The sequence below is a fragment of the Dipodomys spectabilis genome, unplaced genomic scaffold, assembly GCF_019054845.1.
Source record: "Dipodomys spectabilis isolate Male_0828 unplaced genomic scaffold, ASM1905484v1 ptg000154l, whole genome shotgun sequence".
Taxonomy (NCBI): Eukaryota; Metazoa; Chordata; class Mammalia; order Rodentia; family Heteromyidae; genus Dipodomys; species Dipodomys spectabilis.
Window position 1 is genome coordinate 3953055 of NW_024870831.1, and position 72089 is coordinate 4025143.

Here is a 72089-nt window from a genome sequence, read left to right on the forward strand (position 1 = left end):
TGAAAGTCTGATATGTATCTATGATTTTGCAATTATTTGTCTGTTGATTAATAATTTTAATGTTACCACTGTTCATGCATCCATATTAAAATTTAGAACAAATAAAGAAATAAAAATACTAAACCATAACAGGTAGCTTGACTATATGCTTATAACAAATTGTAGAATAGATTTTTGAAGTATTGCAAATTCCTAACCAGTATGAATTAATTTCCTCTCTCCTCATCACTACACACAAATATTTAAGAGTTTGAACAGAATTATTTCTATTAATATACTGTAAATGCTACTGCAATATCATGGGTATATTGAAAATTCCCTTGAAAATAATAAACTCTATATTCTATTTAAATATTAGTTATTTTATTCTAGGAAACTTTATGAAAATTGACGGCATATCTTTGAAATTAAAAAAGGTCAAAAATAGTAGCATAAAGTTGTATAGGGAGTCTGTCTTCAGAAATATATATTATATATATACATAATGTGTAGAAAGACATACATTTTTGGAGATTGTCATCAGAAATATATACATATATCTAAATTTTTGTGTAGAACGACGTACATTATAGTGAAACAAAAATCTTAAGACATAATTAAAATTAAATAAATACATCAAACCAAGTGCCAGTGAATCAAGCTTATAATTCGAGCTAATCTTTGTAATTAGATCTTAGAATTGTGTTCGAAACTAGCCCCGACAGAAAAGTACTTGTTACATTCCTATCTCCAATTAACCACTAAAAACATGAATTAGCTCTGTGCCTCAAGTTGTATAGTGCTGGCTTTGAGCATAAAAAGGTCAAAAATAGTAGCATAAAGTTGTATAGGGAGTCTGTCTTCAGAAATATATATTATATATATACATAATGTGTAGAAAGACATACATTTTTGGAGATTGTCATCAGAAATATATACATATATCTAAATTTTTGACAATTTAGAGACAATGCTCAGACCTTGCAAACAACAACAAAATATATCACACTAATTTCACAAAAGCATCTTTTAACTGCTGTGAACATTTCTTAGAGACATGAATACATGCCCCTGAAAAATGTTAAGTAAAAATTATAGAATATTTACGTCTATGTTAAAGACATGACTATTTAGATTGAGATTTCTAGGTAATGAATAGAAATTAAGAATAATGATAATATATTTGGACTGGTCTTTTATTCTACTTTATGGTAGTAATAAAATGATATTTGTAACGATTATATAAAATTACTCTTGTTTGGTATTTGAATTATAATAAACGATAAACATTTTTAAATGATTTCCTTAGGAAAGGATCATTTCCTCGATGGTATCAATTCTTTTGTAATTTCAAAACAATTAAGAAAATTATTCCAAGGCTGGTTTGCTCTAAGACTATATTTGTTTTCTTATTGTAATTTTCATATGTTCGTAGAAATTAAAACTCCAAAAAAATCAATGGATGTTGGCATTCAGGAACATCTTCATAGATACTAACATTGGAGTTGCTTAAGTGGAATTGTTTTATTTCATTTGTTATTTTCACAAATAAATCAACATGATTGTGTATTTTGTTTCTTTTCACTGCTGTTCGCTCTTATCTTGAGAAAACTTTTTTCCAAGCAAAGTAGAGAAAAGCATTTGGATTGAGCAAGTAGCATATAGGTTTCATAAAATACAGATGCATAGATTTGGGTCTTTTGTCATTTGCTATAAGTCTCTTCCAGAAAAGGTTATCAATTACTTATAAGTGATGCACAATTCCTCGATATTCCAGTTATCACATACACTTTTTGATTGAGTTATCTCTGCATAAACTCAAAAAAGGACCAAAAAAACTCAAAATAAACAGAAATCACATCTTCATTTTAAAAGCTGTAGTTCACAAAGAATTTTTAGCCAACACCGAAAACATCTTTTCAGGTATTCTGCAATTTGTGTGAAGTATTTTTAACAATTTTTTTGCTGACATGAAATTCACATGCAATATATTATCTCCTTTTATTGTATACATTTTAGTGCTTTGGAAGTGAATTGTACAATCATAGGTTTTCCAAGCCTAAGTTTCACAAACTTACATTTTTTCAAATAGAAATGCTGTAAATTTTAGAACAGACATTAAAATAGATATAAAATTCAGTTACAGGAATTTGTCCAGCATATATCCTCTACAGTGTGTCTTTTCAAATTTGTTTTGGGGGATTATTTCCAGGGTCTCACACATACTATTCCAGAGCACTGTCAATGGACTACATTCCCTGTCCAATTTTTTTTTACTTCTCTTTAATACATACATAGAAATGTAATGGCTGAATAACATACAATTCTCATTCACCTTATCAAGACTTGAAAACTTGCTTGCTAAAATGATTGCAGTATTATACAAATCATTGTGCTATGTGGAGTGTTTCAATTTCTCCACAAATACATTAGTATATTTTATGTCAACTTTTTATATTATGGTCATACTAGTGAGTTTTTCTTTTTTCTTGGATACTAAAGAGGAGCTTATTTCATATGCTCCTCCTATTAACTACTAATTTATATATGTTCTTTAAGAAATATCCTGTTCGGGAAAAATTTTATATAGAATTAGAAGATTTGAATGTACTTAAGGCTCAGGATTGTTGTAGCATTAACATTGTAGCATTAACAAATATGTGTCCTCTGTCTGTTGGATATGTTTTCATTACTTTCATAAAATTATGAAAGGTTATCAGTTGATATTAACCAGTTAATTCTTGATTATCTTTAACCTCTAATGCTTTACATGTCAAATTTTTAGAAACCTTTACTGATCCAATGTGATGAATTTGTACATTTATGTTTATAGGTTTTTACATCTCACATTTAGTTTGATAATCATTTTTTATTTTAAATTTTTGTATAAGGTTTGAGGTAGTAGTCTAAGATCAATTTAAATCTAGAGAGGCAATAGTGCCAATACACCCAATTAAGATTCTATTTTTATTTCAAAACGTCGTGGCATTCTCTTCAAAATCTAGTGCCCATAAAACTAAGAATTTATTTTTGATAAATCTGTTACATTCTTCTATGTGTCTGTTCTTTCACTACTAAACATGGTAATAAGGTTCAAATCTAGTATGATAGCTCAAGCTACACCATTTTACACAATTGTTCTGACTGACCTGTATTCCTTGAATTTACAGACGAGTTTATTGAACAGGTGGACCAATATTCTACAGAGATATCTAGATGTTTGATAGTCACTCATATTTTGCACCTTGTGAAAACACAAGACCCCAGATATTATATATATATATAAATGTCCTTAGAGAATGGTTTAAGCATTTAAATTAATTTAGGAATGAGTTAAGATTTAGTTAACACTATAGCATAATAATTTTGAATGATAACGACTTCAGCGGTACTACAGAGGAAAGTGAGAGGGGACAGAATAGAATGATGGACCACATAGGAGATATATGTAATTGCTATTGTGTTTCAAAGAACAGAAAGACTTCAGAAAAGAGAAGGAGGAAAATAATCAAAGTATTCTGAATCAAGTTTCTTTTTATTCCACCTAATAGTGTGGACTAAGAGTCAGAGAAGATGGAAAAAATAAAATAGAAAATAAAGCTTTGTATAGACCTGTTACAATGTAAAGAAATTGTAATAGGAATATGATCACTAATTTCCAAAGAAATAAAAGAAAGAATAGATAAACCCTAAAGGCAAAAAGAATGAAGAAAGAAAAGAAGCAAAGTAAAACCTTTATCAATAACAAACACAAGAGTTTGGAAGTAGACAAGCAGTGGAAATATTCTAAAAAACAATAAAATAACAATAAAAATTGCTATCGTGGATAAAATATGGATCACATTTCATCATATATAATTTTGAAAAAACATACTAGGAATAAAAATTTAAAAGTCATAATTTAAAACAATATTTACATTATAGCTAGACAGTATAGTTCAGTGGTAAAAACTTGGCTCAGCAAAACTGAAAGAGTAGAGTGATCACCCAAGCATTACAAAGTACACACAAAGCACACACATACACACACAAACCACATAAACACACACACACACACAATACACACATTTGGAATATTGATATTATCATATTAACAGAGTAAATTATTACAAATAGTAAAAGTAGGTTAATATATTGAATCATAATATTGCTTGTACTATTTAAAATTTAGTAGAAATAAAATAGTCACGATATACTTGGATTCTTATAGATTAAGTAAATTGAAAGTAAAGAAAGAGAAGACAGGAGAACCTTCGCAAATAGTTTTAAACAATAAACATTTTGAAACATATATCCTTTTATTTTTACAAAAGATTGATGTTATTGGAGTTTTAACTCAAGATTTAGAATATGATAACCAGGTGCTCTATATTGCGCTAGAGATGGCTATATCTCTATTCATTTCACTCTGGATATTTTTGGGGGGTCTTGTCTTAGGGCCTGAACTCAGGGCCTTTGCGCTGTCCCTCAGCTCTTCAGCTCAAGGCTAGTCTTCTACCACTTGAGCCACAGCGCCATTTCCAGCTTCTTTCTTTGTGCTTATGTGGTGCTGAGGAATCGATCCCAAGGCTTCATGCATGCAAGGCAAGCACTCTACCACTGAGCCACCTTCCCAGCCCCACTCTGGATATTTTTGTACAAAGATCTCATAGTTTCTCAGGCTTTCCCTATTTACAAACCCTCCTTAAAGTTCCTACCATAGCTAGAAAATGGAAGACACAAATCACCATGCCCAGATTAAACTTTTTTTTTAATTCAAGTACAAATATTTACAAAAAAGTGACCAGGTAATGAAACCTTTCTTAATAAAGTTTGTGCTTCTTGAAAATACAGTAAGTATTTGATAACTGGAAAAATATGTTTAGAACCTTAAAAAAATAAATTTATTTAAATTCACCAACCAAAAAAAATTAAGAAAATAATCTTAGAAATTCACATGTTAACTATTTTTAAAGCAAAATATATGTATCTGAATAATTTACATGTGTAAAAATCATGCAAAATTAAATTAACTAATCCTACAACTCTGAAAAAAGAATTACCCCAAAAAACAAAAGAAAATAATTAAGTTCAAAAATTGAAATTTAGAAAATAAAATGAAGTGTACCCTTTGGTTGACTTAAGTAACTGTAAACCCACCTATATCAATTTTATAATAACAAAATGCATGAACAAAGAAAGCAAAAGTACCCATTGATCAATAGCAACTGCCAAAGACTCAGTAGTTGTTTGAGTGTACAAAAAAAATCGATGGAGTGGATAACAATGCTCTTTCCATAAAAAATATACTCATTACCTTACTTATGTAACTGTAACCCCTCTGTACATTACCTGTACAATGTAATTAAATTGAAATTAAAAATAAACCAAATAATATACCAATTAAGAATTCTTAGAAGCCATCGGTTAAAAACCTTGTAAAAAACTGCTCCAAGTACCCGAGGAATATACTTTGATGATACTATTTGAATAGTTAAACTTCAGCAGAAAAGCCGAAAGCTTAAAAACTGTTACAAAGTAATGTAATAAATCAGAATATCTTACTATAATAATTAGATGCATTTTTAGTGGTAGTCAAATATGTAAGGAATGAGACAATTTGCCATTTGTTTTCACTTAATACGTGAGAAAGAATTTTCTAGGTCTTTTTAAATATATCATAAGTTAATGAAGAAACTATTTTTTCACATCATATGATAATCAGATAAAGATTATATTAGAGCAAAGAACAGATTGTAATACGTTTTTGGATGTTAATGTATATACCTAGTTTGGTTGTGGGCAATTATGGGGATTTCAATTGGAGTATTGTTCTTGCTAAGCTGGCATCATATCAGTGGTTAATTTTAGGATAGGAGTTCCCTTTCCACAAGAACATGCACCTATTCTGTCCTTTTAGCCTTCCCATCATCAATGGCATCAGAACTGCACACCAACTTTCTAGCTTCCTACCTTGGCCGGCCTTGATCCTGCAGTCCTTCCAATCTTAGTCTCTAGATAGTGCAGAATGGTGGAAATGATCCAATGCACCCAGCTATAGATTGAGAAGGAGGTCCACTAAAATTTGGCCTAGTTTCTGTTCTCAAGCCTCCTAAGTAGTTAAGAGTACAGATTGGAGCCTCTGCTGCCTAGCAGTAATCGTATTTGTAAAGCAATTAGACATATTATGACTTAGGCTTGTGATTACCTCAGGAAAGAATGAAAGAACAATGAACCATAGAGGACAAGAAGAATTTAACTAGCTACTCAGAGGCTGAATCACCTTAGCAAGCTACTCAGGAGGCTGAGATCTGAAGACCACTGTTCAAAGTGGTAGACCACTATCCTTGGGTACAGAAGCTTAGGGATAGTGCCCAGGCACTATCAAGCCTCAGGAATGATGAATGCATGCATGAGCACATGCACATGCACGTGTGTGTACAGACGCATGTACACACACGCACACACACACACACACACACACACAAATGAGTATTTTAATGCAGAGTTCTTTATATTTTTACCTTGCTGTACTTTCCCTGTATTAGTTCACCAATTGACAAAATAAGCTAAGCACCTATTTACATGCAACTCATCATGTTTCTCTAAAGTCTACTCTCTTTTTGGAAACCTGATTTTATTTGACCCAAAAGTAAATTATGCAGGAGGTCAGTTCATCTCTCTCAACTCTGTAGTGTTAGGAGATTGTTTAGGTTCTTCCTAGCAATATGATTTTTTGAAATCCTGCATCAAGCGAAATATTTCTTTCACAAGAAGGGAAGCCTCTATCAAACAATTAGTAATAGGATTTTCTCCTCCTGGCAAGCATCTGTAGTTTTATTATCTTCATATAATCCATGATCTGTCTGTGTATGCCAAAGGCGACTGTGAAAATAAAAAGGCCCTTCTCAGCGCTTAGCTTTCCTATCTCATTCATAGATATGAAGGTGTTTAAATATTATTTAAATTGCTTTGGACTAATAATGTTCACCTTGACTATCTTGAGAAAGAAGAATTAATTTCTCAGCATTTTAGGTAAGAACGTGAGTGAAGGAAAAGGAAAAGTGAGGAATAAGTCAACACATACATTCAAATGAAACAAAACAACCCAAGCAAACACAAATTAATTCAGTATTCAAGAACCAGCAGGAAATGCAACGATTTTTTAAAAATCAGGTATGATAAGCTTATGAAAATCCTGACGATATGGGAGTCTACTGTTGTGAGGCTAGTGGATAAAGCCCAGACTGGACAGAAAGATCTATACACTATGCCTGGCACCTGTTATTCTAATTTCCAGGAAGAATAACATCAAATGGACATCTCCCATGATCATACACAAGTAGGAAGCCAGATTCTATCTGAAAATTAATCAGGATAATTTAGGGCTGGAGGCATGTGGCACTGTGGCTCAAGTGGTAGATCGTTAGCCTTGAGCTGAAGAGCTGAGGGACAGTGCCCAGGCCCAGAGTTAAAGCCCCACGACCAGACCACCCCCCCAAAAAAAGGTGATGGCTTTTCAATTACTTATGTATCAACTGAATTACCTTTGTGGAGCTAATGGATTCAATATAAGCTTCGCTTAAGAGCTATTTCTAAATTTCTGAAGTTTAAAATTTCCAAAATGAGGTCTTACTGGCACAAATGTCTACCTGACCCTTTACCCTTTTGCCATGTAGGAACAGACCAACCAGAATATCTTAACCTGACAGCATAGGTTGTCTTAATGGAACAAAACTTAAATGTTACAAGGGATCATAGAGAGATGAACAGTTCAGACAGAATTGTTAAGACTAGAAGGTATTTTATCAAAATGTAATTGTTTATTATACCTATCGTTTCAAAAGTAGCTGACGTCAAGAAGATAAAAAAAATTGTTCATATGCATGATTACCTAGTGTCTTCGCCTGTCTACCATCCAACCAACCAGGAACTCACACTACTGACTTTCTATCACCAAATCTTTCCATAGCTCCAGGAGAAGTCCATGTTTCTCCTCGATATTAGGACTTAAATTGTTAATGTTTAATCACAGTGTTTACTCTTACCTCTAGGCTGTACATCTACAAATGGTAAAGCATTAGGTCTAAGTCTACCAAACACTGAGGTAGAGATAATGAAATAATACTTTAAAACAGAGTTGCTTTTGATACCCTAACCATAACAGAACAATGCAAAACAATTTCTTATATTATATATAGTTATGTATTTTATATTTATACGTGCTGATTTTATATTTCACACAGTGAATCTTAGTAAAATTAATTGATAATTTGACAAATAAATTGATATTTATGCCAATAAATAGATTGGAATATAAATAAATAGGTTTAGAATATATATTAGGATATAAAAACTATCAATGCAATGTCTTCAGTATAAACGTGTGATACGTTCTAAGTGTTCTTGGTCTTTTTTTTTTAACTATTTTAATTTTTTTTTAATTTTATTTTATTTTATTTGAGAACATACTGTACAGAGGGGTTACAATTACATGGGCAGGATAATGCATACATTTCTTACCCAGCATTGCAGCCTCCTCCTTTGTTTACCCTTCACCTCCCTTCCCAGCCTCCCCCCTCCCCCCCACCCAATCATACCCCCCCTCCCCCCCCCACCGACATTGTAAAGCTGTACCCAGCTAAACTCTCCTTCATAACTGAAGGCCAAATAAAAACCTTCCATAGCAAAAAAAAAATTGAAACAATACATCTCCACCAAACCAGCCCTACAAAAGATTCTTAAAGATGTCCTACACATAGAAAACCAACAAGACCGCAATAAAGGCCAAGAAACTGCACCCAAACTGAGAATCCAAGAACCATAGGAAGAACCCAGTTTTCACAGCCCCCAAGAAGGTAGATAACATGGCAGGAACTCCCAAATACCTCTCAGTCCTATCTCTTAATGTTAACGGTCTGAACTCTCCAATTAAGCGACATAGACTGTCTAGTTGGATTAAAAAACAAGACCCTTCTATCTGCTGCCTGCAGGAGTCACATCTTGCCCGTAAAAACAAACACATTTTCAATGTTAAATGCTGGAACAAAATCTACCAAGCAAACGGACCCCATAAACAGGCGGGAGTTGCAATCCTATTATCAGATAAAATAGACTTCAAATTAAAATTCGTGAAAAGAGATAAAGAAGGTCGCTACATACTAATTAAAGGATCTCTCCTTCAGGAGGATATTACAATTCTAAATATCTATTCGCCAAACAATGGAACACCCAAATTTATCAAAGAAACACTACTTTCCCTCAAATCCCACATAGATCCAAAGACATTAATTGTTGGGGATTTTAACACACCACTCTCCCCACTAGATAGATCAACTCGGCAAAAACTCAACAGAGAAACCGCAGATCTAAACAGCTGCATAGTTCTTGGTCTTTTGAATTCACATGGTAAAAAATTTTGTTGTTTTCCTCTAATCTATAAGGGATTTTACTCTGCTTTTCTGTTTAGTATTTTAACTCACCAGTTCCAAACTGTTTTTCTCCATATTTCTGAAGCATTCCTACTGATTATAACCAAATTTTGATGATATGATATCTAAAAGGTATTATTCTTCTGCAGGACCCACAGGTCCTAGGATCTCAGGTCCCAGTTATCCGCCACATCAGATAACAAGGGCAAGACTTCTCACCTAAGCACATGCAACATGCCAACAAAAAGAAATTGAAAACCCATCTCAATTTCTCATTTCCTATAATATTTCAGGGCCTCAATTCCTTAAGACACAGAAAGTTGCGGTAAGCAATTGTGAAGTACAAGGCAACTTAAAATGAAAGATGATATCACAAAATCTGAGAAAAAGTACAGTAATTCAAAATTTCAGTTTACAAATGACCAACCCATATGAGTGAACAAGATCACCAATGTCACAAGATTATTTTTAATACCCCTCCTCTAATGATTACTGAAAAATTTCAGTCCAGAGAAAGTAAACCAAAAAATATTTCCTGGAATGATAGATCCATAATTGGTCTACCAAGGCTAGGTAAACGACTTAGAAGTCAAATATAATTCAGTAAAACATTGAGAAGATCATTAGTGCTTCAAAACATTGGTACTTCAGTAAAACTTGGTTCTGTAGTATAAAAATGTTGTCATTCTCAAACCAATGATAACCTACATTTAATCTCCTGAAAGTATATTACTTTTCAAATAAACTTTTTAAAATCATTCACCAAAATATTTGACAAGTAGATGATACTTAGTGACATTACAAGTTTTTCATGTGTAGGGAGCAAATTACAATAGAGTTGATTTATTTTCCCAGCACTAATGCCAAACAAGTTCAACCATTCATTAAAGTGTAGAAATAGTACCCCCCCACCATTTGTGTTGTTCAGTAGGTGCCTTGGAAAATTTGTTAAATAAATCAGCCTCCCATATTTCAAACCAAAACATTAGCTAATAAAGTAAATTTCATCACATAATAAGAACATTTTAAAAAGTCACGAATAGTTGCCTTATCATATGTTGTTTTATGTTTTTCCCTATCTGTCTAACATAGTAAGAAATATGATTTTAAGTCTTGAATATGGGTACACATCAGAGATGTGACGAACATAAAATCTGTCTTCTATTTCCATTATATTCCTCTATAGTAGTAAATTGCAGTTTTCTTCTTTTTGCAAAACTTGTAGGTAGTAGAAAATATTATCCCATGTAAACTAAAATAATTGGAAACCATTGTACAAAGCCATTTATAAAAACTGGTAGTTAGGAATACATTTTAAGTCATTTTTAAACTTTCTTGGTGACTACAGAGTAATCTTCCAAATAGATGAGAATAAAATCATGTCTAGGTGTTTCACGTCTCCAGTCTTGCAAATTGTTATTGCAGATGAATGAATTATGGAAATATAAGTTGACATCACTTCAAGTATATGCAGGATTGAAACTCCATGGAATATACCTTTCAAAGTATTAACAGACAGTTTAACAGAATGGCTATCAGGAAGTTGAAACCAGAGAGGAATAATTGTAAAGATATAGAATGAATGAAAAATGGAACAAGAGGCAAGTCAAGCTAGAATACTCAATGTACACATGTGATAAAGGAAGTAGTAAATCTGAAATAAATCTTGGAGAAGGAGTTGGTTGAGAATGATAGAAGGAGTGACTCTGATCCAGGAGCGTTGGACAATTAGACATATTTAATTGTAACACCCTTGCACAAACTTCTGAAATTCAGTTAAAAAACACAACAACAAACAAAAACACACAAAAATCACAACCAAACAGCAATCTGTAGAGAGTATGATTATGACCTCACAAAATTTTAAATAGTTAATCAAGGGCAGTCTTCGGAAAAGCAAATAAAGCTGTTCAAAAGGGCAGTTTGGGGTAAGGGAGAATTTTGACAGGATTCAAGTAGATTGTCTAAGGTTATAAATCACCTATATCTGCTGCAAATATTTTCTTCTGTGAGTTTTCTTTGCCTGAACTGGATACTCCAGTCCTGAGACACACTTGATAGCATGTGAAGATAGAATGGAAGAAACAAGATCAAGAACCCATTACCCCACTGGAGACAAAACAGTCCTCTATGTTTTCTCTCATCTCTCTTCACTACTCTTTTTTCATACTTTTAAGTCAAGTGATTTTGAATTATATCTTTCCTTCTTTGTTCTGGCAAGTAATTGGTCAAATTAATTCATTAAATATTACTTGCCATTTTTTTCTATCATGTTATTTACTTGTACAAACAAGTCCATTAAACTTCACCCTTGCATTTGGTAGCCACGAAAATCCAACATCTATGTTAATGAAGACAAACTTTAATGTAAATCTTTGTCTCCAAAAAACCAGTCCAAGAAGCTGTGATCACAAATATTTAGCTATTCGTTTTTCTTTTTTCTTTTACCTTTAAAGTCTTCCTGTGTCTAAAGTGCCCACAAAAATAAGTACTCCACAAATTTTTGGTTCAATCACTTCTAAACTCAAAGATATATTTTGCTAACAAGATGCTTAGAGGAAACCGAAGTATACTCCAATTTTATCTTCTCTCTTAATACTTTCTTTAGATACCATATCAGAAACAGTGAAGTTATTCTTTGTAAAATTATTTCAATAGATTCTTTTTCTCTTGGTCTTGCATTTGCTCAACAAGGTGCATGAAGATGACCAGACTTAAGTCACCCATACCTTGTATGACAGTGTTTCTTACAACGTACAATACTTCTTTGTCCTACTTCGACGTCCTCCTCTTAGCTCTTGCCTGATTTCCAATTAATTACAGCTTCTTGACTTCAAGTCTAGTCAAGCTGAAGGACTATAAGGTCTACCCCAATGCTACATTGTCATGGTTTCTCTTATTAAACTCTTTTATTTGGATGTGGAATTTATTTTCATGTCTTCATTCAGTTTGTTCTGAATTGTAGTGAGCCAAATAGGCTCTGTAAAATCACTTTAGGTACCAAAAATATTAACACAATCTATATCAAAAAGTTTTGGCTTCCCTCCACTGCTGAAGCCAATATGCTTAGCTAGGACTTCTAAGAATGCGTTTTCTTACCTTTTCAATTTACTCAATTCTTTTCTTTTATGGAGGGGGGTTTTCACCGAAGGGCCTGAACTCTGGGCCTGGGCACTGTCCCTCAGCTATTCAGCTCAAGGCAAGCATTCTAGCTACAACACCACTTCTGGCTTTTTTTTTTTTTTTTTTTTTTGCTTATGTGGTGCTGAGGAATCAAACCCAGGGAATCATGCATGCAAGGCAAGCTCTCTACCACTGAGCCACCTTCCCAGCCCTGCTCAATACTTTTCTGATCCCAAATCTTTTTGGCTTATGTAATAATGGAAGTCTTCACTATCTCATGTTAATAAGGATATTATATTTTGTGAACTACTTAGAAATGTGAAATCATTGGTTTGAAGAATCCAATCTGATGTTTTTCTGTGTTTCACTGCTTCACGTGCAAAGACATTGTGGAAAGTATTGCAAACAGAAAAATGTAACCCCAATACCTTCTTTTATTGTGGAGGGCACTTTCTCCCTAAATATTTTGACCCAAATTATCTTTTTCAGAGAATTACTGTTTGGTAATCAAAGGTCAATTCACCAATTTTGCTGTCTTATTTTTTTAAGAACTTTGAATTTAAATTCCACTAGAACCTTGTTTCACACAATAAGAGTATATTTCCTGGGTAAGGAGAATTCTCAAGGGAACCTACAGTATTTATAGCAAGGTTTTTGAGGTTTGTTTGTTTAGAGTGAAAATCATCCGTCTTCACCCACATTGCACCCTCTCAGCTAAATCTCCATGAATTTCTTTGAATGAAAGCCTATTTTACCAGGCAATCTTAAATTTTCTTAATAGGATACGTTATTAAAAAGTTTGAACAATTAAACTTTACCTGTCATAATTTTTTTTCTTTTAAAATTACTGTACAGAGGGGTTACAATTACATGGGCAAGATAATGAGTACATTTCTTATCAAGCATTGTAGCCTCCTCCTTTGTTTCCCCTTTCATCCCTTCCCAGCCTCCCCTGCCCCCCCACCAAATCCTCCCGGCTCCCCCTCGCCCCCGCATCAAAATTGTAAAGTTCATTTTCGACATAACGACTCGTACATCACATTGTTGGAATGGGTCCACCTGTATCCCTATTTAAACAATTTGTTTTTCCCCTTCTCCTCCACAAATTATACCGACATCAAATACAGTGAAAGCAGGTGTTATACTGTGGGGGAGGGACATAAAAAGCAACGAAGAAATAATCTTATAAATGTGTTAGAAACATTCGCATGAAAGAAAAAAAAAACATTTGAATACATATCTTAAGGTTCATTTCCCTAACATCACCTTATCTGACCTTTTCTGCTTGACTCAGACATATACTAGATATTGCAAATAGGGGAAACCATGGGACCTATGTTTCTTTGGGCCTGGCTTACTTCACTTAATATAATTTTTTCCAACTCTTTCCATTTCCTAACAAATGGGGCAATGCCATTCTTTCTGATGGAGGCACAGAATTCCATTGTGCATATATACCACATTTTCTTCATCCATTCATCTACTGAGGGGCATCTGGGTTGGTTCCCTATCTTAGCTATAGTAACTAGTGCTGCAATAAATATAGTCGTGTGTGTGTGTGTATGTGTGATTGTGTGTGTGTGTGTGTGTGTGTGAGAGAGAGAGAGAGAGAGAGAGAGACAGAGAGAGAGAGAGAGAGAGAGAGAGTTTCGGGGATACCTACCCCCATCTCTGAAGTGCCTCATCCTCCCAGTGGTTAGTACATCCAGGATCCCCACACCAAGGAAGGTGGGTAGGGGAGGGTACATAAGGTTACATTGAGTGGGATGATCTGAATTCTATCCTGAAACTGAAGCCTGGAGAGCTAATGGAGAGAAGGGCAGGTTACAGGAGCATCAAAGGAAGCCCCTTACTTTTGGCTACAAGTACCAGAGAGAAGACTGAATCCATTCTTTTTAGTAGTAAGATAACTCGTGCCCACTATTCATTTAATTTATTATTTTTTTGTGAGTCCTAGGGCTTGGTTTCAGGGCCTCAGTGTCTTCCCTAAGCTTCTTTCATTCAAGGCTGAGGCACTACCACTTGAGCCACTACATCTGGCTTTTTTCTGGTGGGGGGAGGTGGTTTTTGGGAGATAAGAATATTACAGACTCTCCTGCCTGCACTGGCCCTTAGTCATTGCTATCAGACCTCAGCCTCCTGAATAGCCAGGATGATGGGTGGGAGCCACCAGTACCTGAAGGCCACCATCCATTTATATTCCCCTAGGGCCAGTGCCGGCCACCTGCACTGCACCCCCCTTATTGTGAGTGGGAAGTAATCATGGGTGGGATTGATACTTCAACAGCCTGCCTACTTACCTTTGAGCATTGTTCCTGATCAGTTTGATGGCAGCTACTTCCTTATCCACAGCAATGACTTGGCTTTGTCACAAGAACAAATGTACCCCAAGAGGTGTCATGTCTGGAGTCTTTCCTCTGCATACCGCCCCCCTCCCTGAAATAACACACCCCAGCAAAGAGAAGTAGACATAGAATGAATTCATTTTCTTATTATCAGGGTCTGGCCAGATAGATGGCGGTGAGGATCAGAGGCCCAGGATCATGCTGGGTGGTTGGAAAACACAATGCCTCCTCATCCAATTTCCTTTAAGTGTCTTAGCAGAGTGTAGTGGGGAAGTACTCAGAGGATGGATGGACGATGAATAACCGTAATGTTCTAGCCCTGGCACAGAGGGGCTTACCTCAGGGAGCTTTTTCAAAAGGCTGAGCAAGACAGCTCCTGACCCACAGCCCACTCCAGAATGAGAGGGTCACCGTGGGTCCCTGCCACATGGAGACGCTGAGTCACCTCCTCCAGGATCCATTCAACCAGTTCCTGAAAGAGAGAGAGAGAGAGAGAGGGAGAGAGAGAGAGAGAGAGAGAGTGAGAGAGAGAGAGGAGAGGGAGAGAGAGAAAGAAAGAAAGGAAGAAAGAAAGAGAGAGAGAGAGAGAGAAAGAGAGAAAGAAAGTCAGAATTGGAATTATGCCTGATGCCAGTGGCACAGGCATAATGCTATACAGGAAAATGAGATATGAGGAGCCAGCGCAGGCAGGAACGGCCTATGAGACTCTTATCTCCAAAGAAACACCAGAAATCCTGAAGTGGTGCTGAGGGCTCAAGTGGTAGATCGCCTGCCTTGAACTGAGGAGCTAGGGGACAGCGCCCAGGACTAGAGTTCAAGCCCCAGGACTGACAAGAAGTGGACTTTCCACCACAACAAGTGGACTGAATAGCAGCCATTGTCATAGGGAGCATGGCAGAGAAGTCAGGCTGAGCTTCCTGTAAACTGGGGGTCATGAATAGGTCACCCAGCTTCTTCGTGCCTCATTTTCCCCAGCTGCAAAATTGAACACAGTGAAGGATCCCCTTCCTCATGGGGATAGGGTAAGGATGACAGAGAGCCATGTTTTGTTTCATAATCCCATACCTGTTGCACGATAAATAACAGGCCAAATCTGAACCCTTGCAGGATATCTTCCTGACATATGCTCACAGAATTTCCAAGAACCATATCTGGCAAGTGCTCCTTCTATGCCTGGCCCTGCCCCAGTGATCCCCCTATATTGATCCCTTGTTTCCTCACAACTGTCCCAGGAGTATACTGAGGTCCAATGGTCAAGGCCCAGAGCTTCACCTGTGTTCAAGAATCAGCTGCTGTGGGCTAAGAGTTTAGGAGTATCTATCTAAACCGATGACTAAACGTGGTGCAACCTGTCTAGCATCCTGATACAGAGAACCAGTCAATGTGGCCAACACCTGTCACAGGAGGATCGTGATCCAGCCCAGCCTGAGCATATATTGAGTCTCTATCTCTGAAATGCCCAAGACAGAAAGGCTTGGCTTTCATGGTAGAATACCTGACTGGCAAGCCTAAGGCCTTGAGTTAAAACTCTAATATACCAAAAAGAATCAGAGGCCCGGTGCCACAGACTCATGCCTATAATCCTAGCTACTCAGAAGGCTGAGATCTGAAGATCATAGGTCAAGATTTAAAATAGGGTTGGCCTCACCCATCAGACCTCATGATGAGAAGACCCAGAGTCTGACCCATCCAGTGCGCTCCATAGTAACAGAACTGGCATACTTACTAAGTGCTGGCCATACTCTCTGTCCCCCTGTGGAGGCACCCCCTGTGGGCCCCGCCCCCAGGTCCTCCCAAGCTCCCTCTGCCACCAACCAGGGACAAGGGAAAAGACAGCTCTAGGGAACACAGACCCCTTGGTCTTATAATTTAAGCGTTTCACCCTTCCAGGCCCCCAAACCTAAGACAAAACATCAATGCACCCCCCAAAGATAGCAGTTAGAAGTTACCAAAGGGTCCAGCGTTCCTTGTTGGAACCCACTTCTACACACACACACACACACACACACACACACACACACACACACACACACACACACACAAATCCGGCACAGGTAGTTCATGTCTGTCATCCTAGCTACACAGGAGGCTGTGGTCTGAATATCACAGTTCAAAGCCAGCCTATGCAGGAAAGGATCAGAGGCTCTTATCTACAGTGAACTACAAAATGGTTAGAGATTGACCTGTGGCTCAAGTGTCAAAACAGTAGCTTTGAGCTCAGAAGGTAAGGAACAACACCTATGCCCTGAGTTCAAGGCCCAGTTCTTCTACCTACAAACACACACAGACACAGACACAGATACAACACACACACACACACACACACACACACACACACACACACACACACACACACACACACAGCCCAAGGCTTCAGCAGTCCCTGAGAACAGAACCATGAACTCATTCCATTAGGATCACATCCCACCCCCAAGAAGGTGTCACTACTGACCTCAGACCGACTGTAGACAAAACATTGAGCCTCTCATATATCTGTAATGTCTCATAGACCACCATGGCATTTCATACCGTACATACTGCTATGCAGAAAACTTAGCCACCTCTTTTTTTGTTGTTGGTCATGGGGTTTGAACTCTGGGCCAGGTCACTGTCCCTCAACTTTTCTGCTGAGGTGAGCACTCTCCCACTTAAGCTACAGCACCACTTCCTGTTCTCTGGTGGTCCATTGGACATCAAGTCTCACAGACTTTTCTGCCCAAGCTGGCTCTGAACCATGGTCTTCACATCTCAGCTTTCTGAGTAGCTAGGATGACAGTTGTGAGCCACTGGAGAATTCCGGTTGCAGCCACCTTCACATACCCAGAGGAAAACCATCTCATAAGGCCACAAACTTCTTGCAACCCTTCACTTCAGACTTTGTCACCAAGCATCCAAATCCATCCTTTATTGGAGAGAATACAGACACAGCAATCCCACCCCTGCAGCCATTCACCCACTCCCTGCCTGCCACAAGCCACGTCCTCTTGAAGCTGTGACTTCAAGCTGGGGTAAACTTAGGGAGTTCTTAGAAATGACTGTACAGTGGGGCAAGCACCTGGTCTCCCAACCACAGCAACCCAATCTTCGTCCCTCCCACACCTGGACCATCCTTTGCAGGCAAATATGTTTTACTTACTTTATTTTTTCAGTTGTGGGGCTAGAACCCTATACCTGGGTGCTGTCCCTGAGCATTTCAGCTCTAGGCGAGCACTCTACAACTTAAGCTACAACACAACACCACTTCTGCTTTTCTGGCAGTTCGTTGGAGATAAGAGCTTCAAGGTTTTCCTGACCAGGCTGGCTTTGACCCCTGATCCTCAGATGTCACCTCCTGAGCACCTAGGATGACAGTCAGAGCTAGTGCCACGCGGCCAAAGATACTTTTTCGTGCCTGCCATCCTATCCCCTCAGGAGACTGAGATCTGAGGACTGCAGTTGGATGCCACCCTTGGCAACAAAGTCCATGAGAACTCTTTATCTCCAATTATAAACACCCAAACAAGTGGAAAGTGGAAGCTGTGACTCAAATGGTAGAGTGCTAGCTTTGAGTATAAATGACAAGGGATAGGACCCAGTCCCTAGTTTCTAGCAAAGACCCACCCAAGAAAGGGAAGCAGGTGGGCATACGCAAGCTGAAAGCTCACACATAATACTCAAGACTCCCAGAACAGACCCCATCCTGCTCTGATTCTCTAGATTCTATGTCCTACATCATGGTAATCATAGATGGAACTTACCATGCACCAAGTTAGGATGTTCAAGTACAATCGCATATTCAGGATCCCCTGACCTTATCAAAGACTCAAGATCTCTCACTGTGCTGCCTCTACACTGGGTAGGGAGATGAGGTCTAGTTATCCAACCACAGGATGTGGGAATGAAAGGATTTCTTGGCCAAGGGACACAGACTCAAGGGCTCCAGGTTCCTCTCTCTCAGGAAGGAGAAAAGGGCTGATCTCTCCCAGGAATGTTCCTGGTTTGTGAGTATCCTCAAAGAAACAACCTTGCTCAGAGACCAGTGCCTCTGGTTTTCCCACCAGCCTCTATCCAAACCTGCCCCACCTTCAGTCTGCCCTCTCTAAATCCCAGATCTGCCATCTAGACTAAATGCTGACCCAGCAAAGAGACCCATCTCTTCCTCTGGGAATGGCAATCACGGGGTCCTAGCGCCCCCTAGAAGAGTCTGGGGCCACAAGGGTCCTTACTCCCACCCTCATTCCCTGGCTGTCCTGTACTAGTGGCCTGCTTACTTCTGTCTCTGGTGGAGGAAAGAACAGGGGAGGGGGTTGTCAAATTCAGGTTGAGCCCTGGAATGTCCCAGTCCCCAAGGATGTACTGCACAGTCATCCTGCAGTGGGCAATAACCAGAAGGTCAATGGTGAACCCAATGTTCCAGGACTCTTAATAGCAGTGTGGATGGGTCAAAGGCTCTGTCAATTTTGGTCTAGGTTGTAAGGAGAAGTCATGTCTCCAATGTGCTGATACTCCTGACCTGTAATCGTTCTCCCTCTTAATCTTCCTGGTTATCCCTTGCCCCCCTCCTCTGACACTCCCTCACAGCAATACCTCCCTAGGCCTTGGACAGCTTGTTCTTATGTGACCAGAAAATAAACTCATTGGCGCCAGGGATGATTGAAACCTGGTGACCTGCCCTGAGTCCTAGTGTCTACCCCAGGCTGCTTCCCTCTGCAGTCGGGTACCACACAGCTCCTGGATGTCAGAATTCCAAATCAAGGCTCACATCTTCTCCCTTCTTCCTTCCTTTCCTCTTTTTCTCCATCTGGCCTTCCCTCTTCTTTCTCTCTTTCGTTCCTTTCTCTCACTCCTAGGCCTTGAACTAGGAGCCTAGGTGCTGTCCCTGAGCATTTTTACTCAAGGCCAACAGACTATGGCTTGAGCCACATACCCACTTCTGGTGTTTTCTTTTTGGTAGTTAGTTGGAGATAAGAGTCTTACAGGCTTTCCTGCCTGGGCCTCAAGCATCGATCCTCCCATCACAGCCTCCTATGTACCTAGGATGAGAGGCATGAAGCACCAGCATCCAGCTGAAACCAATGTTTCTTCATGTGCTGTGGAACCAGCACTGGAACCTCTCATTGTCTATGACCCCTCCAGAGCCTGGCTCACACTGTACCTCTTTGTTGGATAATACTACAGAAAAGTCCCATCCCATTCAGGTAAGTATCCTTGTCGGTGGGGCAAAGCCTGATGTAGCTCTCCCACAGTTCTCCCTCCTCCCTTTTCCCACCCTCCTGGTGCGACAGAACTTAACTGTTTTGGCTCTTAAGACATGATCCACTGTGTACTCGCTGGATTCCGGGGCCTCTGAGATACCTATCTTCTCAAGATTCTCTAATCAGCGGCTGACCAGCTCTGTGGCACTCAATTCCCCACTCAGGAGTGAATGAGGTTGCCATGAGCTGAAGGCCAGGCTCAAGGGACCTACTCTCCTACCCCTGGAGCCAGCCAGGATGGCCCACCACATCTGGCCTCCAAGTTTCATGTTGCAGAGAAAGGATCCTCGAGGCATCTTGGGTTTCTGAATCTCCCAGAGTCCAGTGCAGGGGCTGAGAATCCTCTCTATGCACAGCTGGCTGCCTAGGGATGGTGAGGTCACAATTTCTGCTCCCCATGACATCCTCAATGTTATGTCTAGGTCGCAGGACCCCCACTAAGGCTACCACCAAGAGTCAGACTCTACAGTTGTTTTATTTAAACGAGCTGCAACTCGGGCCTTGTCCTACATTCTGATACAGCAGAGCCCAGGAAGAGAGCCCCGAGCTAAGGATTTACAGGTCTTGTAAAGGCACACAACCAGGTGGTTTAGCACCACGTATTGCTCTGCTCTGAAACAAGCAACTAATGGTGACTGTCTCAAGTAATTTAACCCTTCACTCAATAGTGGTGTTCACACTAGAGAGAGTCAGAGGAGAATCAACAGCTGCCGCATAAAAGCAATCAAGGCACAACATTCATAGCAAGAAACCATCTGGCTTGGGAACTCTGCTTGTGATACATTGATTGTTGGCTAAAATGGTCCGTCTAATTTGACCCATAATCCCAGGCATTAGTGGAAATTGCCAGCTTCAAGAAAAAAACCTGGAAAACCTGGCATTTCAGTTGTCCCAATCAAATTTAATGGTTTCCAAAGTTAGCGGTCCTCTTTTCTTTCCAGACAGCCCACAGCAGGTTACAGAAACGCATTCAGCAAGCCCTAGCTAACTGCCACGGCCTGACACCGAGCAGGTTCCAGCAGGGGGAATGCACTTGCCTACCACTGCCCAGCTGGAAACAGCACAGGCAGGACACAGATTAGAGTCTGCAGGACCCCAGGGAGGACTTCTCTCCAGTGCACTCCGCCGGGAGGGAATCCACGCCGCCAGTGGGGTCCCAGAGCTCCCTTCCCAGATGCCCATGGACACCGTCAATGCCATGGGTAACGTTGCCCTCTCATCCTCGGTAGTAGTGAACCATCTGCAATGTCACACCATTCACCACTTCCCAGACCCTCCCAGCTTCACAGCCCCTGCCTTACTACCCCCCCAATCTGGTTCCCTAATTACATTTGGCAGACATATTCCCAAACCTTGAATTAGCTCCAACTATACAAACGATAGCAGACTGTCTGGCTGGAGAGTACGGCCCACAACCTTCAGGCTTAAGACAGAAGGTGTACTCTTTGAACTGTGGTTCACACAGGCCTCCTAGGGGAGACCCACGCAGGCCCAGCAGCTACTGTGGGCTATAGGAAAGGGGGAAGAAAGAGGTGGGAAGGAATGTCTACTGAAATCTTCCCCAAAGGAGCCATGAAACAGTGAAGGTGAAAACAAAAATTATGGCTGGTCTCATACTTGGCATTGATGAAAAAAGTACAACACACACACACACACACACACACACACACACACACACACACACACACACATCCAGAACAGTGACTGTAGACTCATCCATGCAGCACCTGCAATTTGCCAACTGATCACTCACCTGAGCACAGTCAGGTTCTCTCTCTCTCTTTCTTTCTCTCTTTCCCTCTCTCTCTCTCTCTCTCTCATGCACACACACACACACACACACATGCACACACACACACACACACATAGATTCAGAGTAGTGCCCCTCCTGAGTTTGTTGGTTCCTCGGCTGGGACAATGTACAAGCTGGAGCACAGGGGTTCCCTTGTCAGAACCAGGGGCTTGACCCAAGGAAGCACCGCTCTAATAATGCTGAATCACCCTGCCTCACCCTTTCTACAGGGCCAGATATTTTTCCTTCGGAATAACCAGCCTTGACTCCCCATTCACCAAAAACCTAGGCCAGGACTCTGGGTGAAGGAGTCCTGAGACAGGTAGCTCTTCAGAGCCTGGACTGAAAACAAGCAGAAGGTCATGGTGCCCCCAGAGCAGTGTCTGACTTGGGGTAGGGGCAGTGTTGGTGAAATGGATGGGGTCCAGAAGGCTACATACATGGATGAACTTCATATTCCAGCCTAGATGCTTCTGGTTGACTTGGTGGATTCTTGGGGAGGATCAGGAAACCAGATGGACCTGGAGCACCAGCAGATGCTGGCAGAGCTCAGAAATGTGATCACCCTGAGAATGCTGTTGACAGCTGGAGTGGGGAGGACAGGCAGGGTGTACATGTGTTGGAGGGGCATGTTCTTCCCAGACATTCACCTTCTATCTGACCCCTAGTGCCTTCACCTCCCTAGTGGGCTCTTCTGGGACCCTCCTCAGGGGAAAGGGTGACTGAGCACAAAAGACAAGGGCTCACACAGAGTCAGGGTGGACTATCTTCTGCATCCAACACCCTCCCACCCCCAGAAAAAAGGAAAAATCGCAAGAAGGCAAGTGTGGAGGTGCTGTTCCCCACCTCTGACTAAAGCCAATAGTTTCCCCCAGGAAGAGGAAGGGTGCAGATGCATGGCTCTGTGGCTCCCACTGCTTTAGATCAGGAGCTCAGTGGAGCCCCTCTTCATCCATCCCTGCATCTGCCCTTTTCCTGGGACACTGACCACTATGGATGGGGGTGGGATCCCCGGATCAACATCAAACCCTCCACCCCCAACTCCCGGGGTGCATTTGTGGCAGAGTCAGGGTTGGCCTGCCTGGTGCTGGGGAGGCGCGTTTGGGACACAAGAGGGGAGGCAGGAGTCACAGGTCTGGGTCCGTGGGGGGTGTGGTGTAGGGGGAGGTCGTGAGGTGCAGACCTGTGTGGCTTCCACTGGGGACTGCGACCGGGTCAAGGCTGCAAAGAAACCAGGGGTGCAGCATCACTGGGTGACTCCAAGAGGCACCACAGGTCCGAGCTGGCAGCAACCTGTTTCAAACGAGGTGCCACAGGTAGGACAGGAGAAGGGGCTGGGGCAGGGGTGGGCAAGTGGCAGGGCTGAGCTCGCCCCCTTCACAGCTGAGCTCCTGGTGAAGGGGCCTTGGACTCAGGGCCTACCTGGCCTCTGAGTCTCCCTGGGGCTGTGAGAGGGATGTGCCTGCTGTGCGGGCTTTGTGTCCTCTGTGCTCCTGGCCCAGACCTGTGCTCCTACAGCAGCGGAGGCCAGTCATGGATGCTGCCACCCCTGGTGCATGTGCCTGACTTCTCTACTCTCTCTGCCCCCACTTCTTACCCAGGATGCCCAGCCCCTGCTGTGCAAGTATGCCAGCTCCCATGTGCCCCTGGCTGCAGCAACTATGTGCCCCTTCAGCCACGCCTTGTTCTCCCCTCAGTCACACCCCCTCCCCACCTCGGCCATGCCCCCATCCCTGTTTTTGTGTTTCCCTGACTCTGCACTAAGGCTACCAGCCATGGCATTAGCAGTCTCAGCTCAGCACAGGGCTTCCCCCCAATCCCAGCAGCTGCCTGCCCAAACACTGGGGGAGACTATTCTCCATGCACCCCACACACCAAGCAGGTGCAAGGTACCACTCTGTTATTATGTGTGTGTGTGTGTGTGTGTGTGTGTGTGTGTGTGTGTGTGTGTGTGTGTGTGTGTGTGATTGTCCTCTCAAGGACTCAGAACATTGAATCTTTAGGGATGACAACACACAGCACACTTTAAAATAAAAGCACAAAGGACCCTGTGTAATGGATTCAGCACAATGTGCCTTTGAAGGACTCAGTACATAGCTACTTTTGGAATCCTCATAGTAATTTAATTACCAATAAGATTACACATGCCATTTTGGCATCACTAAACTTAAATATCAAAACATTATGACATTAATGTCATAGTGACATTAGAGACATATTGTGAATTCCATTTCTGTGATTTCATTCTATTACAAGCTAGCAATATTGGTGGATATCAGAAATCCATTGGGACCTCAAAGCCATTGTGACATGAAAAATCCCTTTGTGACATCACAGTGGCATTGTGATATCATTAACCTGATCTGACATCACAAACCTGTCATGTCCATTGTGACCTCATCACCAATGTGATATCACAAAGCCATTGTGATATCACATTGCTATTGTGACATTACAATCACCTTGATACCTCCCAAAACCATTATGACATCTTTAGCACCTTTGAAAAAACACATGGCCTTTGTGACATCACATTCCCTTTGTGTATCCATATCCTCATTGTGAAATATCAATTGAGATCAAATATGCCATTGTAATGTCTCAAAGCATTTACAATATAATCATTGGTGTGACATCATATTGTCATTATGACAACAGGTCATTGTGACATCACAAATCTGTAATGACATCATACCAGTATGACACCACATTGTCATTGTGACAACATATATACATTATGAAGGCCTATTATGTGATTTCGTTGTATTTCAAAACACATTTTGACTTCATAACCATTGTAATATGACAATCTTTGTGATATAACATTGCCATTGTGATATCTCTAAACAACTGTGACAACTCAAACATGTCCTGTCCTCATAAGTTTTGTGACATGTTGCCACTGTGTTAGGCCCATTGAGAGCTCAATCTATTTTTGACCTCATATTATTTCAGGTATGACATTAAATATTAGAAATATACTGTGATATTATGAATATTGTGACATCACTCTGCTAGACGTAATGACCATTGTGTCACATTGTCACATCACAAATCTGTTCTGACTTCATCACATTTGGGCCAACAAATGACTTTGGAATCCTCACAATACCATTCTAAACTCATATACTCATTATAAGTTAATGACAATTGAGGTCTAGAATGCCATTGTCACATCACCAAACTACTGCGACCTCACGAAACTATTTTGAACTCATCACTATTATGCCATCACCAACTAATTGTGACATAAAAACACTCTTATGACATTATAATATGACATCATATTGCAATTGTGATATTACTGAACCCTCATGCTTTCACAAACCTATTATAATCTCACCACATCTTAGAAAATTATGGCCTTTGAGACATCAAGCTCCTTCCGTGAACTTGTATCATTGTGAACTTGTAGCAATTGAAAATTGAAATAAGATGTGATATTGTAAAAAAGTTTTGACATCACTAACCCATTTTTATATTAACACTTTGACAACCAGAACCTGTTAGGAACCTTAGCACTTCTGACAAAAAAACATGGCCTTTGATTCATCAGAGTTCATTTGTATATGTCATTGTGACTTCATTCTCATATCCTCACTATATACTAATGGCAATTAAGAACTGACATGCCATTGTGACATCATAAACCCTTTGTGACATCATCACCAGTGTGACATAAGACTGTCATTATGACACCATCAGCTCATTGTGACATCACCAAGCTACAGTGACATCATTGCATTATGACATCGCATTGCCATTTTGCTGTCATAGACACATTGTGAATGTATATCTTGTGATTTCATTCTATTTCAAATGATCACATGTCATATCTGAAGTATGAGTTAAACAATTTTATGAACTCAGAGATGCCAAAGAGATCACACTGGCAGCATGTCAAAAAATTTATGAGAATAGGAAAATTTTGTGATGTCACAGTGGGTTAGTGATATCATAATGGCAATGTGGTGTCATCAAGGTCACATTGTCACAGTGATATCACAATCACTTTGTGATATCCCAAACCTGTTGTGAGCTCTTAGCACAATTGAAAAAGCACATGGTGTTTGTAACATCACAGTCCCTTTGGGTAACCATAGTTGATATCAGAAACACTGCGGTGACATCACAAACTCATTGTGATATCACATTGCCATTGTACCACCATGATCACATTGTTACATCCCAAACCTATTATGATCTCAGAAGCTTTGAAAGAAAGCATTGGCCTTTGTGACATTCCAGGCCATTTGTGTTTGTAACATCACAGTCCCTTTGGGTAACCATAGGTGATATCAGAAACACTGCAGTGACATCACAAACTCATTGTGATATCACATTGCCATTGTACCACCATGATCACATTGTGACATCCCAAACCTATTATGACCTCAAAAGCTTTGAAAGAAAGCATGGCCTTTGTGACATTACAGGCCATTTGTGTACCCATAGCCTCATTTTGATCTAATGAAAATTGAGATCATACATGCCATTTTAACATCGCAAATATTTTGTGACATCATTACCAGTGTAACATCACATTGCCATTATGACAACATTAGCCAATTGGAACATCATAAAACAATGACATCATAGCATTATGCCATCACATGTTCATTGTGATGTCACAGATACATTGGAATGCCTATTCTGTGATTCCATTCTATTTCAAATGTGGCAGGTGGGTTGATATCAGAAATATATTGTGACCACATAATCATTATGGCATCACAATACCTTGATGACACCACATTGCCATTATGATATCACTAAACCACTGTGACATCACAAAATTTTCCTATTCTCATAAATTTTTTGACATGATGCCAGTGTGATCTCTTTGGCATCTCTGAGTTCATAAAATTGTTTAACTCATACTTCAGATATGACATGTGGTATCAGAAATCCACTGTGACATCAAGACCACTGTGGCATCATACTGCCAGATGTCATCACCACTGAGTCACATTGTGACATCACAAACCTGTTAAGACCCATTACACTTTTGCCAACATATTCCTTTGGATACATCATTATCCCTTATGAACATATATTCATTGTCAATTAGATATCTGGCATGAGACTGTGATATCACCATCCCATTGTGAAATCACAAACCTATGTGACCTCATCACCTGTATGGATCACCAACTATTTGTGACTTCAAAACAATACTAGCTCATGTAATGATAACATCACATTGTCAATGGGATATTTCTGTACCCTTGCATTTTCACCAACCTATTATGTCCTCATAATATTTTACAAAATTTATGGCCTTTCTCACTTCTAGCTCCGTATGTGAACTTGTATTTCATTGTGATCTAGTAAAATGAAACTGGACATGTAATGGTGATCTTACAATTCATTGTGACATCACTATCCAAGTGTGACATATCACCACTGTGACATCATGAACCCATTGTGACATCACATTGTCACAGTGATATCATGATCACCTTGTGATATCCCAAACCTGTTGTGAGCTCTTAGCACAATTGAAAAAGCACATGGTGTTTGTAACATCACAGTCCCTTTGGGTAACCATAGCCTCATTGTGAACAAAGGACAACTGACATCAGATATGCCATTGTACCATTACAAACTCTTTGTGACATCATCTACAGAGTGAGATCACATTGTTGTTAGGATACCATCAGCCCACTGTGACATCCCAAAATGACAATGACATCATAGCATTATGACATCACATTTTCATTGTGAGGTCATAGAGACAATGTGATTGCCTATTCTGTGATTTCATTCTATCTCAAATGTGGCATATAGGTTGATTTCAGAAACCCACATCACCATTGAGCGATTGCAATCCCTTTGTGACATCATATTGATATTATAATATCATTAATGCAATGTAACATCACAAACCTGTCTTGTCTTCATAAATTTTTAACAAGAGACTACCTTGACCTGGGCCGGATGCCCAGAGCTAATTGTAGCCTCAACCATGAACCCTCAGACCTCCAAAGAGCAGCCCAACCATTTGTTAACTGGTCTTCAAACAACCAACCCCCAAAATAATCATCTCCAAAGCTCCACACTTCATAGGACAAGGCTTTTTCCTTTCCCTTCATCCTCAATCTCTACAGACATGTCCTACTTTTCAGGTCTTTTCATTTTTTCCTTCCACCATACCCTTCTTCTCTTCAGGTTGCTGTCCTCTTGAGAGGCCTTCCTTGCCCTATCCAGGTGGAAAGTTGCAGTACTTCACCTCCTGCTCTCCCTCAATTTCCTCTCCTCCCAGGTCTTTACCTTCCTGCAGTCTCATCACTTCTTTCCTTCCAGGTCTTTCCCCTTTTTCTTCCCCCTTCTGTTGCTCTGAACATGCAACCTATATATAGGATGTACCCTGCCCCCACTAAAATATGTTTCCTGCATAACAGTTTTCAATCATCACTTCGCAAATGTCCATGCCCAATAACTTCTTGGCAACTCACCATGTGGGGCTTAACAACCTATCTCTTCAGCAGCATGTCCTGCCCACTCCAGCGGCATGCACCCCCCTCTCTGGTGGTCCAGATCAGGAGGTCATGATGACTATCTGTTCCCGTGGATTATAGGGTCACTGCTGGTTATTACAGTGTCCTCATGGATAACTAGCAGTGATTGAAATTGGACAAATAATTGTGATATTACAAACTCATGACCTAACTAACCCATTGTGACCTCAAAACCACTGTGACATCATGAACACATTGTGACATCACATTGCTGTTTAGACACCAGGATCACATTGTGACATCCCAAATCTATGATAACATTTTATAACCCTTGAAAAAATGCATAGCTTTCTGACATAACAGTGCCTTTGTGTACCCAAATCCCCACTTTGAAATATTGACAATTGAGGATCAGACATGACATTTTAACATCAAAAAGTTTGTGAGGTCATCACAACTGTGACATCACATTGTCGTTGTGATACCATCTGCTCATTGTGAAATCACAAATCTAAAATATGATAAAATTATAATTTCACATTGTCATTGTGATATCATCGACACATTATGAATGCCTTTTCTGTGATTTCATTCTATTTCAAATGTGGCATGTAAGTGGATATCATAAACAAATCATGAACTTATAATCATTGTGACATCACAATCCCTTTTTACATCATATTGCCATTGTGATATCACTAACACACAGTGACATCACAAACCTATCCTGTCATCATAACTTTTGTGACATGCCTTTTTTCCTCATAATCTGTTGTCGACCTCATTAGATTTCACATATGACATTTGATATCACAAATTCCCAGTGACATCATGACCATGGTGACATCACCCTGCCAGATATCATAACCATTGTGTCAAATTCTGACATCACAAAACTTTTAGGACTTCAATATGTGACAACACATACTTTTGTAGAAACCACAGTCCCTTTGTGAACTCATATTCTCATTGTAAGTTAAAGACAATTGAGAACCATCATATCATTGTGACATTGCCAGCACATTGTGACATCACCAATCTTTTGTGTCTTCATCACCAATGTGGCATCATCAACTATTTGTGACACCAAAACAATATTCTGACATGATGTAGTGAGTTGACATTTCCATGGTGATATCACTACCCCACTGTGTTTTCAAGAACCTAATATGACCTCATATCATTTAAAAAAATTCATGTCCCTTAGGACTTAAAGCTCCTTCTGTGAACTTGTATGCACATTATGAAATAGTAGCAATTCAAATTGGACATGTGTTTGAGATATTACAAAATCATTATAGCATAAAAAACCATTGTGACCTCATCACAACTGTGAATCATAAAGCTATCATGACCCCTAAGTACATTTGAAAACACATAAGGCATTTGTGACATCACAGTCCCTTTGTGTACCCATATCCTCAATTTGAACACATGACAATTGAATTTATATATGCCATTGTAATATCAGGAAACCCTTTGGGACCCCATCACCAGTGTGACAACACATATTCATTATGACACCATCACCTCCTTGCAACATCACCAATTTAAAATGACCTCATAGCATTATGACATTACAGTGTTATTGTGAGGTAACAGAAACATTGTAAATGCCTATTCTCTTATTTCATTCTATTTTAAATGTGGCATGTGGGTTGATATCAGAAAATCATTGTGATCTCATAAATATATGGCATCACAATCGCTTTGTGACATCACAGTGCCATGGTGATATCACTTACACACTGTGACATCACAAACATGCCCTGTCCTCATAAGTCTTGTGACGTGCTGAAATTGTGATGTCTTAGGCCCTTTATGAGCTTGTAATCTGTTTTCAAACATAATATTTCAGTTATGATATGTGATATCAGAAATCCACTGTGACATCATGACCATTGTGACATCATACTGACAGACATTATGACCATTGTGTCACACTATGAGATCAAAATCCTCCTAGGACTTCTTTCTTCTTCAGATAAGTTTTCCTATAAACCTTTATCCCAATTACTTATCGGGCAGTTGTTTCTTTGAAAATTTGTTGTTGGGGAATTTAATTTTTTGAGTTCCAGGTGTATTTTAGATATGAGACTCTTGTCCATTGTATGGCTAGAGAAGATCTTCTTCCAATCCTTGGGTTTTCTATTGATCTTGCTACTTTTGTCCTTTGCCACGCAGAAGCTCTGCAATTTCATTCAATCCCATTTGTCCAACCTTTCTTTGATTTGTTGTGTTTCTGGGTCTCTATTAAGAAAATTTCAGCCTGTGCCAAGGAGACCTTGTGTATCTCCTATATTATCCAGTAATGTTTTCAGGGTGTCTGTTTTGACTCTGAGGCCTTTGATCAATTTGGAGTTGTTTCTTGTGCAGGGTGATAGATAACGATCTAGCTTTAGTTTTCTACAAGTGATTAACCAATTTTGCCAGCAACATTTACTGAAGAGGCTGTCTTTCTTCTATTCTATTTTTTAGCTCCCATATGGAAGTTTAGGTGGCTCGATGGGTACATTTCTGGGTTTTCAGTTCTATTCCAGTGGTCCTGAGGTCTGTTCTTGTGCCAGTCCCAAGCTGTTTTGATTACCATGGTTTTGTAGTAGAGTTTGAAATTTGGTATTGATATTCCTCCAGCACTGTTCTTTTTGTTAAGTTTCATTTTTGCTATTCGGGGTCTTTTATTGTTCCATATGAATTGTTGGATTGCCTCTTGTATTTCCTTGACGAATGAGGATGGAATATTGATAGGTATCGCATTGAATTTGTAGATAGCCTAGGGAAGTATTGGCATTTTCACCTTCCAATCCAGGAGCATGGGAGGTTTTTTCACTTTGTAAGTTCTGTTTTGAATTCCTTTTTCAGGTTTTTAATGTTTTCTTCATAAAGGCCCTTTATGTTTTTGATTAAGTTAATTCCTAGGTATTTTATTGTGGGGGGGGCTATTAAAATGGAGTTGATTTCCTGATTTTAGCCACACTTTTCTCATGTTGGCATACAGAAAAGATATTGATTTTTAAGATTTAATTTTGTACCTTGCTACTCTGCTAAAGTTTTGAATCAGCATGAGTAATTTGGGAATGGAGTCTGAGGGATTCTTTAAATACAAGATCATGACATCTGCAAAGAGGGAGAGTTTTACTTCTTCTTTCCCTATTTGGATCCCATTTATGTTTGCATCTTGTCTTATTGCTGTAGCTAGGCATTCTAATACTAGGTTGAAGAGAAGTGGAGAGAGTGGACATCCTTGTCTTGTTCCTGAGTTAGGAGAAAATAGCTTTAGTTTATCACCATTAAGTATAATGCTGGCTGTAGGTTTGTCATATACATCCTTTATTGTATTGAGGCATGTTACCTGGATTCATAGTTTTTCCAGAACCTTCATCATAAAAGGGTATTGGATCTTGTCAAAAGCTTTTTCTACATCCATTGAGATAACCATTACTTTCTTATCCTTGCTCTTGTTGATGTGATGAATTATTTTAATTAATTTGCATATATTGAACCAGATTTGCATCCCTGAAATAAATCCTGTTTGATTGTTGTGTAATTTTTTTGGAGGAATTGTTGAAGTCGATTGGTCAAAATTTTCTTGAGAAGTTTGCATCAATGTTCATCAATGAAATGGGCCTATAGTTCTCTTTCTTTGATGAGTGCCTGCCTGGGTTTGGGAAGAGGGTTGTGATAGCTACATAGAGTGAGTTCGGTAGTGAACTTTCTCTTTCAATTTCATTGAACAGTTGGAGGATTATTTGTATGAGCTCTGCTTCAAGGACTTGCAGAATTCTGCTGTATTTGCATCTGGTCCTGGGCTTTTCTTAGCTGGGAAGTCTCTTATTGCTGTTTCTATTTCTATGCTTGATATGGGCTTGTTAAGATGGTTTAACTCATCTTGGTTATGTTTTGGCATGTTGATATTTGCTAGGAAAGGTCCATTTCTGCCAAGTTCTCAAAGTTATTATAACATAAAGGTTTGAGAAGTATTCCCTTATAATGTTCAGAATCTTGATTATTTCTGTGATGATGTTTCCATTCTCATCTCTAAGTTTGTTTTTTTGGGTGTGGTGTGTTCCCTTCTTTTTCAGATAAGATTTGCTAAGGGTCTGTCAATTTTGTTAATTTTTTCCAAGAACCAACTCTTTGTTTTGTGATTCATTCTATGATTTTATTGGATTCCAATTTGTGTGATTCTGATTTAATTTTAATTATTTCTTTCTATCTAATGGATTGGAGTTGATCTTGCTGTTCTTTTTCAAGGAGGTTCAGATGTCTTATTAAATTGTTGGTTTCAGCTCTCTCTAATTTTTAATGTAGGAACTCAGATCTATAAACTTGCCTCTGAGTACTGCTTTGCTGTGTCCCAGAGGAGCTACTAATTTGTGTGTTCATTTTTGCTGAATATTATGAACATTTCAATTTCCTTTCTAATGTCTTCCATGACCCACTGTTGATTCAACAGTGTGTTGTTCAACTGCATGTGTTAGAGGACTTTCTTTGGTGGCTTTTGGTGTTGAGTTATAATTTTATTCACTTGGATGCCATTTGTTGGCCTTCACTGTGGTCTTGTTGATTTTCTATGTGTAGGACATCTTTAAGTATCTTTTGTAAGGCTGGTTTGGTGGAGATATATTGTTTCAATTTTTCTTTGCTATGCAAGTTCCTAGGCCATTAACTTTTGTCTCTAGGTGCTCCTCTACACCCATTATCCTCAGATCAGGCCCTCTGATGGTGTCTTCCAAATATTGAATAGAGCTATCATATTTCTTGGATTTGTCTTGGATGGTTATATGTTCTATCGCTATAATATCTAGGCTGTCTTCAATCCCTGAGATTCGATCTTCTGCATTGTCTAACCTACTCTCAAGACTTTCTACTTTGTTTTTTATTTCTTTTTCTTCTAATTGGTCGGCTTTGATGGCTTCAAATTCTTTGTTGGAGCTTTGTTTTAGATCTTATGTGAACTTTATTTCCTTAATTTGGTGTTTAGTGTTTATTCTCAAATCACTTAGTTGATTGGTTATGGTTTCCTTGGACTCCCATTTCTTCTGTAGTGCTCCATTCACCATTGCCTTTGTGGTCTCCCTGAAGTGTTTCAGCTGCATGTTTATGGATTCCATGAATGCCTGTGTTGATCTTTGTCTATTCTCATCTGCACTCCCAATTCCTTTATTACTGTTTGATTAGCTTCCTCAGGTTCACGCAATTCCTGTAATTCTCTATGACTCTTCTCAGCATGCTCACACAATTCCTGTATTTCTCTTTGACTGTTCTCAACCTGCTTACCTAATTCCTGTATTAATCTTTAAGTAGTTTCCTAATGCTCACAGATTCCTATATTAATCTTTGGTATGCCTCCTCTCTCTCCCTATCACGCTCACACTGAGTCCTTTGCAAGTTTTGAATCATTTCATTCACCATGTTTACCAGTAGTGTTTGTAGAGCTTTTTGGGAACTCTCCTCTGGATTATTCATTAACTATTCTTTCACCTGATTATCATGAGTGGGAGTTCAGATACCTGGACTTGCTAATTTTCTTGTGTTTTTCCAGCTTGTTCTGCCCATTTGGTATGAAAGTAACACCAATTTTGTGGTAGAATACTGTTTTAAGGCAAGTATCAACCATAGTCCGGTAGTTGCACAATCAAAATGGATGCAGATACAATCTAGGTCAACAGATACAATCTATTCAACATCAAACAACCATGTGTTAATGAGTTAAGAACAGCAAAGATGGATATGGAAAACCAGAAATTATTGGCTTTAGGGAGAAATGTGGGGGAAAATAGGACTAAAGGGATGTGGAGAGGTAAAAGGAGAGTAAATTTAACCAAGTCCCAATCTCTGAGAGGGAAATGGATTGGACAGAATGATAGGAGAGAGATTTAAAAAAAAAAGAACAAATGGAATACCAAAAATTTAAGAAGTGAAACACTTAAAATATGTAAGTTTAAAGAAATGATATTGAGAGAAGGAAAGGATAGGATGGGAGGAGGGGAGGGATAGAAAGGAAACATGAAAAATAAAAAATAAAAAAATTTAAAATTAGTTACTTGAAAATTATATAATTATAAAGAGATAATAGTGCTATTAAAAAGTTAAGCCTAAGAGGTTGTGAATTGAGTGATAAATTTATGGATTAAGTATGTACACAATGGGGGAAAAGGTCTAATAACTGACAACAGGTATATATCTGGGGATGAGCAGAACAGCATTTAAGTAATGCAAAAATAAGAGAAAAAAATGAAAACAATAAAAACGGACCAAAAGATCAAAAGAGATTGAATACACACACACACACACACATATATGTACCAAAAATTAAAGTTATGAAAAAAAAGAAGATTTACAGAAAACACTTAAAAAATTAAAATTATAAAAAAGTTTCAAAAAAGAGTTCTTTGAATTTTTGTGGTTTTTTTGGGGGGGGATGGAAGACCCTGTATCCCCTGTGTCCATAACCAGTCTCTTGGTGGAATCTCTCGTCTGCTTGTGATGTTTGGTTTTCCTATGGCTTGATTGGTTTCTTAAGTCAGTTTGTTTGGGCAGGCAGAAAATGCTATGTATTACCCAGGATTTTTTTTTTTTTAATGTTGATTTATTTATTTTTTATTTTAATTTAATTTTATTTGTGAACATACTGTACAGAGGAGTTACAGTTACATGGGCAGGATAATGTGTACAGGATTTTGTGATTCTCCTCTCAGACTAGTTCAGTGAGAGGGAGAACTGCTTGGAGTATCACAAAAGAGGGAGATAGATGTTTCCTCCTGTTTGGAGATGCTGTGATGAGGCTAGGTTCTGGGTAGTGTTGATGCCTTTCAGCAAACAGTAGCTTTTCCCTGAGACCTTCACAGAGCCCAGCTTAGAGCCATTCTCAGGGTTTATGTTTACTGAATTTCAATTGATTGTCTAGGCTTCTGTAGGGAGGGGCAGACTCTGGCTCTGTTTACCGAGTGAAGAAATTCACTCTTCCGAGGGTGGATCTTCTCTGCCTGTGCCGGGTGACGTTCCTCTGTGTGGAACTGAGCCTGGAATGTCACTTCTATTTCCACTGACCTGCAAAATAACTGTCAGTTCTTGCTGGTGTTGAGTAGAATCTGCTCACGGACCACATCTGGGGCCGTTGTTGTAGACTCTCTGTAGGTATGGTGGCTATGGCCACTGGTGCTGTCCCTACTGCTGCTGCAGCTGTAGCTACCGGCAAGTGCTCAGATCTATTTTCTTGCCTGGCTTTTCCCTCTCTGGCAAAACTCTCGGTACTGTGATGGCACACTTGGTGTGATTCTCTAGCCTATGCCTGTTCACTGGAACACTAAAACTACTTTCTATGGGAGAACTTTAGCTTCCAGCTTCTCCTCCGCCATCTTCCTCTGAACTCCCTTACACATTATTATGACATGATATTGTGACATCATATTGACATTGTGATATTACTGTGCCATTCTGTTTTCACAAACCTATTACCACATGTTAGAAAATTCATGGGTTTTAGGACTTCTAGCTCCTTCCTTGAAGTCTTATCCTCATTGTAAACTAGTAGTAATTGAAATCTGACATGTGATTGTAATATTACAAACTCGTAGTGACATCACTATTCCATGGGTGACCTCATTACCACCATAACACAAACCTATTGCATCATCACATTGCCATTGTGACATCACGATCACATTGTGACATTTCAATCGGTTATGTCTTCTTAGCACCTTTAAAAAAGCAGATGGCCTTTGTGATATCAAAGTTGTTGTTTACCCATATAATCATTGTGTTCTAACAATTGATATCAGTTATAGCACTGTAATATTACAAAACCTTGGAGGAAGGATCACCAGTCTGACATCATTGACTGGTCCTCTCCTCATAACTTTGACATGATGCCCTTGTGATACATAGGCCCTTTGTGATCTCATAATGCTTTTGACTTCATATTTCAGGTATGACATGTGATATTAGAAATGAACTCTTATATGAAAATTGTGTCATCACTCTATCAGATATCATGAGCATTGTGTCACATTTTGATATCACATACCTGGTGGGAGTTAATCATGTTTGGGCCAAGCCATGACTTTGTATATCTCACATTCCCATTCTGAATTCATATTCTAATTGGGAGTTAATGAAAATTATAAACCTATTGTGACCTCATGACTGTTATGGCATCACCAACTAATTATGACATCAAAATATTATTATGACTTGATATGTGACCTCATATTGCCCTTGTGATATCACTGTTCCTTGGGTTCTGTAAACCTATTATGACATAACATTTTACAAAATTTGTGGCCTTTGAGATTATTAACTTTTGAACTCGTATACTTATGATGCATAAAGCACAAGAAAATCCAATGAGACACATTGAAGATAATTTTATTTACACTAGAAATGGGCATGCGTTTACCTTCTTCTGGGCTGTGCACTCAGTGACAAGCCAGGCCCAACCACCAAATCTCAGACCTCCAATGGGCAGCCCCGCACATAGTTAATTGGTCTGCAAACCACCAACCCCCCAAATTATCATCTCCAAAGCTCCAAACTTCAATAGGTAAGGCTTTTCCCTTTTCCCTTACTCCCTTCTTCTTTATAGACCTTTACTTCATTTCCCTTTTTCCCTTTCATCACTTCCTTCTTCTCATTAAGACTATCCACAGGCTTACAATTCTCTAGCCTGGTGGCCAATTGATATCCTTCCCCTCCTGCTCTCCCACAAATTCCTCTTCACCCAGGTTTTTCCCTTCCTACTGTCACACCACTTCCTTCCTTCCAGGTCTTGCCTTGATTTTCTCCAATTCCATTGCTCTGACAATGAAGCCTATATATAAGTTGAACCCCTCCATCACTCCAGTGCGTCTCCTTCCTAACAGTTTTCAACCATCACTTCACAAACTGCCCATTACCCAATCACTTCTTCACAGATCATCATGTGAGCACAACACACTACCCCCTCCAGCAGCATGCCCTGTCCCCTTTGGTGGCATGCCCCATGCACTCCAGTGGGCCATGACATGTGGCCACATTGATTAGTGGGCCCTGCTGGTTATTTGGGCCCCACTGCTTTATACATCCGCCACTGGTTTTCATGTCCATTCAAATCCTGATTCCTTCTTACCAAATCCTAAAAATTCCCTTTTCTCCTCCCAATGAACAGGCTTAAATTGTAAACTTAATAGAAAGCAAGTAAATTATAGAAACACACTAGTTAGCACTAATTAACACTTAGTAAGCCTTATCCTTAAGGGATCCTCTGAGTGTCTCTGAAGAGTCAATCTTGCAGCCTTCTCTGTATATTGGTTCACTGCCGTTTTCACTTGAGACTGATGATCTAATATTGTTTTCCTACTAATTTAATAGCCGACAGTGAAATTAGCAACACCAAGTAAGGTCCTTGCCACCTCGGTTCCAATTCAGGAGCATGATACATTTTTACCCACACCAGCTGTCCAGACAAGAAAGAATGGGTAGAGTTTCTTTTTTAAACTCTACTTCTTAGTTTATTTCACTTACTTGAGGTCTAGCTTTTGAATTTATTTCTGAAGTGAGACTTGCTATAGAATAAACTAAATTACTCCCCACAAAGAAATTTTCCTTCCTTAATTTCTTATTTTATATTTGAACATTTTTATTGTCATCCTAATGTTTATTTATTTTTAAACAATTTTTATTATTATTATCTTTAAGTAGTTGTACAGAGAAGTTCCCATTCTACAAAACAGTACATGAATGCAAGGTGTCTGACAACATTGTCACCCATCCCTCGTAACCTTTCCCTTCTCACACTTTTTTGTAAAATTTGAGATAGGTGATTACATCTATTTCACATATTTCACAGTACCGTGGAATTGTGATGCGTAAAGTCACAAACACATTTTAACCTTGACAAGGCAAGTTATTGTTATGGTCTAAAGTTTGTTAATTCTATGAGCTTTGACAATCCAAATTATTTTTCCCACCTCAGGTGATGTTTACATTTTTTCCTCTTGCTTAGTGTGGGCTATTCCCTCTTTCCCTCTCATTCCTCCCTTCCCATCACTGTGTTTGGGTTGCTTAGATATTTTTCTTCTATGTCCAGTGCAACTGATGGGCCCCTTTGTTGTAAGTTTTTCCATTTCCCACTTATTCTTGTCCTCCTCCTGGCTTCTTCCATTGCGTGCATATTTCTATTATCTACATGGTCAATAACATGGAGTCATTAATGGTGATACAGCAAAATGAGTGGCTGTCGTTTGTTTCTTGAGCCCTGTTTACTCTGTCATACCTTCTTGCATTTTGGCTTTAGCATCCATGTATCAGGTAGACACTGTGCCATTTGTCTCTTTGTTCTTTGCTTACCTCACTCAAATAATTTGGTCTAGTTCCATCCATTTCCCTGCAAATGCCATCATTTTGTCCTTTCTAATGGCTGCATAGTATTCCATTGTATATAGGTCCCACATTTTTGGGATACACTTTTCAGTAGTGTTTCATCTGGGTTGTTTCCAAATCTTGGCTATTGTGAACAGTGCTGCAATAATCATAGAGGTGTGTGTGTCTTTGTATAGTGGTTCCTCTTGTTCAGAATAGATGTCTAGGAGTGGTATGGCCAGTTCATAGGAGAGGTCGATATTTAGCTTTCTGAGGTACCTCCACCGTGCTTTCCAAAGTGGTTATATTAGTATACATTTCCACCTGTACTGCAGTATTTTTTCTCTTTCTTTACATTCCTTCCAGCATTTGTCAGTGGCTGAATTTAGAATGTGGGCTATTCTGACTGGGGTAAGGTGGTAACTCAGAATTGTTTTTATTTGCATTTGCTTTACAGTCAGGGATGATGAACATTTCTTCATGTGTTACTTTGCCATTTTTATCTCTTCTGAGAAGTCTCTCTTTAGCTCCCTTGCCCATTTCAAGATTGGTTTGTTAGGTTGGTGAAAGGTTAGTTTCTTGAGTTCACCATATATAATGGATATTAGACCCTTGTCTGATATATTGCTGGTAAACATTTTTCCCAATTATTTGGCTTTCTTTCTAGTTAGTTGCTACTTTTTTATCTGTGTATAAAATTTTTATTTTAAGATAGTCCCATTTATCAAGTCATTCTCCAATTTGTTGTGACGCGGGGCATCTGTTCTGGAAGTTCCTGCCTGTGCCTATAAGGTCAAGTGTCTCTCACGCTTGGTCCTGCTGTAGTTTCAGAGTTTCAAGTTGATGTTAAGTTCTTTAATCCATTTTGAGTTGATGTTAGTGCATGGTGAAAGACTAGGGTCCACTTTTAGTTTCTGCATGTGGCCAGTTTTCCCAACACAGGTAGTTGAAGAGATTATGCTTCTTCCACTGTATGTCTTTGGTTCCTTTGTCAAATATCAACTGGCTGTACATATGCAGCTATATTTCTGCGTCCTCTACCCTGTCTCATTGATTTTCATGTCTCTTTTTCTGCCAGTACCACGGTGTCTTTGTTATTATGGCTCTATAATAGAGCTTGAAGTCCTGTATCATAATCCACCCTGTATTCTTTCTTTTACCTAAAATTTTTTTGTTTATGCTATGTCCTTTGTTGTTCCATATGAACTTTTGGACTATTGTCTCTATTTCAGTAAAGTAGGTCATTGGAATTTTAATGGGTATTGCATTGAATGTGTTTATTAATTTTGGCAGATTAGCTATTTTCACCATATTAATTCTGCCTATCCAGGACCATGGGAAGTCTTTCCATTTCCTGGTATCCTCTAAGGTTCCTTTCTTTAGGCTTTTATAGTTTTCATGAAATAGAACCTTTCAATCTTTGGTTAGGAATTTCTAGATACTTTTTTTTGAGGTTATTGTGAATGGGGTTGTTTCCTTGATTTCCGTTTCTGCTTGGACATTGTTGCTGTATAGAAAGGCGACTGATTTTTGTGAGTTAATTTTGTATCCTGCTACTTTGCCAAATTGGTTTAAAAGCTCTAAGAGTTTGGGGATGGAGCTTTAGGGATCGTGAATTTATAAAATAATGCCATCTGCAAAAAGAGGTACTTGATCTTCTTCCTCTCCTATGTGGATCGATCTTTTTCCTCTCATATGTGGATCTTTTTAATGTATTTTTCTTGCCTCATTGCTCTGGCTGAGAATTCCAGAACTATATTGAAGAGGAGTGGAGAGAGTGGGCATCCTTGCTTTGTTCCTGTTTTTAAGGGAATTGCTTATAGTTTTTCCCCATTAAGTATAATATTGGCCTTTGATCTGCTATGTAAGGCTTCTATTGTCTTATGAAATATTCCTACTATTCATATTTTTTTCCAGATCTTTTAACATGAATGAATGCTGAATGTAATCAAAAACCCTTTCCGCATCAATGGGGATAATCATCTGGTTCTTGACCTTGGATCCGATGGTGTGATGGATTACATTTATTGACTTACATGTTAAACCATCTCTGCATCTCTGGGATGAAGCCTACTTGGTCATAATGTATGATTTTTTGATATGTTTCTGGATTCTGTTGGCTGCAATTTTATCAAGGAGCTTTGCATCTGTCTTAATCAAAGAGGTTGGTTTGTAGTTCTTTTTTAGGGTGTCTTTGCCTTGTTTTGGGATGAATGTGCTATTGGCTTAACAGAATGATCTAGGATTACTCCCTCTGTTTCTATTTCTCTGATGATCTTGAGGAGTATGGGTATTAGTTCCTCGTTAAAGGCCTTATAGAATTCTGTAGTGAATCCATTAGGTCCTGGGATTTTCCTATTAGAAGATTTCTGATTACTTCTACTATCTCATTGTAGGCTATTGACAAGTTTTATTGATTTATTTCTTCTTGGTTCTGTTTGGGCAATTTGTATTTCTTTTTTTTCAGGCAGGAAAAGAAGTTTATTTACTGAATTGCTGCCCCCACCATGCATGGTGGAGAAGCATGGCTGAAAAGGAAGGGGGGCGACCCACCTCTGGGCCAAGACTTATCTAGGCCAGGGACAGGAAGAGGTGTGGCTAGGTGGGGGAAATGTGTGGCCACACTGGATGTGACCTCAGGATCTTGGACCCTCCTAAGGTCAGATGGGAGGCATGTGGCCAGACGTGGCCCAGGATGTGACTTCCAGGTCTGCCAGTTACCTATTTAACAGATGCTGGGCAGAAACTTAGCCAAAATGGAAGGAGGTGTCCCTGTTCAGAACTGACATTCCAGCCTTTTAATAATTATGAAAAAGGATGAACATTGTCTCTGGCTACTTCTTGTTTGCAAGGGCCATCAACAGTAGGGGTAAAAGGCTGAGTTGTGGTCCCCTCTGGGCGAAGGAAGCAGGCAACAGCTGTCACTTGGGCATTGAGTCCTTAGATGAAGTCTGGAGTCTTGGATCAAGTCTGGAGTAGTCTCATGAGGCATTGAGGGACTGAAAAAAGTACTAGAGAGCAAATAAATGACAAGAGGAAGGACTTGGGGCTGAAAATGTTGGTAGAAATGTCCCTAGCTACTTCTGACATCTGGTGACTAGGTAGAGAAGACAAGTGACAAAGGAAAGAATATAAATTCCTGTCCAATTGAAAGTTAGACAGCAAGGAACATTAGATGGGAAGCCTTCTTACTTCTATTGATCTCCTGGCTCTGGTTTATTTTGAAAGGGGAGGCACAAAGTGGCTGATGTGCTATCATCTCCTCTTATTCCTCTCCATGTTCTCTTGTTCCCCAGACTGGCCGAGTCTAGGTGCTCATTGCTCGAATAGTTTGTCCCAGCTGGTATTCAAGAGGTTTGTACTTAATTCCTGGACACTGTCCCTGAGCACTTCTGCTTAAGGCTAACACACTACCACTTTGAGTTATAGTACCTCTTGCAGTGTTTGCAGGTTAGAGATAAGAGGCTCGAGCCATACTTCCAGCCTTTCTTTGCAGGTTAGTTGGATGATGGAGTCTGAGGGATTTTTTGGCCTGGGCTGGCTTTGAACTGCAATCTTTGCCACAAAAGCCCTTTGTTATTTCCAATTAAAGCAACAAGGAGATCAAATAGAATAAGTAGGGCTTACCTGGCCCTTATCAAGAATTGACCAAATAATCTGCAATGACAAACCTCGTTAGACGTGAGAATCTTAGCACAGATATACCCAATATTTTAGAATCACTTAGTACCAAACTACACAACACAAAACAAAAAAGGCAAAACTCAAAACTTAAAATTTTTGACAAAAATATTTAGATATCTCTGCTAACAAATCACATCAGATGGTTGGGCATCAGTTACCAGGGTCTGTGAAAAGAGCAACTTGTTAGCAAGGCACATTAGAAATAGATGAATGGAGGAGTAGTAAGCTTGGTGGAAGGGTACAGAATGGATGGGGCCAAACCCTTAACCCACCATGTGGCCAAGATGGCAAACTCAAGATGGCAAATTTCTGAAAAAATGCAAAGAAAATCTTAACAAAAAATCAAGCCTAGTTTGGCTAGCTTTTATGAGGGAATTAGAGGGGGTCCCCAGGACCCAGCCCATGTAGCATTCTTCAGGGCACAATCCAAAATGTTGTAGAAAAGAAAGGGAGAGATATGGAAAGTTGGACATGAATGGCAGAGAGCAAAAGGGGGCCTGAAAGTAAACAGACTTCGACCATGTACCATTGCAGAGGCAAAAATTGTCCAAATCTGACAGCAGCATAAAAATATTATATGTCCCGTCTATCCAGGGAGTGAAGGAAGCATTTCAGAGGGGTTTCACAGGTCAGGCATGGCTCGCAGCACCCTAATATATGTGTAGGACAGTCAGTCTGGTGAATGAAGGAGAGCTGACTAGGCAGAAGTGGCGTCCCGACTTTCCCAGAACTCTCTAGAAAGAAATGTCCAAGCCCCCAAAACAAGCATCTTCGGATCCAGAGTGACAAGCCTTTCGGCTAAAGGCCAAAGGAGGTCTTAAGCATGGCGCCACATCTGAACAGAGATTGAGAAACAGAGAGCCATAGAGACTAGTTTACTCACCACAGTAGAGAAGTGGTGTGGACGTGGATGTCAAGGCCAGCAGTGGTATTGGTGAAAAGTCTCATGTGGTGTCTCAAGGCAGTTTGGTTTGCAGAAAAAAAGGGTGGTTAGGAAATTCTAACATTTCCAACTCAAAAACCCCATCCTAGACAGAGCACCATATGTAAGGTATGTTGAATAGGTAGGTTTCATTAGATAGCTGATGAAGAGAACACCACATGCTATTCAGGCAGGAAAAGAAGTTTATGTACTGAACTTCTGCCCCCACCATACATGGTGGAGAAGCATGGCTGAAAAGGAAAGGGGGAAATAACAATTTGTATTTTTGTAAAAATTCAGCTGTCTCTGTTAGGTTTTCCTTCCTTTGTGAGTAGAGTCTGGAATTATTTCTTTATGATTATTTGGATGTCTTGCATGTTTGATGTAATTTTCCCTTTGGCATCTCTGATATTATTGATTTGGGTCTCCTCTCCTATTTTGTTGCTCTTGCCAGTGGTCCATCAGTTTTATTGATTTTTTTTAAAAAAACAGCTTTTTGTTTTATTAATTTTACTTATAATTTTCTTAGTCTCTCATTAATTTCAGTTCTTATTTCGGTTATCTCTTTCTGTCTAGCAATTTTAGGTTCAACTTTTTTTGTTTCTCTAGCAGTTTTATTTGTATCATAAGATTGTTTAATCGGTCTATGTTTTCTTGGTGTGCACACAGAGAACAATAAATTTGCCCCTTAGGACTGCTTTTGCTGTGTCCCATAGGTTTCTTTGTGATGTATCTTCATTGTCATTGAATTGTAGGAACTTTTAAATTTCTTCTTTATTTTCTTCTGTGACCCATGTATTGTTCAATAGAGTGCTGTTTAATGTCCATGTGTTTAAGTTTTTTCTACTTTATGCCTTGTTATTGAGAACTAGTTTGATTCCACTATGGTCAGATAGAATACAGGATATTATGTCGATCCTCTTGTATTTTCCTAAATTCCTTGTATGAACTAAGAAATTATCTATTTTAGAAAAAGTTAGGGGGTTGGAAAGAAAAAGACCCTGCTTGTGTGAATGCTTATAATTATAGCTACTCAGGAGGCTCAGATCTGTGTATTCAGGTTCAAAGCCAGCCCAGGCAGGAAAGTTCATGAGGATTTTCTGGGGTTGTTGTTCAGCACCACACCCTGACTCAAGTCGGGATGTTCACCACCTTTGCCACCATGGGCTGGACTGGACTTCTTATACAAGCCAGTTTGGAGAGGTGCTGCACCCCACTAAGGGTCCAGAGTCATTTGCTGCTCCTGTCGATGCCGCTGCTGCTGCCTCCGAAGCTGCTGCCGCAGCTGTTGCCACTACCCCAGCTGCTGCCACTGCAGGATCAGCTGGGCCACTTATGCAAGGAAGGCACCAGAGCACGAGTCAGGTGTTAACCACTGCTGCTGCCTCGGGCTAGGCTGGGCTGCTGATGCGAACCAGTATGGAGAGGCACAAACTGCCATGGGTCTGGAGTTGTTCACTGCAGTTGTCCCCGCCCCAGGCACCGCTGCCTCCCTGGGCTGGTCTGGGATGTTCCTGTGGCTAGTGCCAAGAGGCATTGTGCCCAGAGTCTGGGTGGTTTCCTGCCACTGCCAGCTGCCACTGCTGCTCCAGGTTAGGCTAGGATGTTTACACCAGCAGGACAGAGGTGCCATGCTGTGAGTCTAGGGATGTTCGCCACTGCTGACAGCTACTGCTGCTCCTGACTGGATTGGGCTGATTGCATCAGCCAGGCAGAGGTGCTGTGCCAGGGAGGGTGAAGGGAGTCTTTGTGCTGGCTCTGCCTTCTGAGATTTCTATTTGTATTCTCTTGGTTGGCACTGGCTCTTGGGAGTCTTCTGGGAGCCTTGGGATGCTTGCGAGTGTGTTGTCCTCTGAAGGTCCAGAGCCGGGCCACTTAAGCAGCCTGGTAAGAAGCCCTGCCACTTAAGCTGCTCAGTGTGGAGCCCCTTCAACAACAAGGGGTGTGGGAAGGGTCTTCCCACTTTAATGTCTATGTAAGTTTTTCCCTTTTCTTTTTTCTCTTCCTGTAGCTCTCTGAGTAATCGCCCTTTTTCTGGTGGGTCACTTGGAGAAACAGAGCATTGAAATCTGTATTTGGTTAGAGAGGGCTGTGGTGTTTCCCTGCTTTTCCATCGCCATCTTGACCCCTGCCACTCCTACTCCAGTGGAGTCTGCTTAGCCTGGGAAACCTGCTTTCAGATCTGAGAATGGGGCTTCAAAGAGGCCTACCTCCTGGAAAAGGCTGGCAAGCCCCTGGGAAAGATGTGTAGCTGTTTTTCTTTTCTTCACTGTATAGGAGTGCCTATTAATCTTTTACTGTTCCTGCTTCTTGTTGTACTTACTCATGCTCAACGTTCACTTATTCAAGGCTCTTTCTTTTTTTTTTTTAAATATAATTTAATTTTTTTTGTGAACATACTGTACAGAGGAGTTACAGTTACATGGGCAGGATAATGCGTACATTTCTTACCAAGCATTGCAGCCTCCTCCTTTGTTTACCCTTCACATCCCTTCCCAGCCTCCCCCCTCCACCCCTAATCCCAATCCTTCTCCTTCCCACCCTTCTCCCCCTTCCCCCCCCCCCCCCCCCCGCACCAACGTTGTAAAGCTCGTTTTGGACATGACAACTTGTACTTCTCATTGTTGCAACAGGTCCACCTGTATCCTTAAACAACTGGTTTTTCCCCATCTCCTACACAAGTTATACTGACATCAAATATAGTGAAAGCAGGGGTTATACTGTGGGGGAGGGACACACAAAGCAACAAAGAGATAATCTTATAAATGTGTTAGAAACACATGCATGAAAGAAAAAAAAAACATTAAAATACACATCTAAGGGTTCATTTTCCTGACATCACATTATCTGACCTTTTCCGCTTGACTCATACATATACTAGATATTACAAATAAGGGAAACCATGGGACCTACGTTTCTTTGGGCCTGGCTTACTTCACTTAATATAATTTTTTCCAAGTTTTTCCATTTCCTAACAAATGGGGCAATGTCATTCTTTCTGATGGAGGCATAGAATTCCATTGTGCATATATACCACATTTTCTTGATCCATTCATCTACTGAGGGGCATCTGGGTTGGTTCCATATCTTAGCTATGGTAAATAATGCTGCAATAAACATAGTTGTGCTGGTAGCTTTAGTGTGGTCTTGTTTGTAAACATTAGGGTAAATGCCCAAAAGTGGGATTGCTGGGTCATAGGGGAGCTCTATGTGAAGTCTTTTGAGGAACCTCCATACTGCTTTCCAAAGTGGTTGAACAAGTTTACATTCCCACCAACAATGAAGTAAGGTTCCTTTCTGTCCACATCCCCTCCAGCATCTGTTGTTGTTAGAGTTCTTGATTTTTGCCGTTCTAACTGGAGTGAGGTGATATCTCAATGTTGTTTTGATTTGCATTTCTTTTATGGCTAGGGATGTTGAAAATTTCTTCATGTGTCTATTGGCCATCCTTCTTTCTTCTTCAGAGAAGTTTCTCTTTAAGTCTTTCGCCCACTTATTTATTGGGCAGTTGTTTCTTTGAGGATTTGTTGTTGGGGGGTTTAATTTTTTGAGTTCCAAGTATATTTTAGATATGAGACCCTTGTCCGTTGTATGGCTAGTAAAGATCTTCTCCCAATCCATGGGTTTTCTATTGATCTTGCTAGCTATGTCATTTGCCATGCAGAAGCTCTGCAACTTTATGCAATCCCATTTGTCCAATCTTTCTTTAATTTGTTGTGTTTCCGGGTCTCTATTCAGAAAATTTCGGCCTGAGCCAAGGAGACCTAGGGTTTCTCCTATTCCATCCTGTAATGTTTTCAGAGTGTCTGCTTTGAGTTCAAGGTCTTTGATCCATTTGGAGTTGATTCTGGTGCAGGGTGATATATAAAGATCTAGCTTAAGTTTTCTACATGTAGTTAACCAATTTTGCCAGCACCATTTATTGAAGAGGTTGTCTTTCTTCCATTCTATTGTTTTAGATCCCTTATCGCAGATTAGATGGCTATAGGTCTGTAGGTTCATTTCTGGGTTTTCAATTCTATTCCATTGGTCCTGAGGTCTGTTCTTATGCCAATACCAAGCTGTTTTGATTACTATGGCTTTATAGTAGAGTTTGAAGTTTGGTATTGATATTCCTCCAGCAGTGTTCTTTCCATTCAGGAGCGTTTTTGCTATTTGGGGTCTTTTATTGTTCCATATGAATTTTTGGATTGCCTCTTCTATTTCCTTGAAGAATGAGGTTGGAATTTGGATAGGTATTGAGTTGAATTTGTAGATAGCCTTGGGAAGTATTGCCATTTTCACGATGTTAATCTTTCCAATCCAGGAGCATGGGAGGTTTTGCCATTTTTTAAGTTCTGTGTTGATTTCCTTTTTCAAGATTTTAAAGTATTCATCATAGAGGTCCTTCACTTCTTTAGTTAAGTTAATTCCTAGGTATTTTATTTTTTGTGGGGCTATTACAAATGGAGTTGCTTTCGTAATTTCAGCCACACTTTTCTCATTGTTGGCATACAGAAAAGCCATTGATTTTTGGGGGTTAATTTTATAACCTGCTACTTTGCCGAAGTTTTGAATCAGCTTGAGTAATTTGGGAGTGGAGTCTATGGGATTCTTTAAATACAAGATCATGTCATCTGCAAAGAGGGAGAGTTTTATTTCTTCTTTCCCTATTTGGATCCCCTTTATGTCTGCATCTTGTCTTATTGCTGTAGCTAGGCATTCTAATACTAGATTGAAGAGAAGTGGAGAGAGTGGGCATCCTTGTCTTGTTCCTGAGTTAAGAGGAAATGGCTTTAGTTTTTCACCATTGAGTATAATGCTGGCTGTAGGTTTGTCTTAAACAGCCTTTATTGTATTGAGGAATGTTCCATGGATTCCTAATTTTTCCAAAACCTTCATCATAAAGGGGTGTTGGATCTTGTCGAATGCTTTTTCTGCATCTATTGAGATAACCATGTGGTTCTTATTCTTGCTCCTGTTGATGTGATGAATAATATTAATTGATTTGCGTATATTGAACCAGCTTTGCATCCCTGAAATGAATCCTGTTTGATCGTGGTGTATGATTTTTTGGATGAATTGTTGAAGTCGATTGGCCAAAATTTTGTTGAGAAGTTTTGCATCAATGTTCATCAAAGAAATGGGTCTATAGTTCTCTTTCTTTGATGAGTCCCTGCCTGGTTTTGGGATGAGGGTTATGATGGCTTCATAGAATGTGTTCGGTAGTGAGCTTTCTCTTTCAATTTCATTGAAGAGTTGGAGGAGTTCAAGGCTCTTTCTTAAAAGTGTTGATGACTCCAACATCTAATGAGTGTCCTGAAAATATGAATAACTTACCAGAGTTAAGTGCTACCCTGAAAGCCCTTCTTACGGAGGCTAGTAGACAAGTCATAAGTAAATATTGAAGTATTGGGGGTTCATGACATCACTTCAGCAGACGGAATTGTTTGTAAGAGATTTACAAGAAGCTGTAGGCACAGCTAGAGCAGAAAGAGTGTATGGCTACTGGAGACTTTCCTTTAATCCTAAAGCATATACAATAGACTCATATAGATATCCTGTAGATAAGAAAGATGTAGAGGGATATTTAGGCCAAAAGCTAAATAAGATTCCTAAAAGATTGGTAGATGAAAGGTGGCAATGGCTTATTAGAGGAAAATGGTGGGATCCTCCATTATCTAGAGGACCCCAAAGACTTCCCCCAGATCCATATCGTTTTACAGGTGTGTATGATAAGCATGGCAATGTTGGGAAAACTACTTAGGAGAAAGAACTTCCTATTACTCTCTTTCATTTACTGATAGACTTGCTAGATCTTGGCCTCTTTGGTGCTTACTATTAAAGAAGGAACAAGAAAGATCTTATGAGACAGTTAAGGCCTCTATAGAGAAGAGTAAACGATTATGTGAAAGGGTTACAGAAAAGACACTATGAGCTTAAATTTGATATATGGCCAGATTTAACTAAGTATACTGAATATCATGACTTTTGGTCACAAATTGGGGACCTTCTAAAGAATGGCAAAGAAGCACAATTGCTTAGAAAAGATTTAAAATGCATAAAGTACAAAACTAAACAAAAGTAATAATAAAGTACTAGAGTTCATGCCTTTCTGTTCAGCACCTTGCCCATATGCTCTGGGTAATGGTTAATAGGTGATAAAGATCGAAACCAATTGTATTTCTTAAAAATAGAGGTAAAGCTGAAAACAAGTGCCTATCATCATAACTCGTCATCCAACAAACAAGATCAGCTGGTGACCACCCAAGAACGAAGCCTTGCAGCAAGATTGTGTCACCTTTTACCCTTTCTCATGGAGACTTTTGCTATAAAAGCTTGTTATCCTCTGCATTAAACGCACTTGGCATTCACTCCTCTTGTGTGTGAGTTGTCTGTTTGCCATCTCCCCACCTATTCCAGTTCCTCCACTAGGTGTCCTCCTTCGTCCCGACAGAGCCCTCCCCTTCAGGTGGAGTTTTTCTTAGGCGACCTCTGGGCCTTGGTTACCAAAGGATAGGTACATAAAAGAATATGTTGTAAAGCCTGCAGATTGTAGTTCGACATTTCTGTTAATATAGCCTTTCCAAGTTTAGCAATCAAAGGGGGTGGTCTACCCTAAAGTATTTCAAAGGGATTAAATCCTTTAATATAAGGGCTACATATTGCTCGAAGGAGAGCAAAGTTCAGGAGGCTTACCTACCCATGGCCAATCACTGTATTTAATTTAGTTAATGTTTCCTTTAAGGTCATATTCATTCTTTCTAGTCCCTTGAACTCTCAGATCTATAAATGGATTGTAACTTCCAATTTATTCCTAGGGTGTTAGTTAATAATTGAGAACTTAGGCCCTGAATGAAGGGGCATCTTTGGACCCCATAGCTAAAGGTAAGCCAAATCAAGAAATTATCACATGCCTCAGCTCAGCCTGAAAAAGTGTCCACAATTAGTAACAGATACCAATAACCATACTTTCCAGGCTTTACCTCGGTGAAGCCCACTTTCCCAAATTCACCATCTGAGGTTCCTCACATATGAATTGTTTCAATATGTTCCAGCTTTTCAGCATTTACCTGTTGGAAATTACCTACAAACATTACAAAGGATTGTCAAACTGAGGCCCCACTGGTTTTCGAACAGTTATAGGCAGTGGCCTGGGGCAATTTACCAGGATGCAAATATCTACATGTAAACTGACAGAAAGCTTAAGCCTGTATACATTTTTCACAAGGTCAGTGTCAACACTTGCACACTTATTACAACTGTTTTTGCTTCTTCCTTTAATATTAACTAGTAGCTCTAAAGACCCCACTGGTTTTAGAGTGGTCTCCCAAGCTACCTGATCAGCTAGATGTTTCCCTGTATCTTAGGGTCTCTAGTTTAACTCCTGTATAGAACTCTGAACCTTGGAGACTTCTTCTATTTTATTCTGCTCCTTTTCTTTCAAACTTGCTTTCATGATCTTACTCTCCTTCTCAATGTGCTCCTTAACCTGCAAGTATTTTGACAAGGTCACAGGAGCGTTCCTTTGACTGGCCAACTGCTGCTCCTTCTCACATGACCTTTTCTTGCTCTTCAACTCCTCCCTTAAGTTCACAAATGTGCTATTGAGAGGTATTTTTTCCCACCTCCATCTGTTCCATTGGGACTCGATGCTTCTGCATTACATTTAGGGTGAAGGTCTCAGCAGTCTTTTTGGCCTTTTACTCTAGTATTTTCTCTTTCTGGTTTTCCACTTCAGTGTAATTTTTTGACAGATCTTTCAAATGTTTGTTTAGCTTTTCTGTTTTTCTTCCCAATGCTCTTTCCCTTTCCCCGGCATTCTCTATCAGAGCATGCGGTCCTTTAAATCTTTCTGAAGAGTAACAATCTCTTTCTTCAGCCTGATATTTTCCTGTTCACTTTTCTTGGCCTGATCTTCTATGACAGAGCACTTCCCTGTCTTCTCTGCTAACTACTCTTTCCTTCTTTCTCTGTTGCCTTGAATTTCTGGTGACATCCTTCAATGCTAATAATCAACATGTACTTCACCATAATACATTCTTTTATCAGGTCCAGCTCCTTTTTCATGGCTATGATTTCATAATGCAGCATCAAGATCTTTCCTTGGCCTCACTTGTGGTTAGCAAGGATGGCGGCATTGCTGTCCTGTGCTTCTGTTGGCCTCTGACCTGTAGTCTCCTAATTCGCCTCATGCTCATCCAGGCTAATGTACTTGAATTTCATTTGATTCTGAGTGTTTTCTAGGTTCCTTTTGAGGATTTTCTTCTCATTTTTGACTCGCACAAGTTCCTAATTTATATTTTCAAATCTTTTCTTCATGTTAAATAATTCTGTTTTCTCCTGTGTGCTCTATGTGGTTTTTAACCTCTTGGTGGGTTATGGCTGGCACCTATGGGAGATTCAATCTTTTATAAGCCTGTGTTTTGAGTTAGAAGTGGGTGAATTTTTTCTTTACCACATTTCTTCTTAAGTTCAGAGGGCAGCTTTTTAAATTGAACACAGTTGGAATTCGGGACCCCAAGCTCCTTTGCATGTTTCTCCAGAGATATGAATACATTTTCCAGGTGGTTAATGTGATTACTTACTTGTCATTTTCTGTCTTTCTCCTCCTTGGACATTCCTTTTCCCAATGTCCATTTTGCTTGCAATAAGCACACTGGTTTAATCCTAGAGGTTCCCTACTGCCATTTTCAAATGAATTTTACTGTCTTTGCCAAAGGTTTCTTGATCCCTATTCTGGTGCTCCTACCAAAATTCAAACTCCCTTCTTAGACTCTTTTTTTCCAGGTTATCTCTGTTATCAAACACCCACTGGGCAACCATTTCCAACTTAAAATACACCTTTCCCTCAAAACCTTGAAACTTTTGAAGATTTCTTCTAATATCTTTGCCTGACTGGGTAACAAAGGCCATGTGTAGGGATCTTTGATTCTCCAGGGCTTCAAGATCTATAGGCCTATAGGTCCTATAGGCTTCTGGGAGAAGTTCCAGAAAAGAATTAGAGTACTCACTGGGGAACTGTCCCATCTCACTCAACTTAGATTGATGATTTGGCTTTCTAGCCACTGTGGTATCCCTGCTAACCGAACCTGGCAATTATTGGTAAACACCTCCATACCTCGATCGCTGTTAGTCTCAGCCTGAGTAAATCTCTGGAAAGATTTGTTCCAAATGGTCTGGTTCAATAGTGGGGCTACTGTGTGTTCCAAGGACCAACTTTAAGTCACTGAGCAGGATTCATTCCCTCTCCTACCAGGTGAAACACACCTGTAAAATTTGCTGACCCTCATCCCAGATGTGCTTGTGTGTGAAAATTACTGCCTCTAATGATTTAATGAGCTCCTGGTTTTATTTTTTCTGAAAAGGATGGATTTTGCTGTTTCCAGTTATACAGGTCACTAGTTGTAAAGGGAAAATATATTAGAAAGGGGGCCTGCCCACCATGTCTTCCATGTTCCTGTCTCTAGGATAATAAGGGTAACATATCACATTGTAACACCTCAGGCTGGTACAAGTAATCACTTTTGGTATGGGAGGACTTTAGATTAGATGTGCTGATGGCAAAGAATAGGAGAGAGAGTACATCAGTGCATCTTCCTCTGAAGGATTCTGTAAACCTGGGGGAGAATATTTTTTGGATATGACAACTTTAGGCCTGTTCTCCCATCCTGAGAAAAGGAGTAAACAGAGGTGCATACAGGACACAGATAGAACTATCATCATACACACACAGACCAAGAGCCACAGACACTTAACTCACATGTCCCACACCACTCAATTTTGACCTCTACAGAGATCCGAGATGACAGAGAGAACATCCCAGATTGCCTCTTGAGGATGCTGCAGATGACCTCTGGAGGATTTCATATATATCCTCCCTAGGAGGCCCTAGATGACCTCTCACGGAGGTTCCAAATGGCTTCCCAAGGTAGTGTCAGATGACCTCCAAATGAGGCCCCAGATGTCCTCTCAATAAGGCTGAGATTACCGCTTGAGTAGCTCCCAGAAGGCCACTCAAGGAGGCAACATATGAACTCCAGAGGAGGTTCCAGATAACCCTCTTGAGAAAGCGACAGATGACTTCCAGAGAAGGTCCTATATAGCTTCCCAAGGAAGTCCTATATGACGTCTGAAGACAGTCAGATTTTTCATCATGGTAACCCGAGATGACCTCCCAAAGAAGCTCCACATGACCTCAGGAGGTCGTCCTAAGTTGGCAATTAACGAATCCCCAATGACTACTTTTGAATAGGTCTCAGGTGGCCTCCTGAGGAAGCCCCAGATGACCTCTGGAGAAATTCCAAGATGGCCACTGGAGAAGGCCCAAGATGACCTCCAGGGTAGGTCTTAGATAGCTTCTCAAGGAAGTTGCAGATGCAGTGTTGATGATGTTCCAGATGGCTTCCCAAGGAAGCCCTACATGACCTCTCAAGGAGGTTCCAGATGGTTTCCCAAGGAAGCCACAAATGACCTCTAGAGGGGGTTCCAAAAACAGGCTGGCAAGCTTGCCCAGACGCACCCCTAAAGGTACCTACATGATTTTTGTCCATGTTTGTCCTCTGGAGACAAACACTCGAGGCCCTGAAGGCTGACACTCTCACCTATGGGGAATTTTCCCTGGGCCAAGGCCTGATGCCATCCAAACGGATTAATCTCCATGGGGTCTCCAAAAATTAGGACCTCTAGTGTTCAAGAGAATCCATCGAGACACATTTAATATAATAAATGTTCTCCAAACCACCAACCCCCAAAATTATGATATCCAAAGCTCCAAACATCAAAGGGCAAGCCTTTTTGTCCCCTTCCCTTTGTCTCTCCATCGCTACAGACCTATACTTCCTTTGAAGTCTTTCTCTTTTTCCTTTCTACCAGTTCCTTCTTCTCTTCAGGCCTCTCTACTCTCCACAGGCCTGAACTGCTTTGCCTGGGTCGTCAGTTGCCATCCTTCACCTCCTGCTCTCCCTCAACTTTCTCTCCTCTCAGGCCTTTCCCCTTCTTCTATCACACCACTTCCTTCCTTCCAGAACTTTTCAATTTTATCTCCCTTCCATTGCTCTGAACAAGCAGCATATATAAAGTCTGTAGCCTTTCTCCACTCCAACTGCCAACAGTTTTCTACTGTAACATCCAAAACTCCCCACAGCCCAATCACTTCTTAACAGCTCAACACTTGGTGGTTAATGTACCAGCCCCTCCCACAGAATGCCCTGTCCTTTCCAGCTGGCCAGGAGATGGGGCCAGGCTGATTCTTGGACCCTTTAGATTATCAGGACCCTACTGATTATTACAGTATCCTCCTTGTGAACTAGTAGCAATTGAAATTGGAAATTTGATTGTAATATTGCCAACTCGTTGTGACATCACAAACCCATTTTGACATCATCATTAGCACGACATCACAAACCCATTGTGACAAGATTGTCATTGTGACATCATGATTCCATTGCGACATCTCAAATCTATTATGACCTCTTAGCTCCTTTGAAAAATCACATGCCCTTTTCAACATTACAGTCCCTTTGTCTTCCCATATCCTTGTTCTTAATCAATCACAATTGAGATCAGACATGCCATTGTAACATCAAAAAGTGTTTGTGGTATCCTCAACAGTGTGACATCACATTTTCATTATGAGAGCATCAGCTTATTGTGACATCACCAAACTCAATGACATAATCACATTATGACAACAATTGTCATTGTGACATCATAGACACCTTGTGGATGCCTATTCTGTGATTTCATTGTATTTCAAAAGTGGCATGAGAGTTGATATCAGAAACACATTTTTGTGCCTACATAACCATTTTGACATCATAATCACGTTGTGACATCACAATGCCATTGTGATATAACTAATACCATGTGACATCACAAACCTCTCCTATCCTCATAACTTCTGTGACATGCTGACATTGTGATATCTTAGAAATTTTTGCCCTGATAATTTGTTTCCAACCTCATATTTCATGTATGGCACGAGATATCAGAAATCCACTGTGACATCATGACCATTGTGACATCACACTGACAGATGTCATGAACATCATGTCACATTGTGACATCACAAAAAGTTTTAATGTCACATTTAGTTGGTGATGCCATGCAGGTAAGTGGTCACAGTAGGTCTATGATGTCACAATTGGTTGGTGATATCCAAATGGCATAAAGTTTCTGTTGTCATGAAATCACAGAGAATATGAGTTCACAAATGGACTGTGGTATCTCCAAAGGCATGTGTTGTCAAAAATGTGATGAAGTCCTAGGAGGATTGTGATCTCATAGTGTGACACAATGGTCATGATATCTGTCAGTATGATGTCACAATGTTCATGATGTCACAGTGGATTTCTGATATCACATGTCATTACTGAAATATTATGTTTGAAAACAGATTACAAGCTCATAAAGGGCCTAAGACATCACAATTTCAGCACGTCACAAGACTTATGTGTACAGGGCATGTTTTTGATATCACAGTGTGTAAGTGATATCACCATGGCACTGTGATGTCACAGTGATTGTGATGCCATATATTTATGAGATCACAATGATTTTCTGATATCAACCCACATGCCACATTTAAAATAGAATGAAATAGAATAGACATTTACAATGGGTCTATTACCTCATAATGACAATATAATATCATAATGCTATGAGGTCATTCTAAATTGGTGATGTTGCAAGGAGGTGATGGTGTCATAATGAATATATGTTGTCATACTGGTGATGGATTCACAAAGGGTTTGTGATGTTACAATGGCATATATGAATTCAATTGTTATGTGTTCAAATTGAGGGTAAGGGTACACGAAGGGACTGTGATATCACAAATGATTTATGTGTTTTCAAATGTACTTAGGGGTCATGATAGCTTTATGATTCACAGTTGTGATGAGGTCACAATGGGTTTTTGATGCTATAATGATTTTGTAATATCTCAAATACATGTCCAATTTGAATTGGTACTATTTCACAATGTGCACACAAGTTCACAGATGGAGCTTGAATTCCTAAGGGACATGAATTTTTTAAAAATGTTATGAGGTCATATAAGGTTTTTGAAAACACAGTGGGACAGTGATATCAACTTGGCAATGACAATTCACTACATCATGTCAGAATATTGTTTTTGTGTCACAAATAGTTGATGATGGCACATTGGTGATGAAGTCACAAAAGATTGGTGATGTCACAATGTGCTGGCAATGTCACAATGACATGATTGTTTTCAATTGTCTTTAACTTACAATGAGTATAAGAGTTCACAAAGGGACTGTGGTTCCTACAAAAGTATGTGTTGTCGCATATTGAAGTCCTAAAAGTTTTGTGATGTCAGAATTTGACACAATGGTTATGATATCTGGCAGGGTGATGTCACCATGGTCATGATGTCACTGGGAATTTGTGATATCAAATGTCATATGTGAAATCTAATGAGGTCGTCAACATATTATGAGGAAAAAAGGCATGTCACAAAAGTTATCATGACACGATAGGTTTGTGATATCACGGTTTGTTAGTGATATCACAATGGCAATGTGATGTGCAAAGGGACTGTGATGTCACAATGGTTATGAGTTCATGATTTGTTTATGATATGCACCTATATGCCACATTTGAAGTAGAATGAAGTCACAGAAAAGGCATGCATAATGTGTTGATGATATGACGATGACAATGTGAAATTATAATTTTATATACAGTTGTGATGACCTCACAAACTTTTTGATGTTAAAATGTCATGTCTGATTCTCAATTGTCAATATTTCACAGTGGGGTTTGGGTACACAAAGGCACTGTGATGTCAAAAAGCTATGTATTTTTCGAAGGTTATAAGAGGTCATAATAGATTTGGGATGTCGCAATGTGATCCTGGTGTCTAAACAGCAATGTGATGTCACAATGGGTTCATGATGTCAAAGTGGTTTTGAGGTCACAATGGGTTAGTTAGGTCATGAGTTTGTAATATCACAATTATTTGTCCAATTTCAATCACTACTAGTTCACCATCAGGACACTGTAATTACCAGCAGTACCCCTATAATCCACGGGAACAGATAGTCATCATGACCTCCTGGTCTGGACCACCAGAGAGGGGGGGTGCAAGCCGTTGGACTGGGCAGGAAATGCTGCTGAAGAGATAGGATGTTAAGCTCCACATGGTGCGCTGCCAAGAAGTTATTGGGCATGGACATTTGGGAAGTGATGATTGAAAACTGTTATGCAGGAAACATATTTTAGTGGGGGCAGGGTACAGCCTATATATAGGTTGCATGTTCAGAGCAACAGAAGGGGGAAGAAATAGGGGAAAGACCTGGAAGGAAAGAAGTGATGAGACTGCAAGAGGGTAAAGATCTGGGAGGAGAGGAAATTGAGGGAGAACAGGAGGTAAAGGACAGCACCTGGCCACCTGGACAGGGCAGGGAAGGCCTGTCAAGAGTACAGCAACCTGTAGAGAAGAAGGGAATTGTGGAAGGAAAAATGAAAAGACCTGAAATGTAGGACATGTCTGTAGAGAAGGAGGATGAAGAGAAAGGAAAAGCCCTGTCTTTGAAGTGTGGAGCCTTGGAGATGATTATTTTGGAGGTTGATTGTTTGAAGACCAGTTAACAAATGGTTGGGCTGCTCTTTGGAGGTCTGAGGGTTCATGGTTGAGGCTGCAATTAGCTCTGGGCATCCAGCCCAGATCAAGGTAGTCGCTTGTTACAAAATTTATGAAGACAAGACAGGTTTGTGATGTTACATTGCGTTAATGATATCACAATATCAATATGAGGTCACAAAGGGATTGCAATGGCTCAATGGTGATGTGGTCACAATGGGTTTCTATATGCCACATTTGAGATAGAACGAAATCACAGAATAGGCAATCACTTTGTCTCTATGACCTCACAATGAAAATGTAATGTCATAATGCTATGATGTCATTGTCATTTTGGGATGTCACAGTGGGCTGATGGTATCCTAACCACAATGTGATCTCACTCTGTAGATGATGTCACAAAGAGTTTGTAATGGATGGCATGTCTGATGTCAGTTGTCCTTTGTTCATAATGAGGATATGGTTACCCAAAAGAACTGTGGTGTTACAAACACCATGTGCCTTTTCAAAGTGCTAAGAGATCACAACAGGTTTGGGATATCAGAAGGTAATCATGGCAATGTGATGTAACAATGGGTTTGTGATGTCACAGTGGTCATAAGGTCACACTTGGATAGTGATGTCACAATGAATTTGTAATATCACCACTACATGTCCAATTTCATTCTACTAGATCACAATGAAGATACAAGTTCACATAAGGAGCTAGAAGTCAGAAAGGCCATAAATTTTGTAAAATATTATGAGGATATAATAGATTGGTGAAAATGCAAAGGGACAGAGATATCCCATTGGCAATGTGATGTTACCATTACATGAGATAGTATTGTTTTGAAGTCACAAATGGTGATCCATACAGGTGATGTGGTCACATAGGTTTGTGATTTCACAATGGGATGGTGATGTCATAATCTCATGCCAGATCTCTAATTGACAATGATTATATAAGTTCATAAGGGATAATGATGTATCCAAAGGCATATGTTGGCACAAGTGTAATGAGTCTTAAAAGGTTTGTGATATCACAATGTGAATCAGTGGTAATGACATCTGGCAGTGTGATGTCACAGTGGTCATGATGTCACAGTGGATTTCTGATATCACATGTCATACCTGAAGTATGAGGTAAACAATTTATGAACTCAGTGATGCCGAAGAGATCACACTGGTAGCATGTCAAAAAATTTATGAGAATAGGACAGGTTTGTGATGTCACAGTGGGTTAGTGATATCATAATGGCAATGTGGTGTCATCAAGGTATTGTGATGTCATAATAATTATGTGGTCACAATATATTTCTGATATCAACACACCTGCCACATTTGAAATACAATGGAATCACAGAATAGGCATTCCAATATATCTGTGACATCACAATGACGATATGATGTCGTAATGCTATGATGTCATAGTTTTATGGTGTCCTAATTGGCTGATGTTGTCATAATGACAATGTGATGCTACACTGGTAATGATGTCACAAAGTTTTTGCGATGTTAAAAAGGCATGTATGATCTCAATTTTCATTATCTTAAAATGAGGCTATGGGTACACAAATGGCCTGTGACGTCACAAAAGCTATGCTTTCTTTCAAAGCTTCTGAGGTCATAATAGGTTTGGGATGTCACAATGTGATCATAGTGGCACAATGGCAATGTGATATCACAATGAGTTTATGATGTCATCGCAGTGATGAGGTCACAATGGGTTAGTGATGTCTCATCAAGTATGTAATATAATAACGACATATACAATTTCAATTTCTTCTAATTCACTATGAGGATACTGTAATAACCAGTGGAGACAGAATTATCTGTTGGAGCCATTAATTTTTGTAAATTCTTGGCCTGGCCCACCAGAGAGTGTGGGGAATGCCACCAAAGGTGAAGGTGTCAAGCCTCACATGGTGAGCTGTCAAGAAGTGATTGAACATTGGGCAGTTTGGGAAGTGACGGTTGAAAACTGTTAGGCAGAAGACACATTGGAGTGAGGACGGGTACAACCTATGTATAAGTTGCATTTTCAGAGCATTGGAAGGGGAGATAAAAATGAGAGCTACCCGGATGGAAGAAAGTGGTAAGACAGCAGGAAGGGAAAAACCTGAGAAGAGAGGAAGCAGAAAAGTGGTCATTAGGGCAGAGTAGTGTAGGCCTGTGGAGCCTGGAGAGGCCTGAAGAGAAGAAGGAAATGGTGGAAGGGAAAAAGAGAAAGACCAGAAAGGAATAACAGGTCTGTAGTGAAGTAGGGAGTAATGGAAAAGTTAAAAGCCTTGCCCATTGGGGTTTGGAGCTTTGAAGCTCATAATTTTTTGGCTGGTGGTTTGCAGACCAATTAAGATAGGGCGGGGCTGCCCATTGGAGGTCTGAGGTTTGGTGGTCAAGGCTGATCTTGGACCTGGTTATCCAGTTCAGGATAAGGTAATCACAGTCTCCTTTCTAGTGTAAATAGATTTATTATATTAAATGTGACTCAATGGTTTGTCTCCTTGCCTTAGAGGTAATATGTACACGAGTTCACAGAAAGAGCTTGAAGTCTCAAAGGCCATGAATTATTTAAGATGTGATGTGGCCATAATAGTTTTGTAAAAACACAATGGGACAGTGAAATAATAATGCCAATACCACAATATAATGTCAAAATTATGCTTTGATACCACAATTAGTTGTTGATACCATTCTCGTGATAAGGTCACAATAAGTTTGTGATGTCACAATAGGTTCATGATGTCAGAGTGGCATGGGATATCTCAAATGTCATTAATTGATAATGAATATATGAGTTCAAAAAGGGACTGTGATGTCTCCAAAGGCATGTGTTGTCACAAATGTGATGCCTTTTTAACAGCTTTGTGATGTCACAATGTGACACAATGGTCATTACATCTGGCAGTATGATGTCATAAGGGATTTCTGATATCACATGTCATACCAGAAATATGAGATTGAAAACAGATTGTGAGCTCACAAAGGCCCTACTATATGATGATGGCAGCATGTCACAAAACTTGCAAGTTCAGGACTGGTTGTGATGGCACAGCAAGTTAATAATATCACAATGGCAATGTTATGTCACAAAGGATTGTGATATCACATTGGTTATATGGTCAAAATGGGTTTCTGAAACAGAGTGAATTTACAGAATAGGCATTCACACTGTTAAGTCATAACAATGTCACAGTGATTTATAATGCTATGATGCCATTGTTGTTTGGTGATGTCACAATGAGCTGATGGTGTCATAATGACAATTTGATATCACTGATGATTTATGATGTTACAATGGTTATGAGGTCACATTATGTTTCTGATATCAACACACATGTCAAATTTGAAATAGAATGAAAAAGCAGGAGCCAGTGGCTTATGCCTGTAAACGTAGCTACTCAGGAGGCTGAGATCTGAGGATCGCAGTTCAAAGCCAGCTCAGGCAGGAAAGTCTATGAGACTCTTATCTCCAATGAAAACCACTAGAAAACCAGAAGTGGCTCTGTGGCTGAAGCAATAGAGTGTTCACCTTGAGCTGAAGAACAGGGACAGCACCCAAGCCCAGAGTTCAAGCCCCACAACGGAAAAAAAAAGATTAAAAACAGGCATTCATAAACTTATTATAACATCACAATGGCAGTGGGATCTCATAATGCTATCTTGTCATTGTAGATTTGTGATGTCAAAAGTAGTTGATGCTGCCATAATGACAATATATTATGTCACACTTGTGATGTCACAAAGGGTTCGTGATGTTACAATGGCATGTTTGTATCAATTTTCAGTTCATAATGAGGGTATAGTTAAACAAAGGGACTGTGATGTCACAAAGGCCATGTGTTTTTTCAAAGGTGCTAAGAGGTCCTAATAGGTTTGGGATGTCACAATGTGATAGTGATGTCAAATGGCAACGAAAGCTCACAAGGGGTTTATGATGTCACATTGGTGATGAAATCAAATAATTTTGTGAAGTCACATCTCATAATCGCATGTCCAATTTCAGTTGCTACTCTTTCACAATGAGGATATGAGTTCACAGAAGAAGACTGAAGTATAAAAGGCTATGAATTTTCTGAAATGCTGTGAAGACACTGTAGGTTTTTGAAAACACAGTGGAACAGTGACATCACAATGGCAATGTGATGTTGCAACATGATGACTTTATAATGTTTTGATACCACAATTGGTAATGCCACACTGGTGATGAGTTTCCAAGAGGTGTGTGATGTCACAATGTGTTGGTGATATCAAAATGACACATGTGATCTCAATTGTCATTAACCCACTATGAGTATATGAGCTCACAAAGGGACTGTGATGTCTCCAAAGGCATGCGTTGTCACAAAAGTGATGAAGTCCTAACAGGTGTGTGTTGTCAGACTGTGACAAAATGCTCATAACATCTATCAGTGTTATGTCACCATGATCAAGATGTCACACTGGATTCGGGTATCACATTTCATACCTGGATTGGGTATGAGAGGATTGGAATTTCACATTGGGTTAGTGATATCACTATCGAAATATGGGGTCATGCAAGGATTGTGCTACCACAATGGCTATTAGATCACAATGTGTTTCTACTATAATAGGTTTGTGCTGTCACAATTTGTTGAAAATGTTACAATGGCATGCCGGATCTCAAATGTCATTAATTCGCAATGAAAATATGAGTTCACAAAGGGACTGTGTTGTCTCCAAAGTCATGTGTTGGCACAAAAGTGATGAAGCCCTAACAAATTTGTAAGTTCACAATGTGACACCATGTTCTTGATGTCTATCAATGTGATGTCACAATGTTCATGTCAGAGTCAATTTCTGATATCATATGTCATACCTGAAAACAGATTATAAACTTACTAAAGGCCTAAAATATCCTAATGGCAGCATATCGCAAAAATTATGTCTAAAAACTCATGGTATTTGGAGCTTTTCTTTCTTTGAAATTGTTTCCTCATTGTGAACTAGTAGAAATTGAAATTGGAAATGTCATTGTGATATTACAAACTCATAATGACATCACAAACTCATTGTGACCTTATCACCACTGTAACATCACAAAACCATTGTGACATCACATTGCTGTTGTGCCTTCACAATCACATTGTGACATCACAAAGCTATTGTGAACTCTTGAGATATACAAGTCCTTATGTCGAAAACAAATTTTAGAACTTTCATTGGGGGAGGAGGGGGAGCGGGGAGGATTGGGTGGAAGGGCAGGGAGAGGATGGGAAGAGATGGGAAGGGGAAACAAAGGAGGAGGCTACAATGTTTGATAAGAAATGTACTCATTATCTTGCCCATGTAATTTTAACCCCTCTGTACAGTATTTTCACAGTAAACAAAACATGAAAAAATGTAAAAAAGACACATGACCTTTGTGGCATCACAGACCCTTTGTGTACTCATATCTTCATAGTGAACTAATGAAAATTGTTATCACATATAGCATTCTATCATCACAAATACTTTGTGCAATAATTATGACTGTGAAATCACATTATCATTATGACACCACCATTCATTTTGACATCACCAAACCCCAATGACACGATACCATATTTTTCTTTTTTTTCTTCTGTGAGTTTTTTTATTGTAAATACAGTGTACAGGGGATTACAGTTACACGAGCAAGGTAATGAGTACATATACTATCCTCATTGCTGCCTTGACATCACATTGTCATTTTCATGTCATAGACCCATTTTGAATGCCTATTCTTTGATTTCATTCTATCTGAAATGTGGCATCTGCGTTGATATCAGGAAACCATTGTGAACTCATAACCTCTGTGACATCTAAATTTCTTTGTCACAGTACATTCCCTTTGTTATATCACTAACCCACTGTGACATCAAATACATCTCCTGTTCTCATAATTTTGTGACATGCCATTGTGATATCTTAGGCCATTTGTGAGTTGAAAATCTGTGTTCGACCTCGTATTTCAGATATGACATGAGATATCTAAAATCCAGTGTAACATCATGATATCACACCGCTGGACATCATAACCATTATGTCACTTTGTGACATCTTAGATCTGTTGGTTCTTCACCTTTTTGACTACATATGCTTTGCTGACATCAGAATCCCTTCCCAAACTCATATACTCATGGTGTGTTAATGACAATTGAGATCCCACATGGCATTGTGCCATCACCAACCCCTTGGGACATCTCAAATCTATTGCGACCTCCTCATCAGTATTGCATCATCAATTGTGACATCAAAACATTCTTATAACATGATGGTGAGATATCACATTGTCATTGTGAAATCACTGTCCCATTGGGTTTTCACATAGTATGACCTCATACTATGGAGCTTCTTCTATCATCTGGTATCCTCATATTGAATTATGAGTCCTTGAAATTTGATATATCATTCTGATATTACAAACTGTGACATCACAAAATCGTTGTGACCTCATCACCACTGTGACATCAAAAACCTAATGGGATATCTCATTTCCATTGTGACATTATGGATCACATTGGGCCATCCCAAACTTATTATGACCTCTTACCACCTTTGAAAACACACATGGCCTCTGTGACAACACAGAACCTTTTTGTATGCATATCCTCATGGGGAACTAATGAAAACTGACATAAGATATACGATTGAAACATCACCAATCCTTTCTGACATAATCATAATTGTGACATCATGTTGCCATTATGACGCCATCAGCTCATTTTGACATGTAAAACTACAATGACATCATAGCATTGCAACATCACATTGGCATTCTGATGTCATAGACACATTGTGTTTGCCTATTATGTTATTTGATTCTATTTCTAATGTGGCATGTTGGTTGATACCAGGAATCCATTGTGAGTTCATGAACATTGTGATATCACGATGCCTTACTAGCATCACATTGCCAGTGTGATGTCACATTGCCAAATTGATGTCAAAAAGGGACTTTTATGAGACAATGGTAATGACATCACCATGAGTTTCTGATATCAACCCACATGTCACATTTCAAATACAATGAAATCACAGATTTGGCATTCATAATGTGACAATGATGTCACAATGACAATGCCAAATGCTATACTGTCATTATCATTTTGTGATTTCAACATAAGCTAAAGATGTCATAACAACAATATAATGTCATACTGGTTATGATGTTACACAGGGTTTATTATCTTACAATGGTTATGGGTCACAATGTGCTTCTGATATCAACTGATATGCCACATTTGAAATAGAATGAAATCACAAGATATACATTCACAATGTGTCTATGACAGCAAAATGGCAATGCGATGTCATAATGCTATGTGTCACTGTAGCTTGGTGATGTCACAATGAGCTGATGGTGTCATAATGACAGTCTTATGTCATGTCACGCTGGTGATAATGTCACAAAGGGTTTATGATGTCACAATGGCATGTCAGATCTTAATTGCCATTAGTTTATAGTGAGGATATGAGGATGAAGTCACAATGACATATACAAATGAACTGTGATGAAACAAAGGCCATGTTTTTTGTCAAAAGTGCTAGGGTTCCTAACAGGTTCTGGTTGTCAAAGTGTTAATGATATAAAAATGGGTTAGTGATGTGAAAACTAGTTTGCAATATCACATCTTATTTCAATTTTCAATTGCTACATGTTCACAATGATACAAGTTCACGGAAGGAGCTTGATATCTCAAAGGCCATAATTTTCTAAGATGTGATAAGATCATAATAGGTTTGTGAAAGCATGAGGGTTCAGTAATATCACAATTGCAATATGATGTCAAATTATAATGTCATAAGAGTGTTGTTATATCACAATTAGTTAGTGATGCCATGATAGTGATGAGTTCAAAATAGTTTTGTGATGTCGCAGTAGTTTGGTGATGTGACAATGGCATTTCAGACCTCAATTATCATTAACTCATAATGAGTATATGAGTTTAGAATGGGATTGTGAGGATTCCAAAGTCATTTGTTGGCCCAAATGTGATGAAGTCAGAACAGATTTGTGATGTGACAATGTAACACAATGGTCATTACGTCTAGCAGTGTGATGTCACAATATTCATACTATCACAGTATATTTCTAATATTTAATGTCACACCTGAAATAATATGAGATTGAAAATAGATTGAGCTCTCAATGGGCATAACACAGTGGCAACATGTCACAAAACTTATGAGGACAGTGCATGTTTGAGTTGTCACAGTTTAGAGACATCACAATGGCAATCTTATATCACAAAGGGATTGTCATATAACAATAGTTATGAAGTCCAAATGTGTTTGATATGAACCCAATTTGACATACAATCACATAATAGGCCTTCATAATGTATATATGTTGTCACAATGACAATGTGGTGTCATACTGGTATGATGTCATTACAGATTTGTGATGTCACAATGACCTGTTGTCATAATGACAATGTGATGTCCCACCAATGATTATATTGTAAATGCTTTGTGATATTACAATGGCATATCTGATCTCAATTGATATTTCACAATGAGGATATGGATACACAAAGGGACTGTGATGTCACAAAGGCCATGTGTTTTTTCAAAGGTGCTAAAGATGTCATAATGGGTTTGGGAGGTATCAAGGTGATTGTAATGTCACAATAGCAATGTGATATCACAATGGCTTTGTGATGTCACATTGGTGATGAGGTAACAATGGACAGGACAGGTTTGTGATGTCAGAACAGGTTAATGATATCACAATGGCATTGTGATGTCACAAAGTAATTTTCATGTAATAATGGCTTTGAGGTCACAATAGATTTCTGATATCCACCAATATTGCTAGCTTGTAATAGAATGAAATCACAGAATAGGAATTCACAATATATCTCTAATGTCACTATGATATATAATGCCATAATATTATGATATTTAAGTTTAGTGATGTCAAAATGGCATGTCTAATCTTATTGGTAATTAAATTACCATGAGGATTCCAAAAGTATCTATGTGCTGAGTCCTTCAAAAGGCACATTGTGCTGAATCCATTACACAGGGTTCTTATTGCTTTTTTTATTTTAATTTTAATTTTTTGTGAACATACTGTACAGAGGGGTTACAATTACATGGGCAAGATAATGAGTACATTTCTTATCAATTATTGCAGCCTCCTCCTTTGTTTACCCTTCACATCCCTTCCCAGCCTCCCCCGTTCCCCTACCCAATTCCCTCCCACCCCCCCACCCCGGCACCAAAGTTGTAAAGTTTGTTTTCCACATGACAACATGTACTTCTCATAGTTGCAACGGGTCCACCTGTATCCTTAAACGACTTGTTTTTCCCCATTTCCTCCATAAATTATACCAACATCAAATATATTAGAAGCAAGGGATATGCTTTGGGGGAGGGACATACAAAGCAACAAAGAAAAAATCTTATAAATGAGTTAGAAGCAAATGCATGAAAGAAAGAAAACATTTAAATACATATCGAAGGTTTCATTTTCCTAACATCACATTATCTGACCTTTTCTGCTTGACTCATACATATACTAGATATTGCAAAGATCAGAAACCATGGGACCTATGTTTCTTTGGGTTTGGCTTACTTCACTTAATATAATTTTATGCAAGCCTTTCCATTTTTATAAGTGTGCTGTGTGCTGTCATCCCAAAAGATTCAATGTTCTGGGTCCTTGAGAGGACAATCACACACACACACACACACACACACACACACACACACACACACACACGCACACACACACACACACACAAACTCAGAGCATTACCTTGCACCTGCTTGGTTTGTGGGGTGGATGGAGAAGAGTCTCCCCCAGTGGTTGGGCTGAGGGGATCTTCAATTGCCCCAGACAGCTGCCTGGGTTGGGGGGAAGCCCTGAGCTGAGGTGAGGCTGCTTCTGCCATGGCCTGGTAGCCTTAAGGAAGAGTCAGAGCAGCACAAAGCCAGGGGCAGAAGCATGGCCGAGGTGGGGAAGTAGTGTGACTGAGGGGAGGACAAGGCGTGGCTGAAGGGGCACATAGTTGCTGCAGACAGGGGCACAGGGGAACTGGCATACTTGTGCAGCAGGGGCTGGGCAGCCTGGGTGAGAAGTGGGGGCAGAGAGAGAGAGAGAGCAGAGAAGAGAAGGCACATGCACCAGGGGTGGCAGCATCCATGACTGGGCTCCACTGCTGTAGTATCACAGGTCTGGGCCAGGAGCACAAAGGACACAAAGCCAGCACAGCAGGCACATCCCTCTCACAGCCCTAGGGAGGCTCAGAGGCCAGGTAGGCCCTGAGTCCAAGGCCCCTGCACCAGGAGCTCAGCTGTGGAGGGGGTGAGCTCAGCCCTACCACCTGCCCACCCCTACCCCAGCCCCTTCTCCTGCCCTACCTGTAGCACCTTGTTTGAAACAGGTTGATGCTAGCTTGGACCCGTGGTGCCTCTTGGAGTCATCCAGCGATGGTGCATCCCTGTTCTCGTTGCAGCCCTGACCCGGTCCTGGTCCTCAGTGGAAGCCCCGCGGGCCTGCACCTCACGACCTCCCCCTACCCTACACCCCCCACGGACCCAGACCCGTGACTCCTGCCTCCCTTCTTGTGTCCCAAACGCGCCTCCCCAGCACCAGGCAGGCCAGCCCTGACTCTGCCACAAATGTGCCCCAGGAGTGGGGGATGGGAGAGTGGATGTTGATCCTGGAATCCCATACCCATCCTTAGTGGCCAGTGTCCCAGGAAAAAGGCAGATGCAGGGATGGGTGAACAGGGGGCGCTACTGAGCCCCTGGCCTAGAGCAGTGGGAGCCACAGAGCCATGCATCTGCACCCTTTCTCTCCCTAGGGGAACCTGGTGGCTTTAGTCAGAGTTGGGGAGCAGCACCTCAACACCTGCCTTCTTGTGAGTTTTCTTTTTTTCTGGGGGTGGAGGGGTGTTGGATGCAGAACATAGCCCTCCATTCTGTGGGAGCCCTTGTCTTTTGTGCTCGCTTACCCTTTCCCCTGAGGAGAGTTCCAGAAGAGCCCACTCGGGACGTGAGTGTACTACGGGTCAAATAGAAGGTGAATGTCTGGGAAGAACACGCCCCTCCAACACAGGTACACACTGCTGTTTCCCCCCCCCCCATTCCAGCTGTCAACAGCACTCACAGAGTGATCACATTTCCAAGCTCTGCCACCATCTGCTGGTGCTCCAGGCACATCTGGTTTCCTCATCCTCCCCAAAATCCACCAATCACCCAGAAGCATCTAGGCTGGAGTAGGAAGTTCATCCATGTATGTAGCCTTTAGGATATCATCCATTTCCCCAACACTGCCCCCACCCCAGGTCAGACACTTCTCTGGGTACACCATGACCTCCTGCTTGTTTTCAGTCCAGGCTCTGAAGAGCCACCTGTCTCAGGACTCCTTCGCCCAGAGTCCTGGCCTAGGGTTTTGGTGAATGGGGAGTCATGGCTGGTTATTCCCAAGGGAAAGTGTCTGGCCCTGGAGAAAGGGAGAGGCAGGGTGGTTCAGCATTATTAGAGCGGTGCTTCCTTGGGTCGAGCCCCTGGTTCTGACAAGGGAACTCCCGTGCTCCAGCTTGTACATTGTCCCAGATGAGGAACCAACAAACTCAGGAGGGGCACTACTCTGAGTCTATGTGTGTGTGTGTGTGTGCTTGAAAGAGAGACAGAGAGAGAGAGAGAGAGAGAGAGAGAGCCTGACTGTGCTCAGGTGAGTGATCAGTTGGCAAATTGCAGGTGCTGCATGGATGAGTCTACAGTCACTGTTCTGGATTTGTGTGTGCATGTGTGTGTGTTTGTATTTGTTGTTCTTTTTTTCAGCAATGCCAAGTATGAGACCAACCATAATTTTTGTTTTCACCATCACTGTTTCATGGCTGCTTTGGGGAATATTTCTGTAGACATTCCTTCCCACCTCTCTCTTCCCCCTTTCCTATAGCCCACAGTAGCTGCTGGGCCTGCATGGGTCTCCCCTAGGAGGCCTGTGTGAACCACACACCAAAGTTGATACCTTCTGTCTTAATCCTGAAGGCTTGTGAGCCTAGTGTGACCACAGCCACACTCTTCCAGCAGGACAATGTGCTCTCCTTTGTATAGTTGGAGCTAATTCAAGGGTTGGGAATGTGTCTGCCAAATGTAATTAGGGAACAAGACGGAGGGGGTTGAGTATGGCAGGGGCTGTGAAGCTAGGAGGGTCTAGGAAGTGGTGAACGGTGTGACATTGCAGATGATTCACCACTACTGAGGATGAGAGGGCAACCTTACCCAGGGCATTGACGGTGTCCATTGGCATCTGGGCAGTGGGCTATGGGATCCCACTGGTTGTGTGTATTACCTCCCAGGGGAGTGCACTGGTGGGAAGTCCTCCCTGGAATCCTGCAGACTCTAATCTATGTCCTGCCTGTGCTATTTCCAGCTGGGCAGTGGTAGGGAAGTGCATTCCCCTGTTGGAGCCTGCTTGGTATCAGGCCATGGCAGTTAGCTAGGGCTTGCTGACTGCCAGTTTCTGTAACCTGATGTAGGCTGTCTCAAAAGAAAAGAGGTCCACCAACTTTGGAACCCTTTAAGTTTGATTGGGACAACTAAAATGCTACCTTTTCCAGGGTTTTTTGCTTGAAGCTGGCAATTTCCACTAACACCTGGGATTATGGATCAAATTAGATGAACCATTTCAGCCAACAATCAATGACAATCAAAGTATTACAAGCAGAGTTCTCAAGCCAGATGGTCTCCTGCTATGAACGTCGTGCCTTGATTGCTTTTATGCAGCAGCTGTTGATTCTCCTCTGACTCTCTCTAGTGTGACCACCACAGTTGAGTGAAGGCTTAAATACTTGAGGCAGTCACAATTTGTTGCTTGTTTCAGAGCAGAGCAACACGTGGTACTAAAGCACCTGGTTGTGTGCCTTCATAAGTCCTGTAAATCCTTAGCGCGGGGCTCTCTTCCTGGGCTCTGCTGTGTCAGAGTGTAGGACGAGGCCCGAGCTGCAGCCCATTTAAATAAAACAGCTGTAGAGTCTGACTCTTGGTGGTCTTCTTGGTAGGGGTCCTACGACCTATACATAACATTGAGGATGTCATGGGGAGCAGAGGTTGTGACCTCACCATCTCTAGGCAGCCAGCTGTGAGTAGAGAGAATTCTCAGCCCCTGCACTGGACTCTGGGAGAATCAGAAACCAACGATGCCTCGAGGATCCTTTATCTGAAACATGAAATTTGGGGGCCAGATGTGGTGAGCCATCCTGGCTGGCCCCAAGGGTAGGAGAGTAGACCCCTTGAGCCTGGCCTTCAGCTCATGGCAACCTCATTCACTCCTGAGTGGGGAATTGAGTGCCACCTATCGGTCAGCCGCTGGCCAGAGATCTTTGAGAAGATAGGCATCCCAGAGGCCCCGGAATCCAGCGAGCACACCATGGATACAGTCTTCAGAGCCAAAACAGTTAAGTTCTGTGGCACCAGGAGGGTGGGAAGAGGGAGAAGGGAGAACTGTGGGAGAGCTACATCAGGCTTTGCCCCAGCCACCAGGATGCTTACTTGAAGGGGATGGGACTTTGTAGTATTTTTGAAGACAGACGCTCATTTATTTATCCAACAAAGAGTTACAGTGTGCACCAGGATCTGGAGTGGTCATAGACAATGAGAGTTTCCAGTGCTGGTTCCACAGCACATGAAGAAACCTTGGTTTGAGCTGGATGCCGGTGCTTCATACCTGTCATCCTGGCTACATAGGAGGCTGTGATGGGAGGATGGATGCTTGAGGCCCAAGCAGGAAAGCCTGTAAAACTCTTATCTACAAGTAACTACCAAAAAGAAAACACCAGAAATGGATATGTGGCTCAAGCCATAGTCCGTTGGCCTTAAGTAAAAATGCTCAGGTACAGCACCTAGGCTCCGAGTTCAAGGTCCAGGAGTGAGAGAAAGGAAGGAAAGAGAGAAAGAGGAGGGAAGTCCAGATGGAGAAAAAGAGGAAAGGAAGGAAGAAGGGAGAACATGTGAGACTTGGTTTGGAGTCCCTGTAACAAGGTAGCCAACCATTTACAATCTATGTGGGGACAATTTCAGAGCCTAAAGCCAGTATGTAGGACCAAGCTACTGACACCTCAGCAACTTTCTGATATCCAGGAGCTGTGTGGTAGCCGACTGCAGAGGGAAGCAACCTCAGGTAGACACGAGGACTCAGGGCAGGTCACCAGGTTTCAATCATCCCTGGTGCCAATGAGTTTATTTTCTGGTCAGATAAGAACAAGCTGTCCAAGGGCTAGGGAG